Genomic DNA, 72,089 nt, shown 5'->3' with positions numbered 1-72,089 from the left:
ATAGCTCGTGTGCTCAAGAATTACTCTATTTACGAGAACTATCAGGATTATATAGAGAATGAAGTACTGAAACGAGCCACAAGATTTTATCCTCTCTGAACAAATATGACAATGTCTAGCCAAAGACGTTAAAAAAATGCGCTTTTTGGGAGGCAACCCAAATATTGGTTTTATCATTTTTCGTTGTTCTATTCTTTCATTTTGTCGTTTCTCATTTGGGTGGTAGTCGGTTTTAATATTTTCCTCCACTGTGGTCAGGACAGGAATTTTGGCGTGCCCACGCGGTGTCAGTGACTCCAAAGGTCATAGACGTTTACCAATCTTGACGTGTCCGCGCCATGCTGGTCAAATCTCAACATCTCGCGACATTGGCAGGCAATGCAATCTTGGTGTGCCCACGCCATGTTAGTGACTCCTGAGGTCAGTGGATGTTTTATAATTTTGGCGTGCCCACGCTGTGTTTGACGACCCAAAAACAAAGGAAATAATTTTTCATTTTAAAAAATAAAAAATAAAAATTTTAAAATAAAAGTAATTTCTGTTTTCATTTTCAGTTTTGGTGTTCAAAATTCGAATTTTCCAATTTCAATTCAATTCTAAAAAAAAAAAATTCCCAAAAAAAAAACCCCCAAAAGTATTTTTTTCTTCTTTTCCTGTTTTTCTTTTTCCTTTTCTCTTTTCTTCTCTTTCTTTCTTTCTTTCCTTTTTTTCTTCTTTCCCTTTTTTTCCTGTTCTTCCCCGCTTCCTTCTTCTTCTTTTCTTTTCTTCTTCGGCCGAGACCCCAAGCCGCGCGCCGCTCCACCGCCCATCTCCTCCTTCGTGCATCGCGACACCATAACGTCGTCGCCCCCACCCACTTCATTGCCGCCCCTCCCGCGCTCATCTCTCTCTTTCTCCTCGCCACCAGCTCTCCTTCGCACGCTACCGCCTTGGACCCTTTCGTCGTGAGCTATCAGCCGCTGTCCACCGCTGCTGCTTAGCTCACCTCGCACCACCGCACGCCACCAGCCACGGCGGCCTTTCCCTCACGTGCGACTTCAGCTTCAACTCCCCCAGCACCGCCAGCTCGCGCCACCACTCCAAGCTCCCTTTCACCCATCGCACTTGCCTACCCTGGTGACAGGTTTTTCATTTATTTGGTGGAACCCGTTATTTCGATTACTTGCTATTGATGAGGTTTGACTGATATTGGGGTGTTGTTCAGTGTTGTTTGGATTTCTTAGTAGGTTGGGTTAGCCCGTTTAAATTGGTATTTGAGGGGACCTCTGACCGTATTCTTCTCATTCAAATTGCTTGAATCCATTGCTTTGTTGAGGTCGTCTATGGTAGCACTTGAGCTCTATTTTATTGCTTTCTGTCTTGAGACCATTGTTGTGCCTTTGGTTGGGTTACTTCTGTTATTGCTCTTAGTTGCTTTTAATTGACTTGTTGGGGGCGTTTGCCACAATTTAGGGTGCGTGTTTTGCGGCCAACTGCACCTTTGGAGGCATTTACTGAGAATTTGGGTGGAAAGGTTTGGTATTTGTCTGCATTTGCGAACATCATTGCTTATTGAATTGCTTTTGCTGGTTCTTACAATAATGGGGCTTCCTGTGATTATTGATTGTTTTATTGCATTGTTGGGAGCCGTGTTCTGATAGTGTGGGCAGCTACTTTCTGCGGTTGTTTGTTGATTTGGGAAGCTACTGTGACACTTCCATTGCCTATTGCTCATTTGTTGCATCTAATTGACTTGCTTTGGGTAATCTGCCCATCAATTTTAATTACTCAAGTCTTTGGAGCAGTTGTTGCACATTCGGACTGCTTTGTTTCTACATCTGACTGAATTGGGACCATAAGTGCTTATCAATTGCATTTGCTATAAGTGTTGGGGTATTTGTATGTCCTCTGAATGATTAAATTGTGCATTTTGTTCATTGGATTGGCTTTAAAATTGTTATTGCTTTGAATTTCCGGCTTCCATTATTTGTTGGCAATTGTAGTCTCTTGTTGCTTAGAGTGATTTCTAGAGTCCATGGTGAAGCCACGAATGGCACCAGCCCCAGATACGAGTTGAGAGACTAGAGACTCGGATGACCCACATTGACGTCAACCTGCATAACATAACGCAGAATTTGGCGGCATTTATGCACCATGCAGGCCTTGATCCACAATTTCCACCTGAACCGCCCCTGTTTTGATGACTTCATGGAAGTACCGTTGCCCCTCTCATTCCTTCTACTTTTACATTATCACATTGAGAGCAATGTGTGAATTAGGTGTGGGAGGGATCGTTGTGGTGCTAGTATTTTTGTTTTTAGTTTCTAGAGTTCTAGAGACTTTTCCTTTATTTTTAGTTAGTTTTTGCCTATCTTTCATTTCATTTCATTTCTTTTTTTTTTCTAGTGATCAGTTCTTATATGAATACCAAGTTTTGATGCTAGATTGTTGTCTCTAATTCTGCTGTTGCCAAGTTTTATTAATAAAAGGGTATCAAGTTGATATGGTTGAATTCAGAAACATCTCTTCGGTGAAAATCAGTAGTTGCTTGACTTTTCTAATTTTTGGTTAACTTTTCTAGGTATAGGGAATGATTGTTGACATTTTTCATGTGAATTGGTCCAGTTAATAATTTTAGTTCTCCATGTTTGAAAATATGCGGCTGGCTACTGTTGCGTTTGTGTTATTTTCAGTTATTGTGCTATATGGCTGTAAATAAGAATTGACTGTACCCCGCCAAGGTCACTACTGAGTAACCGGAGATTTTCACCAAAAGTGTCGATTCTCGCGTCAAAAGGTAGTAATCACTATGAGTACGTGGTTTTATAGCAATCGGAGTTGAGTAATCGGGCTCCTTCATCTGACAAATGTTGGAGTTCGAGTCAAAAGGCTCTAATGGCTAGAGACTAAGTCTTTTGTTATTATTGAAAAGAGAAAAAAAAGAGCAAAATAGAAAAACGTGATAAAAAAGCGAAGGTTGTGTTAGTGTGTGATATAAGTTAGCTGGCCGAATTATGAATTTAATGTTGAAATTTTGGTTAATAGTTGGACCATTTGCTGATAAATGTTGAGCGTCATTCCCTTTTCTTAGATTAGTTTGCCTTAATTTGGAGGAGTTGGTGGTTTAGAAGCTAACTGGGGTGATTTTTCCTGGATCTTGACCTGTGATGCTTGATATATGTTTTTTTTGGTACCTTGGCAATGCGATAGTTGGAATAATAGCCATTGTCAAATTTTGGTGTTTGTTTTGATGTTCTCATAATTGAGAACAAGCATGATTCAGGTGTGGGGGGAATTGATAGGGTGTTAATTGTTAGTAATTTTATTGTTAATTTTTCCCTTTGTCCTTGCCAAATATTGTTTAAATTGTTAATATATACTTGTATTTGATATTTGGACCTATCTACAGGGAAGTTGAACTGAAATATGCTAAAAATGGAGACCTGTTGAAGAAAATTGCTCCATACGTGCGAGACTCCAAAGAACTTCACGAACCCTGGCCCACAGGGTGCCAAAATCGGATTACAATTCCTTTTGCTGATTAGGAGATTGGAATCCTACAAGTAATAGGAAACAAAAAACAAGGGAAGGCTCGGTTGGTGCAGGAAGCTTTTGTAGTGCTTGCTCAATTCGGTAGGGACCCACGAAGATTGATCATTAGTCATTTGGCTTTAAAAAGAAACAAACGTATGGAGGGTTCTTATCAATAGTTTTTAGGATAGCTTTTAGTTTTCTTTCTTTTTCCTTGTCAGGCGCACGCCTACTGTTCGACAATATTTTCCAACGGAAAAAATATCTTTTATTTTTCGCTTCCTAGTGAAAAACTTGATGCCTTTGCAATCAATTAATTTGCGTGGAGATTTAATTATGCGGCGTGGCTAAGCTTTTCATCTAGTCGAATGCCAACTTGAAGGCGCGGTTCCAAATATCTGTGAGATCGAATTAATTTTATTTATTACTTTTATTCATTGGTATTTGTACGTTTCCTGATTTAATTGCTTATGCTTGTTATGTTATTTGAATGTCAAGGGCCCGATATTCGAATTAATCTAATGATCTAATGTCAAATTAATTGATTGAATCCGTGATTGTTCAATCGATTAATACCAATGGCGACTAGCGTGATTGGTTTCATGTTAGGGAAACGTATGATCTAATTTAAATAAACCCTCGTAGCGTGTTTGTTGGTTAGGATTGGGGTTTTCTAATTATTAATGCAATCGAGTAATTAAATCCTACGGTCGTACCTAGGGTTATTTCTTGGTTAGAGAAATAGTTAACGGTCGTACCTTAACTATCGAGAAATTAAGGAAAGGCTGGTTGTTAATCGCGTGTATGACAATTATAACCAATCTAGTAATGAGTAATTGAATTATCTTTGCATCGATGATCAGTTGAATGGACCGTATCTGAAAAGTTGCACCGTTGGCTAGAGTCGTATTGGTTATTGATTAATTCTTATTTATTTCCATTAGTTATTTCATTAGTTAGTTAATTAGTTACTTTATATTTTCCAAAAATCCCCCATGCGCTGAACTCTAGAAGAAACGAATTATCCCCAGTTCCTGTGGATTCGACCCTACTCACCGCTATATACAAAATTTGTACTTTTCTTAAGTAGGTAATTATTATTGCACAGGCTCGACACCTTGTCAATTTTATCTTAAATGGATGTAATTATATACAAGTTCGAAGATGTAAAGTAGAGTTTGTCCTAAATGTTATGTTAAAGAAAACTATTAATGGGACTAAATCTGATCAATATTAAGATTCTTTTAAGATTCATTTGATTCATTGACTGACACAGGATTGAATTATTAATCCTATATTGTCACATGTTCGATTGTATTTTATAAATGAGATGGTATATCCCACCAAACCGAATTAATTTCTTACATGGAGGATAAAATAATCCCATGGGAGGAGGTGGTATGAGTTATCTCGAGAAGAGTAAGAAGTAAGATGATAACAATTGGCACTTATTTACCCTTACTTATATAATAATGCTTTATTCGAACAATTATGTAAACCTACTCTCTCTCAATAAATTATCTAAATTTTGGACTAATTTGCCCCTATTAATTTTATAACAAAAGTTTGGATAAATTTGCCTCAACTAATAAAAAATTAAATTTTGGACCAATTTGCCCATAATAATGATATACCATAATTTTGGATTGATTTGCCCATACCATTAATAAAACTAGGCTTTTTACTCATTTGTCCATATTAATGAAATAACTAAATTTTTGCACAAATTTGTCCCTCCTAATAAAAAATTTATGTTTTGAAGTAATTTGCCCATTTTATTGAAATAACTAAATTTTGGACTAATTTGCCCATTATTAATAAATTAAAATCTTGGCTAATTTGGCTTTACTAAAATTTTAGACTGATTTACCCCTCTAAAAGCGAAAGTAAATTTTATACTATTTTGACACTAGTTAATTATATAACCATTTTTTTGGTCAAATTTAATTCATAAAAGGTTAAATATATAAACTGAGACTTGTCAACAAATAATAAGGTCGAACTTGGCTCAGAACAAAAACTTATGTGTTAGTTCGGGTCGGAACACGCGCACGCGCGCACACACATATACACACATTTATATATATATATATTTATATAACTTTCTATAAGCCCAGTTTGGTCTTACCAAAACCCGAACAGCCCTAATTGTTGGTCTGCCAAAAAGGGTATTTTGGTCTGTAAATAAGTAGTCTCACCTCATCCTATCTCTTGCCAAACACAGAATGAAGTTATTTTCTAAGACATCCTATCCAACATAAAGCCAACCAAATATTGAATAATAAGATTACTCATCCAATGATGACTTAACTCATGATGAATAATCCGAGAATAAGTGATCTTCTCTTATCCAATCCATGAACCAAATGCACCCTTATAGTACACGAAGAAAAGAAATAGAATTCATAGCCGCATAAAAGCAACAAAGACAAGGTCTTTTATATTTAGAGAGAACATTAAACATGTATTTTTCTTTGTCCTTAATTTTTCAAGAGCATACCTTCCCTATTTGCCACTTTCATTGAGCCATTTTGTTGTTTCTTTAAACAAAGTAAAAACAATAAAATGGCTCAATAAAAATAGATAAAAAATTTTAGGATTAATCTTTCATACACCATTGGATGCATTACAACTCATCTGAATTTAAATTTGAATTCCAAATTTTGCTCACACATCATGCATCCAACCGTAATAATGTATATATTATCAATATATATAAGATTTACTCAAAATTTTATCCACTTATATTGATACATAATTGGATTACTATTCAACCTAGAGTATAAATTTTTATCTAAAGTGGCCTATTCTAAACTAATATAAACTAACGGCTAATGCAACCTAGATTTATTTGAATTTTTGTTTCAAGTAACTAAAATAGCCATTTTTGGAAAGGCCATGTACAAATTGAGTAAAATAATAGAAAACTAAGCACCGACCTATCATCTCTGGTCAAATATCTCTTTTCATATTATACTTTCGTGTCATGATCACCTATTTTAATTTCTTGGAATTGTTGGCTGAACAATCCATTATTACTATCATTTAAGGGTCCAGATGCTAATTCGAACTGCTTAAGTTTTTCCCAATTAGTTCATGCAATGTCATTGGCTGCAATTGCTAGCAAGAATATGTGTTTGTAGTCTGTAGAGAATTGCTCTTACTGTTGAATCTTGATGGTATCTCATGGATTGGATGCAGAAACTCTAGAGTTTAGCAGTTAGGAATAGCAACTACTTCAAATTAGATTTGAGGAATCCAAAGCACTAGTGAAATTCAAGACCATAATTGACAACAAGGAGATAACTTGCTTTAAAGGAAAAGTATTTCAATGAAGAACATCATCTTGGAAGAGAACTATGCTTCAAAGAAATGGTCATTTTAGAGAGATAAGGAGATGGAAATGATAGTGGGAAAAAAAACTGATTCAACATGAATAATAAAAACCACTTCAGTAGGTTGCCAGTTTTCTATATTATTAAACATCATACAACCTGTTCTGTATTATTAAAGATCATACAACCTGATAGTAGCATGTGTGTATCCATTACATCATAATTTTGTAGATTTCAACTAAAGTCAGCTAGCAAACTGAGTTAACTTAACTATATATATATACTATCAAAATGGATAACAACACTCTAACTCTCTCTAATATAATTTTGGTGTTTGTTTGAATTTTTTTTGGGTATGATGTAGTATCTTCTATATGTTATGTTTACAGTTGTCAATCTTAAAAAAAAGAACTCATTTTTTTTTATTTGAAGTTTGTTTTCAAGAGAACACAAAAATCACAAACATATAGTTCAAGAAATGGATAAAGAAATGCATACATAAGTACAGGACGATCATACGTCATTCATGCACGCTACATTTATTAGTTTAATATAAAGGAGCACTGTTGAAAGGATTCCAAGGCGCACCATACAAAATAATTCTACTCCCAACATTCTTAAGCCTACAACTAGTGTTGTAATCGAGTCGAGTCGAGCTCGAGTATCGCCATACTCGAGCTCGACTCAACATATAGATAGGGTGCTCGAGCTCGAGCTCAAGCGAGTAGTATTATTGGAGCTCGAGCTCGAGTTCGAAGCTTGCTCGCAGTACTCGTGCTCGACTCGCATGGGCTCGAGTCATGCAAGCCTTATCGAGCTCAGTCGAGCTCGATTTATTAAATTTTATTTTCTTGATAATTTTTTAGTGAAAAGACATTATTGCCCTTTTAAAATTTTTATATGACTTGAAATATTTCGTAAATTCGACAATTCTTTTGGGTATAAGGGTAATTTTATAATAATAATATATTAAATAATTAAAATTAAAATGCTCGATAAGGCTCGTCGAGCCTTCGAGCATCGCTTCTGGATGCTCGAACTCGACTCGAATTCGGTTTGACCGAGTTCGAGTCAAGCTTTTGACCGAGCTCCTCGCGAGCAGCTCGGTTCGATTACAGCCCTACCTACAAGGAGTAATATTCAAAAAGGTTCTTTAATCAGTAGATTTTCAAGCAAAACTTTTGCTATGACAATAGTATACAATAGTAAGTACAAATATGACAAAATTTTTAGATGGAGTAGAATTGATATGGTTCGTGTAAATTAGCTTTCAGCACATCACTAATTTGATTGAGATGGAATATGACAATGGATTATCAAGGGATTTGAGTATCAGAATGACCTTTATTATCCTCATCAACAAGATATCAGTTTTTTTCTTTGAATATTGTTGTGGCTGATATGGTTTCACAGAGTTTCTTTAGCACGAATTCATGCTTCTTTATCCTGTGCATTTTGCTTAAACTTCTGGCGTGTAATCAGATGTGACTCTTCCACGTATTTGTTTTGAGCACGCCCATAGAACTCGACTTGTGATAGCTCTTGTGGTTCCTAATGTCAAGGACGAAGCTAAAACTTCTAATTAGGCAGAGGCGAAAAATAGAGATCTTAGAAATTCAAAATAATGAAGTACAGAAAGTATCACAAATTCTAATTCCAAATCCAAAATATGATAGCTAGCATTTTGATGCTAGGACAAGTCAAAAATTAAAAAAAAAAAAAATCAAACTCTCCTCCATTCTCCTCTCTACTAATGCAAGTGTTACGCAACAACAAATGTTATTTAAGAGATTAGAGGTTAGTATGTTAGGTTAAGGTTATGTTAAAAAAGGGCGTAAAAGATTACTTTTAATTACGTTGGAGGGTAAAATAAGGAGGGATATTATTAAGTCATTCTAAATAAAACATATATGAAAGTAGGATTTTCGAAAAAATTTTAGGAGGTGTCCCCGTCCTTGCTTAAAGCTACCAAGTACCCTGCTTCAATTGGAATTGGTTTAACTTACAAATCCATCTTCGTTTAGACGATGTTTTATTAACTCTCATTTGGAACTCTTATTTGAGCTATGTTCTTAAATTTCAAGCCCAAATTCACATTAGCCTAAGTATGAACAAAGTATGGTCCATTTTTGCAGGCCAATGGGGTGGGATAGCGTACTAAATTCCAGTATTTGTAACCAGCCTAAAAGGGTCCGTGCAATTTTATTCTGTTGAGAAGGTTGGTGATGTCCTTTTCACTTCTTTTAATATTTGTCCCTTTTAAGAAAATAAAACACCTTTAATTTCTCCTCATTTTCCCCCTAAAATCCAGCCTTGCCAGGTTGCAGACAGCAGTCTCTTTCTTTTCCCACTCAAATTACTCAATTTGAAAGAGTCAAGAGAAAAGTAGTACATAGTATATATTATTCTTCTCCATTAAAAATGGAAATAGTCAGAAAAAAGAAAATTCCCATTTCCCACCCAACCCATAATAGTAATACAGTCAAAAAAGAAACACAAACAAAAAAGAAAAAGGATATACAAAAATCAAAATCCAAGAAAAAGGCTTTGGAGAGAGAAACCTGAACATCATACGAAATCATTCATTATACTCCTTCCTCCAAACCCCACTACTTGAGCAGAAAAGATTTGCTTTATTAATTCAAAAATATCAAGAAATCTCATTCTTAAAGTTCTATTTGATTATTTCACCAATAGAGTAGTCAGTGTAGTTCTGTACTAGTAGACCTGGGGTAGATTGAGGAGTAATGGCAGGGTACAGAGCTGAAGATGACTATGACTACCTGTTTAAGGTGGTTTTGATTGGAGATTCAGGTGTTGGCAAGTCCAACTTGCTTTCAAGATTCACCAGAAATGAGTTCAGCCTTGAGTCCAAGTCTACAATTGGTGTTGAGTTTGCTACCAGAAGCTTGAATGTTGATAATAAAGTCATCAAGGCTCAGATTTGGGATACTGCTGGCCAAGAAAGGTGACATTTTCCTTTCAGATTTTGACTTTTCTGATCTGGGTTTTTCTTAGATTGCTCAAATTTGTCTGCTTTTCTGGTCTTTTATGATGCTTTTCTCGAGGGAGGATATTTGTTTCTAGGACAAATGCTAGTCAAGATAGGTGGATATTTGTCCAAAAGTTGCTAATTTTGGATCGTTGGTGAATTTGCATATTCAATAGGCACAGTTTTGCCAACTTAGAGATCTGAAGAATCTCGACAATGTTGTTCTAATGTTTGATTGTGATCTGAAAATGGTGGTGATCAAGGGTAATATGCTGATATATTGCCTTTGAGATCCACTCTGCAAGTGGATTACAAGGTGTCCTTGAAAATTTTCAGTAGCATTCAATGATGGTAGATCCTGCTTTGATTTGTTTACGAGTTCATAGATCTTACTGTCCTGCTGGGTATTGGTATTGCTTGTTTTGTTACTTTGCCAATTTCATGGGGGCGAGGATTGGAAACTTAATAAGATGTGCAGAAGATTTTTTTTCTTCTCTTGGTTGCTAAGGCTACTTACAGTTAGGGGAGTGGTAAAATTGCTGAAGTTGTGCTGTGACGGGACATGCTCAGTTTGCTAATGGAGGTTTGGTTTTGTTGCGTGTTATTTAAATATATTTGATTAATTAATGCAAAATTTAAATCAGAAACTATTGTAGTCTGTGGTATTACTGGAATGACTTTATAGAAGTGGAGCAGAGGACTATGCGTTAGATTCGCAAAATGACTGGAATGACTTTATAGGGAAAGCAGTAGAGCGGGGCAACTATAGTATAGATTCACAAAATGAAGAGTTACTTGCAATAATGCACCGATGCTTCTAAGCTATCTGTAGTTGGAGTAGGGAATTATGCTTTTTGTTGAAGTATAACTCTCTGCATGTCCCTTTAACAGTTAAATTATGTAAACTTTTTGGCATGTTATCCTGAACTTGGGTCCATGTTAGAAATAAGAAAATATGTCATGATATATATGTGCACATCACGAAATAATTACCTTTTGAATATAAGTTGATGTCATGTTTGTATCTCTAATGCAAATTATGGGTCTTTGTGCATCCTTTTGACTATAGGTTGATTTTACTGCTATGTGATTGTTGCAAGTGTATGGTTAGCTAAACCAATACAACGTATTGAAGAAAGATGGATGTGAGGAGTGTTGGTTTTGCGATATTTCAGATGAAATGATCTGAAATAAGTGTTAACTAAAGAGGCATCTGGAATTTATATAATCATTTTTTTACTTGTGTAATAGCACCACAATTAGATTCTCGTCTTGTAGTTTTGTTTTTGGTGGATTTTGGTGGAAGCATCTTTGGTAAAATCTGGTGTGCTTGGAGGCAAATTTTGATGAGGTACAGAAAGTAGGTTTTCTTTAAAATGTTTTTGTCCTTCACAAGGAGTTTAATTTGGAAATTTTAAGACAAATTGGATGGATGCAGAGAACAAGAATTTTTGATTATTCTCAAATATTGATGGTGTTGGCTAGATAAATTGAGCTGCCTAGTAATTATGCATGTAAAATCGTGAATCTCATTACTGAAATCATTTTGTACATTAAGATTTTTACATTAATTGGTGTCTTGTGTCACTTTTGAGCAACATTAGCCTTATTTCAATTACTTTAGTAAATCTCTATCCTACTGCATGAACTTTACCAGTTCCAGTTTGATTTGAATCTACTACTGGTTCTTGTATCAGATAATATGACAAATATAATGTAAAAGCTGGTAAGCTCCATTGTATTAGAAATTTTCAAGTGACAGACTGGTGATATCCTTTTCATTTACCCAGAACAGGGAATATCTTCTCACGGTCATCGCCTTGTGTAGATTATGCATTGACAGGCTTAGTGTTCATTGTAACAGTAATCTCATTGTGTCTCATTTTGCTTAATAATGTGATGGAAAGCACCCTTCTTTTTGTTCTTGTTCTTGTTCTTCTTCTCTCTCTCTCTCTCCCTCCCTCCTGACAAGCCTCCTATGTTGACAGATGCTAGCTTTTACTCATTCACACCTGTCACTCATCCACTAGTCTTAGCCCTATGATATTGTAGAGTGATACCCACCTCTCTGTCCAACTCGTGGCAGCACTCTGAACCCAATTATATGGCAGAACCTATATAATTTTCTCTTTCAACCTTTAAGATAAAATACGGCCCTTACCACTAGCTCAATCCACCTGATCTAGACTTCACTTAAATTTCATGAGGTGGCCCTTTAAACTTGTGATAGATTTCAAATAATCTCCAAAACTCCCATTTCATTCTCCATTTATGATGATTAATACTTGACTAGTCCCTATTAGTCAATTGCATTTATGGATCTGTGTCAGGATCAATGGGAAATGAATGTCTTAGGTTGGCCAGAGAGCACTGCTTATAGCATTGATGCTGCATAGCATGAGAGAATGAATTATTAAAAAAACTGACTCCATAATTACAAATAGCATGAGAGGAAGCTTTAGTTGAGTCGAGTTTGGTGCATTTTAACCTGCAGTTTAGGTTTTACTTTGGGATTTTGGCCAGCAGCATGGCATTCATATAGGAGAGGGAATGATGCCTGAAGGTGGCAAAGGCTACGTCATGAGAATATTTTTGGGAGAGGTAGCTGAAATGAATAGCCATTTAGGAGTTGGGCTTTTGGGGGATATTAGTGTCATAGGAATAGAGAAGGTAGGTGTTGTGATGAGGGGAAGAGAGCACCACCAAAAGTTATAGATGCAAAAAAGCACAGGCAATCAGATTGTGGATGGTTGTTGGGGGAAAAAGAAAGAAGAGGAAATTAGTCTTTGAAATAGAATCAAACAGACCAAAACATCAGGTGAAAGCTAATGAAAAAGAAAAATAAGGAGTAGCATGAATTAATTTTACCACCAATAAGAATGAAACTAGAGCAGTGAGAACAAATGCAATGATAAAATGACAGGACACGGAGATAAAATGAACAGCAGAGGTGACCTTGTCATAAAAAAGCTTTTCAAAATTTGAAAAGAGGCATGAAAAAGCTTGTCAGAATTTGAAAAGAACCTTGTGCATGAATATCTGCATATAGAAAGCAGTTATGGGGGAAGTCATGCTTCAAAAACTAAAGTGGAAGTATACTTTTCTTTGTTGGGTTGAGGCATGAAAGTACTAATCAATAAAATGAAGTTGCCCTGGCTGTTTCTTCCTTGCACAGAGATGCATGTTGCATTAGGCTTTTTCTTAGAATCTCAATGTACAAGGTGCTATCAGAATCTATCACATAAAAAAAGGAGATGCTGTTGGAAAGTAAAACTGCAGTCAAGATGAATACCTTAGTAAAAGAGCTCTTAATTAGGTAACAGGTTACGTGGCTTGCGCTCCACATTTTGCATCAAGTGCCGGGTATTTTGCTGAGAGTTGATAGTTCGAGTTTGGCTTCTCACTCTCTAGTAGTACTATGTGCTAGATGGACTGGCTTCAAGTGTGCAATTGATCCGCTCTCTCTTGGCTGACTCAAGGATTGGGTTTTTAGAACAAAAGATAAAATTGTTGTTTCCTTTGGTTGGAAGTTCAGAAGGACTGGAAAAGGAACAAGAGGAAAAAAGGAATGTAATGAGATTTCAAAGATTATTTATCTGTTCTGTACTTAGATGGTTTTCTAATAAGGGTATAATTTGATACCATAAATAGCCTGAGCAGGGGCTAGTTGTGCATCATATTTGGAAAAGATGGAATTGATACTTTGTTGTAGGTTCTGCTTTATAGTCTTGAACTGATTCATTCTTCTTGTCCCTGTAAGATGGATTGGAACATGCATTTAAAGTAGTCTAGATGCTGCCAACCCACTACACCAAGCGACTCTAGCTTTAATTTTCTCTCTTACTGTAAATGTAGCCAAACTTGGTTTTCTTTTAATTTTTTTTCTTTCAAAGCTCCTAAGAAAGGAATGGAAAAAAAATGCAAAATTATCTTCCCAGATATATGGATGCCATATTTTGGTGGAGAATTTTCTGTTTTTCGAGAATATTCATTTTACACATATTTTAATTATTTGTTTATCTCACATACACCACATATCCCTGATGTGCTATTGTAATTTTTCCCTAAAAACTCTTCCCAAATTTGCAATCCAAACAACCTTCTCTTTTTGTCCATTGCTCTCCTTCATAGGAGCCTTAGAAAATAATTGGCTTTTGGTTGGTTTATCAATTAGGATTTCATTGTTACCTCATATAAATATTTTTTTTCTTACATTTTTTTTGTGGCTAACAGATTTGTGGAAGATGAATGTTGAAGGAGTAGAAAATTTTCCTATTTTAGAGAAAGCCCTAGAGAATCCTGATGCATACATTTGAAATTGATTTAGACTGCAAAGTTTTGTGCTTTATGAATTAAGATTCACCGTAAACCTCCAATTAGTACCTTTACGATGTCATGGAGGATTTTTTTTTTTTTTTTGCATGCTAGAAGTTTTGGTGGATGAGTTAAAAAAATAAAAAAAACACAAAATTGTAAAAAAAAAAAAAAAAAAAGCTTTGGTGTACAACAGTGAAAAAGGACTATTTACTGGAGCGAGCAATGAGAACAAACATAGCGAGCGGGCAAAAGAAAAAGATATGGTGGTTCTTTGTTTATTTTGGAAGGACAAATCTAATAGGAATTATCATGGTTTGGTATCTTTAGAAACTTAAAATTAAATTGACAACGATGGATGGAGAACTTGAGAATGATATTCCTTGCTAAATTAAATTGACTGTATCCTCAGAGGTACTCCTGCATGGTAATGCGAAAAGTACAGAGACACAAGTATTGGAATACTGCACTTAAAGAAATAAAATGCTGGTCTGCAAGATGGATACATAGACAATAGAGTTGGACTCAACACAGTAAGATATATTTGTGATCGTACCAGAAGAGTTAACTGATGAATTTTATTCATTAAGTTGATGTACTGGTAATTTAAGAGAATCCATCAAGGCATTTTTGCCTTTATTGCATATCTGATAGTGATCACCTTAAGAAAAGGTGAGAGACTACATGTGCAGGAAATTCAACTGAAGTAAATGATTGATGTAGGTGTAGACTGCTGTTAATAGAGTAAGGGGCAATTCATGGATGAGAGCAGAGGTACTGCTGAATAAATAGAACAATGCAAGGTCAGTCTTGTAGTCAAGCCTAACTAATTACAAGAGAACCCGGAAGAGTTCTATTAATTTGTGTAAAAATATGTATGGCTCCTTTGCCTATGGCGCTGAAATGTTCATATTCTCTGCTGCTTCGTGTAACCTTGCATGTAATCTGCCTTGAATGTCAAAATGTTAATGATGCTTTGCTTAATCTTAGCCTACCACAAAATTGTGCTAATACAAAGTAATGATGCTTTACCACAGTTCTAGCATTGTCTTGTGCTTGTTTATACCACAATATCGGGTTAAAGGGCTAAAATATTTGAATTCTGTGGGAACAAAACTAATCATAACATGGATAATTCATCCATTCATTATTTTTGTGTTGTAGCAATTTCTTCAGTGAAGTGACTATTGTACATAACCTGAAATTTGAAAAGCATTGATTGTCATTTTGGTGTAAGTTGTTTTGTTGCGTTGGGAAACCATTAAATATTCTTGTATTTGAAATGCTTGCCCTTTTTAATTGTGACAGTTGGAATGTATCTGCTTCATGGTGACTTTACTGCAAATTTTTTGGCCTCTTCAGCTTATAGATGCTATTGGGGTCTGCCAAATGTTCTTCCACCAACAAAATTCTTTATAACTGTGGCTATAATTTTGATTTCTTGTGATCTCTTTGGATCTCTAGGTATCGGGCCATCACCAGCGCCTATTACCGCGGTGCTGTTGGTGCCTTGCTTGTGTATGATGTGACACGGCATTCTACTTTTGAGAATGTAGAAAGGTGGTTGAGGGAACTGAGAGATCACACAGATCCCAATATTGTTGTCATGCTTGTTGGCAACAAGTCCGATCTCCGACACCTTGTGGCAGTCTCAACTGAGGATGGAAAGTCTTTTGCAGAAAGGGAATCACTTTATTTCATGGAAACTTCTGCACTTGAAGCTACCAATGTGGATAGTGCATTTGCAGAGGTCCTTACGCAGATTTACCATATAGTGAGCAAGAAGGCCATGGAGGCTGGTGAAAATGGAGCTAATGGAACAGTTCCATCAAAGGGAGAGAAAATCGATGTCGGTAAGGATGTATCCGCTATGAAGAAAGGTGGCTGCTGTTCAACATAGTTTTTAACCAAGTTGATATGCAGCATTCTGAGGTGTTTATTTAAATTGCTGGATGTATGTCTACACTAAGATTGTAGCTAAAGTTTCTAAATTAAGCGCCTACATAGACGTGGAAATTGTCTATCTGTTATTATTTTTGTTCTAAATATTTGAGCAGGACTGCTGTTACATCTGGACAAGCAGAATTTGGTTAGAAATGAAATGTTGGTCCTGTTGTTTTCATTTATTCATTGATCGTGTACTCTTTTAGGACCATACTACTTCACTTGTCTATTGTACTAATCTCCAAATTATCTTGAGCAAGTAAACTTCAATCATGACTTATCTCATACCGGCATTTTGGGTTGGACTGAAATTTGTGGGCGTCCAATTGAAGATTATTTCAGAAAGCTTTTTTTGGGTATTATTCACCATGGTACTTCTTTTGTTGAATGTACCTGAGCTAAAATAAGATGGCAAGAAATCGTGTTTAGCGAATATTATGAATAATTACTGTATCCAAACGCAACAGTCTCACAGACTACTGACCAGAAAAACAAAAGAAAACTCTCACAGTGCAGATCAGGCCTTGTTTGGAATGCTTTTTCTTTAAAATTTTTTTTATATTTTTCAGTTACATTTTATTTCACATACATTAAAGTGCTATAGTATATTTTTATACAAAAACTTTAAAAAAAATAGCAATCCAAATGGGTTAGTCTCGGAGAGACGAGCAAGGTGATTATGTTAAAAGGTTATCTGACAAGTTTTTTTTTTTTTGTTTGGGTATAAATCACAGGTAACGCATTTGTTTTACGGTCCAACAAGATTACGACTAAACTATTAACTCATCATATCAGTACATTGATCAAACTCACATTTACATGTCACTGTAAATAAAGCTCTACATCGGCAAAATATGCTTCCTTTTCTCTATTTTCCCTTGAGAACTGGTATAGAATCTTTGAAACTATTTGAAATAAGGATATGAGCATCCTTGTTTAGAGTTTGATATTGACACAAGGATACCAAATTTCGTGGGTTAAATAGTAGCAACATGTTAAAGGGACAAAATGGTTGCCTTATTAACTTGCACCTATATAAATAATTCATCTACTTGAACGTAATAATTCACCAAACTCTTTAGTTTTTCTTCTTCATTCTTGGGTGAAGACACTAATAGGTTCATTCATGGAATTAGATGATTATGAAACGGGGAAAGCAAATACTTCTTTCATCATTCTGAATCTAATTTACCCAACAGCAGCCAGATCTAGTTGAACATAACAAAAGATTCGTTTAGTACAAGCTCTGAATTTTCTATCTATTTATAAACTAGTGCTATTCAAGTTTTGAAGGCATTGAAAATGAATTTGAAAGCACACCAGTGATAACCTGTCATTCTAAGCTAGCTAAATTCAGTGGGTTGTATCCAACTCTTGAAATTCTATTCATCAGGACAAGGAATTCCCTTTTCTCAAAAGAAAAAAAAAAAAGGACAAGGAATTCGCTTGTGTATTCAGGCGTAAATCAAAGAGTGCATTCAACAAATTTTCATTCTTACCATCAACCATAAGAAAAAGAGTAGGAAACAAAAGAAGAAAGAAAAGATATATTTCACATGCATTAAAAGATTGAAGACAAAAACCGAGATAGAAATGAAGAGATCTAAAATATTTTGCTCAATATTCTAAGCCATATCGTCTTTCATTTTATAATTGGCGACGCTTTTAGCAAATTTACACACCCTCTTCTTTGTGAGGTATTTAAGAAGTAGCAAAGTATGCTTCGAACGAGAGTTAAACTAGAGACCTTACAATTACATGGTTAATGTCTATACCAGTTGAGAAATATCCTACGATTCAGTAATACTAATTCAAGCAATAGTTATCAATTTCTCATTTCAAAACCCTCTTACCAAATGGCACCTCACATCACCCTTACGATGTATTACCATCACACTAAGAAAGCTTAGAAAATTCTTGTGATTTGTTTGATTCCCATGTTGTGTTTTGAACTACCAAATTTCTTATTGAAATATTGATTTGCAGAATTGACAAGGCCGAATGAGAAGTTTGACGAGAAAATCTCGACTTGATTGAAGGATAAGACAGTATCTCAAAACGTACTGCTATAACTTTAAAGGATAATTAAACTGCAACTTTTTACACTTTAAACAAATAATCAGATGATATGAGCATCAGATCTGCTTAATTATTATACTAATCCATCCTTAACTCACAAAGAACCCATTTACCATTAGTTTAATTCATTCGATGCTCTAATGGATAAGGGTTAACAAGAGTTGTTAGTGATTAGTAGCAGCCAATGACGTTGGTATAGATTCGAATGTGACGCTATGAAATGCACGTATGACATGTGGGGACAACAACACATCAAGCAAAAGTTTCACAAATTAATATGATTAGTACTAAAATAATATGAAGGTTGTCTTCCAAAATTACTATCTTCTTCTCCTATTGCAATAATAAAATGGGGAAAATTTATTTCTTATTTGTGACAGGGTTTAATTTTACTTTGCAACCCTAACTTTCCCCAAATTGCACTTTTTTACCCTAAAACTTGTTTTTCGCACTTTACTACCTTAAACATCTATTTTTTCGCAATCCATTACTCCTAAGTTTCAAAAATATATAGAAGATATCATCGGTCCATGATTGGTAAAGGGATCAACTAAACTCCTATGCCGCCAATTTTGTCCTTAAGATGCCCTTTTTATTAAAAAATTTGTGATACTGTGCATTTTTTTTCCTCCCACACAAAGCTAAAAAATGCTCTATTTTTGGATAGAAGAGAGAGGGAGAGAGGACTTCAAAAAATTTATAATAACAAAAAGAATCAAGCCTTTTGTTAGCTTTGGATAGGAAGAATCACGCCTTTCCAAATATTGTTTGGAGAACAACTAAGAACAAATGTTGAAAGGGCCTTTTTACAAATAATTGGTTGGAAAATATCTACTTCAATTTGCCAAATTTTTGTTAGTCATAGGGTATTCCGGATAATTAGAAGTTGAAGGTAGAAAATTATGAATTGATAGTTCAGGGTACAAAGTGCAATTTGATATTATTCGAGAGGTGCAAAGTGAGGTAACCTTGATAATTAACCCTTAATCAATGTGGGGTTAGCTAGATAAGCTTGGCGATTTGAAAGAAATCATGTGCAACCACCTTATTTTAAGGACTGCTTATGTAATAATTACCAAAATGATTGGTCCTCACCTTCGCCAATTGAATCCAGCCATCATTGCTTTAAAGTCAATTTTCCTGTTCATTTGACTTTAGTGATCGGTCAGCCAATCAGTTGCTGGTCACATCTCTAGATTAAGTGATGAGAAAGTTGTTTGCCCAACTTGCTAGCTTTTTAAAGAGGTTGTATTAGGGCTGAGGATTGCTTTGATGGGGACTGAGGATGTGCATTACTGAATCGAAAGGAAAAAAGGGAACAATTACTTTTGGTCTTGGATCTGGTTTGTCTCTTTGTTATTTTCCAATAGAGTTGGTTGAGGTCCTCAACCTGCGGATCAAAATTCTCCTTTGCCATAACTTTTCTTGTCCTTTCCAAGAAAGAGAAAAGTGGTGGATCTAAGAGGTTAAAGATAATAAATCAATGATATATCAGGAGAACAAAAAAGGTTTGTTTGGATCCAAAGTTATTTGGAAATATTTTTTAGTATCATTTATTGTAACACTTTTGAGATAAAAAAATGATTAAAAAGCGTAATTTGTCTGTCAGATATCACAATTTTCCTCATGAACTTAAGCATGACTTAGATCTTTTTGTACAGTAAATTGCATCGGTATTTCAAGAAAAAGGCTATAATATATAGTTGTACTTAGAATTGAACAGAACATGCCGCCTGTAAAAATTGATTTTAATTCCTTGATCTGGCTCTTGTGCTTACCCCAAAACGAGATTAAATAAATATTTAAACAACCGCCAACTTTTTGTTGGCTATTGTATTTTCTTCATTGATATATCCGTACCTTTATTGAATTTTTTTCATTCACCAACCAAATTGGTTATTTGTGTTCCTCCCAAAAAAACCAAAATAAACAATTAAACACCTGATGTAATTACATGCTTAGCTAGTATTCTTTAGGTATCTAAGCATGCAGTAATTCCAAATGTTGGCAAAATTGGCTGCTGATGGATTCCATGAATTGGAACCTCAGCTCTGATCTCACAAAAAAAGGAAGAAGGAAAAAAGGCACTCGGTATTATTAGCTGAAAGAATTTTATGTTCTGTGTTACTTTCTTGTGGTCAGTCAATCAGGCTCTGTAGTTTCCACGCAAGAAATATCTAAGAGAAAGTCAGGCACGAGGGCTGACCAGTCGGTATCTAGAAGTAATGTGTTGCTCTAAGGAATTGAACTAGTCATCATCCAGGGATGATATTCAAGAGTCAAGCAAGCCAAAATTACAGAATTAATTATCAGTAATAACCTTTCAAATCTAAAAGCAAAAGAAAAAAAATGTTTTCAAATCTTCCATGAATCTTCATTCAAGTTTCACCAATATATTATCGAAGTATTTTTTTTTTATAAAAAAAAAAAAAAAAAAAGCATGCGTGATAAAAAAAAAAGTAATAAAATTTTATACAAATTTTAAAAAAATATTTCTACAGAAGTACCAGCAATGAGCAGCCTATAGTTTTGTATACCCGTGTAGAAATTTATGTCTGCCCATTGGAGGTTTCAATTTTTCATGGGAAAATAAAATAATTACTTCAAAATCATGGATCAAAACTAAGTGTGAGAAAAGGGGAAAAAAATCTCATAACATCTAATCTGTACTAACTAATTGAAGAGAAGACTTATGAAGTTCATCAAATTACAATGCCAAGAAGATCTCTTTCAATTTGTGCTTAAAGTACAAGAGAAAAAGGCCAAGAAAGTTAGCCGTTGGATAAGGATAGGATCATCCATGCATGAAGCTAATTACAATGAGAAGTTAAAGCACAGTTTCCTAGTGGGCATTTTTTTATTCTCACTATCCTACACTAAAACCTAGGAAAAATAGACAAAATACTAAATGCAACAAAAAAAATTTTAAAAGTCTATCTCTTTTTTATTTTTTTTCAATTTTCTTTTTTCCTCGAGGTCTAGGGCATCTTATGGAGCACGATACCCAAATTTCTATTCAATTATATAGTAATTCGAATAATGTTGCTGATTGGAACTAAAAACAAGTATAGGGTGTCTCAATTAATTGTTGATCTCATCACCCTGTGGTCCCACACCAAGGTGTCAAGCCGTGCCGCCGGCGTTCCTCCTCCCTCTCCATCATTCCCCGGTGGAAAACCGTCGAACATTCCGGCAATTCACCAAGATCGGCAAAAAATGATTCATCATCATCTCTCATTGTGAAAGCCATTGCCAAGTCCGCATCAGTCACCCTGGCCTCAGTCAAAATTGGAGACTCTAGCATGGTGCAAGACGTAGTAGACTCAAATTCTGAGAACCAACCATAGTCACTTGCACTAGAAATTAAGGGCACAAATTTTTCATCCGAATTCAGCTCGGCTTGGCTAGCAAATTTTGCAGGCTTCTCCTCTTCTTCCCCCTCCTCTTCATCTGAATTCGCAGAATTTGTACTCTCACCCTTTGTAGATGTTGTTTTTGTTGCCTTGTTAATCGACGGAGAACTATTCTGATTTTGGTTGTGATGATTTTGATTTCTAGGAGTCGGCCATGGGTGGTTATGCTCACAAGAGTACGTGACAACGAGCATATTAGGATCAACACGACTCCTTTCGACCTGTTTTCTAGCCGGGCACCCCTTCGAACTGCTACATCTATAGTATCCCCTGCAAGAATCAGCAAATAAATCGGAACTTCAGTTAAGTTCATGAATTCATTTCAAAGCATGCTTAAGATAATTTAAGGAAATTAATTTGCCAGATTCAAGAATTAATTTATGTTGCAAACGGATACCTAGGATAAGGGGAGCCTTTGATGGGCTTCTGGCCGTACTTCCTCCAAGCCCAAGAATCGAACGGTGGAACACCCATTTCACCCTTGAGCCTTGACCCCTCAGGATCTTTGATCGGCACGGACACCACTCTTTTCTGTATGGATCGCCTGCTACTGTAACAAGTCCCAACAACGTATTAAAACTGTGCATGCACAGCATAATTTTTTTTTTTTTTTTGGAAAAAAATAAAGCAAAAAAGAGGGAAAATATGGAAAAGAGATTCATAATCAACCAAAACAAGAAACAAGAACAGAGGGAAAAATTGTTACAAAATACAAACCTTTTCTTAGGGGATGAAGTACAAGTCATCTTGCTGTCGTTAAGCATGCAAAAACGTGGAGAATCTCCACTATTTTCAGGTGAATTTTCTGAATCTTCTTGCTCATTGATTAAAGGGCTGTTCGCAAATCTAGTTTCCATCCCACCAGCGACTTGAAATCTTCTACAACCTGGGAAGTTGATAATTGTAAAATGATGGTTTTGTTAACAAAGAAATAAAGAGAGAAGTGGAGCAACTGGTTGTACACACAGTGAAAGAGAGGAGTAGGGGGTGGGAGCTAGAGGGAAGGAAGAGGGAGAGATTGATGAGAACAAGAAATAGGGAAAAGTGGGGAAAGATTAGTTGGGGTTTTAATATTGGGTCCTAATGTTGACAGATGGGGAATGATACAGTTGTTTATAGAGGACGTGCAAGCAAATGTGAAAATAATCCAAAGTCTAATTATTAATTTATGAGTGTGAAAGCAACTACTGATGGTGATTTGTGTATTGTGATATAGTATTATGTCTGTGATTAATGGGGGGCCTAGTTTTGGATCATATTGGGACCTCCTTTGGTTCCTAGTATAGTAGTAGTAATGTACTTAGAAACTATTTTTCCCAATCCTTCCATGTACTTTCTTCTTCTTCTTTTTTTTTTTTAAATAAAAAAACTTCTTAACCTTGTTGGGAAGGTTTGTGGTATTCATTGCTTCCATGTAGTTGAAAAATTTTATATAGCCGGCAGATAATTAAAGCCATAAATAATAGCGATGCATCTCTACGGGCGGTAAACTGGTATTTATTGTGAGTTGCAAATTAAGTAACTTGGATTAGGATAGGATTTCCAATAAAATTTTAACTGTTCTAATAATTTGGTTCATTGAATAAGATAAGGTTAAGCAAACATACACTATATGAATTCCTCATGAAGTAAAAAATCACTTAAAACATCTTGAAAAGAATTAATGTTCATCAATTAAGTGTCTAAACTTTTCATTCGGTTTATTCTGTCCTTTTAGGCCATCTATTTCGATCAAATTCATCTCGTTCTGTGTAAGCACGTTAAGACCATGTGAGTTGGTAATTAATTGATTTTTATTTTCTTTTGGAATAAGTAACTTAATTATTAAGTTGATGCAAAGGCATTTGATAAAAATGTTAAGGAATTTTTTTTAAAGGAATAAACAGGATTATTTGAATATATATATAAGTTCAAAATGTGTATAATAATTACCCATTCTTTTGCAATCCGTTGGCTATACTTGTTCACGAAGGTGGGATTAATTTTCCAAATTGGTAAAATATCTGGGACTACATTGATGGGTTTCAAAGTTTCAGGACTAGATCGCATTCCAATCCAAATTGGTAGGACATTCAATTTCCGAGAAATTAATTGCGGGTCCTAAAGAATATAATTCTTCTAAAATTGGTAAGGACAAAGAACAGATTGTAAGGCCGGTTATAGCAGGTCGATTGGTTTAAATGCAGTGGACCTGTAATTGAACTTTTCACGGGCATTGATGATGAGAATTTCAGTAAGATTCCAGATAATTTCTATACCATCTATTTCCTATTATTTAGTTCCAAATCTAGCTTATACTTATCAACGCAAAGGTCATTGAGTTGATATAAGAAAGATGTCCAATTGAAAAAAGCTGTAATTTATGGAACAAGCATTTAGGCAAGGTATGTTTTGAGGGAATACGAGAAAGGAAAGTAAATAGAGGAATGATCTTTTAATGCTTGGATTGGTTTTTGAGGAGAGACACAAAAAGATAGGGAGGGATAACATTTAATTATTTTTTGTCAATTTCTGTTCGATCCAACGGAAATAGAAGGAAAGAAAATCAAGATTTATAGAAATTTTAAAATTTACCAAAAAAAACCTACGTTTTCACATACATTCTATCTAACTAGTGTCCATTGGATACTCATTAAAAAGTACTTCAGTTGTTAAATTTTTGGAAAGAGAAAATTAATTAGAGAAAATATATATATGCAAAAATAGGTAATAATTGTTAGTGTATACATATATGTGGTAGGTTGAGTGGATTTTAGATGATTTAACAAGTGTCCATTGAGCACTCATTAGAAAAATCATTATACAAATTGGACTTAAAAAAATTATGGATAAAAACATAAATACTGCATTCAAAAATTCCTTTCCTTTCCTTTCCTTATCTAAATAATATTTTTAAGGGGAAAAAAATCTGGATGGCCTTCAGACTACTCCCTCCATCCCACTTTGATAGTTCTATTTCTTTTTTAAGAAAAAGTAGTTAACTTTGTTGGAAAAGAAAATTTAGATTGTTATTTTCCAAAAATACCCTCACATTAAATAGAGTACAACTTTATGGGAACTTGAATTGATGGTAAAAAAAGAATCAACTCTCATTAAATGGGGTAGGTTTAAAGTAACAACAACTTACATTGAATAAGGGCATTCTAGGAAAATTAAAATACAACTACATTCTTCAATTGGAAAGTGAACTACAATTTGGACAGACGAAAAAGGAAAACAGGACTATCAAAGTGGGATTAAGTTGATCGACATTTAGTGCGCCAACTTTTAAGTGCATATTTTTACCCATCAAGAACTTGTAAAAAGATATATTTCTCACCCTTTTGGCTAGAGATAATTTTAGAAACCTCATCAAGATTTATGTTAATATTATTTGGCACCCCTTAAGTTTTGAAAATTTCATTGATTTCACCTAAATCATACCTTTTATAATAATCTCACCATTGTATCATTAAAATATTCTTATAATAATCATTTAACAAGAGAGATATATTTTTCTCCCAATTTTACCCTTTTGTGTTGTCTTATATTGAATTTTCTATCAAATTGATTATAACAAAAGATTTACACATTTTACCCTAAAATTTTCTTTTTCATAATATTTTGCCTAAAAATTGTTAAAGTAGTGAAGATAATTTTGTCAATTCGTGTGCTATAACAAGTGATTAATGGTCCCAACTCACCATTATAGAAGTTGAGTGATATTTTAAAGACTTCAAAGGTGTCAAATGATATAACATAAACCTCAGGGAGGTTTTTGAGATTATCTCTAGCAAAAAAGATAAAGAGCATACCATTTTACAAGTTTGAGAGTCAAAAGTATGTATTTAATAGTTGAATAGCTTAAAGTTGGCCAACTATATAGTTTGAGAACCATTTAGATTTTGCTCTATTTTTAATGTTTCCTATCTTTTTTCTTCATATTTAATTAAACAATTGGATGGAATTTGCATTCCTCGTCTACTTTTCTTTCTTTTCTACCAGAGTTCTCTTCTTTTCTTTCCTTCCCCTTATTTCAATTCAAAGAGTGCCTTAGACAAAGCATCAAATGAAGATTTTTATTTCCTTGTCTTCTTTAGCCTCCAACTAATTTTCATTCTTATGAAGTAGAAAATTTTGAGATGTTGAATCCAATTAGTTGCATTTATGATGGGTATATAATGTATAGTACTTATATACAAGGGACCATCCTAAATATTACATAACAAACCCTATCTTTTGAGTGAATGGAAAAAATGGGGAGACAAAATACATTATTGACTTATTATCTTCGTAGCAGTCAATTATATATTTTTTCTTTTACTTGTATTAAAATAATCTCATCTGTTCCACTCTTTTGAATCTTTCCATGAAATGTAGCATCCTTCCAACCTCTCTCTGTCTCTCTTTCTTCAGAATTAAGTTTTTAAATGAGAAATGTCAAATAAAGATTATCTTGTTTTAAGGTCAAATAAAGATTATCTTCATTGCTACTTTATTAATAGTAGTTTACAGAGGATTTGTAGTTATGCGGTCCATATTTAGGATGATATCATTATCGTTAAATAATTAAGTATATCCATTAACAATTTAGCATTTTTCTTTCAAGAAAACCGCATGATTCAAGCCTTACTATTTTTCCCTTCTACTTTTTCTGCTCGAGTACATGGGGTTGAAACGCATTTTCTAGTGACCAAATAAGTTCATCTGTGCCTAAAGAGCAAGCAATTGGGGTAAAGGTTCTTTCACTCAAATGCAGGATAAGAGGTAGATCCAATGTTATTTTATCTACAGACGTTCAAATTTGTTAGTTAAAGCGTATGAACTTCCCGGTGTTTGGCTAAGTAGATGGGGTGAGAAATTATATCAATATCACAGTTTTATATGCCACATTCTCTTTTGTTGGTGTACTTATTCTGTGTTATTTGTGTCCTTGACTTTCAAAATACATAAAAACTTCGAGAAGGGTTGGCAAAAAAGTATTTGTGGAGTTAGTTTTTTAATTTGGATTTGGAATTGTGGACGAACATGATTTTGGTCTGAGATCTTAGAACTCTGATTATGTTGATAAACATAAATAGAAACTTTTAGCTACCAACATAATAATGGATTTTAAAGTTTATTGTTTGCACATCCAGTTATTTTTGTTAAGCATTGAACGTCTAAAACCATATGGCCAAGGATGTATCTTTGAGAATTAGAAAAATCCTTTCCAAATTTGAATTTATTCATTTAGAATCCAACTTTTTCTCAACAATTAAAATGTAGGGCACATAGGAAGTGATAAAGGATAAAAGTATGAGCCCGAACCTGATTTTCAGAACAGAGAAAAGATTACACATTAGTGAGGCTAAAATTAGAGGACTTATCAAGGAGCTAATTAATACTTCTGCCCACTGTAGAAAAGTGTCATTGGAGCACCGACAAGAACTTGATTAAATAAATCTCCTATCTATAATCATTTTCTAGTTTGTATTTTCTTTGCTTCTTTCTTCCGACTAAAAGGATGTGTCTTATTATTTCATATGTTGGACAACAAAAATAATTTTGTTTTAAGTAGTATTACTTGATCTAGACCTCAATAGTGCTTTTTTATTTTTTTTAAGAGGATCAACAATGATTCTCCACATACCTCCTTGATGACTCCAACCTGTGACCTGTCGGTTTCAAGTAAAGCATCTTATCAATTAGGTTGCGCTTCGTTGTCAGATCTCAATAGGGTTGATTTAGCTTAGGCTCTTCACATAATTATTTATAATCAGTAACTTAATATTAAAAACTAATCATAAAATATTCAATGGAAATGTATTCTTCTTAAAAAAATCATTCAAATTCAAATTAATTAGTTTCTTGATAGCATTTTTCATTACAAATACTGATCTCAAACAGTTTGTTTTTTTTTTATTAGTAGTACAAGCTAGTTTCTTTAGGGATTCTATCCGATCCCTTTCCATACAAAAAATTAAATACAATTCATGAGGTTAATTTGAAGGCTAGAAATTCAAACTCGTAACTCACATAATTAAATGCCTATAATGATTCAAGTTTGATATCAAATAAGATTGATTAAGTAAAAATCTTCTTACTCTGCAAACCATTTCATAGACACCCACTTGTAGCTAAAGCCATTCTCAACTGGAATTAATGCAGTTTTTGAGACAAAGAAATAGGATTCCACAATGAAGCCTCTAATAGTTAGAGACTTAAAGGCAAGTGGTTACTGTTGCAGAAGGCATCAAAATTAAATGCATGATTGCACAATTAAAACCAGAATCATTCTTGGTTTATTAACATTTGAATATTATATTTTGATACTGGGTGTTATGACTTCAAACTACTTACTCGTCACTTGCTTAATTCTAGGATTTTGAACTAGTGTTAAACTTAGGAGTAATGCTTAACTTTCTCGACTGATACATTAAAACGAAAGAAAATGAGAACTCTAAATTGATGATTCAATTGCATCTGTCATTGCTTTGTTGACATATAAACTCGTATCTTGAACAAATTTATTACTAACTTGCCCCAGATTAGTTGTAATTAGTCAACTAAAACATTTTAGTAATTAGGAGTATTATTCTCTACATGGTTAGGTGAGTGTTATTCCACAGAAACTTTTAAAACCAAAATAATCTTTAGATGAATAGGCTCATAGATTCCTGCTCAATTAATTTTTAGAGATTCTAATTCACTACGAGGAAGGCATCCGTTGTTTCAAGGTGAAATTTGTTTGCATAAAAAATAGCCACTACTTTTATCTTAAAAAAAAAGAAAAGAAAAGCCACAACTCGTGCTTACACGTCCATCAGCCTTGTCAACTAACAAGTTCTCGATTAATACAAAAAATATCTCTACATACAAAGGTTAATTAGTGTTATATTATATATGTGTATGCATATATGTGTATTTTTTGTAAATGAGAGTAGTCAAACTCAAAATCTTTCACTTACACTCATTCCTCCGAACCACAAATTTTGTTCTATGAATGTGACAATTTTTTTCTGTGACAAATTTCCATTTACTGTGACAAATTTTGTCTTCTATAAATGTGTTTGTCATGTAAAAAGGTAATTACAGCACAAATTTTGTTTTTCTTAAACATCCAAACAGACTTGAGAGCTTTGTAGAGTACTTATAATTAGATGTACTTGTAGAATCGTCAAATTACAAGTTTTTTTAAATAAAAAAAGGATGAAATTTAAGAAACACGAATAGGGATGGCAACGGGGCGGGGTTGGGGCGGGGGACCCCTCCCCCATCCCCCGCCCCGCTACCTACAAACTCCCCCCGCCCCCCGCCCCGTCCCCAGCCTCCCACTCCCCCCGCCCCGCTTCCCCCGCGGGGTTAATAAAATTTTTCCCGCTGGGTTAATAAAATTTTATTATAGTTAAATTTTAATAAATAATCAAGTACTAAAATATCAACACATCATCAAGTTATTATTCATTTTAATTTTACAATTGAAACTCATAAAAACAATCAAACAAAAATTATTTGAATACAATCCAACATGATGAAATAAATACAACTAAAATAGTTAAGTTTTCACTTTTGGTACAAATACAATCACTAATTCATTATTGTGTTTGTGCTTTTTTTTTTTGAGAAAAAAGTGTTATTCTATTAAGTGTAATTAGAAATTTAGTATAAATGTATTAGTAAATTTAGTATAACTAATTAATAAATTCTATTAGTAGACATGTCTAATTATTCGTATAATTGATAATATTAATTATATTACATACACTAATATACATTATATAATACATCTAACTAATAATATCATTATCATAAGTTTATAACTAATTAAATTACATATTATATATAATTATATATATAATTTTTTTTTTGCGGGTGGCGGGGCGGGGGGGTATTTTTTCCCCCCGTTTAGAAACGGGGCGGGGGCGGGGGAGTATACCCCCGCCCCAACCCCCGCCCCAAGAGCCCCCGCGGGACGGTTGCCCCATTGCCATCCCTAAACACGAAGGACCAAGGGAATGAATTCACTCAAAATTGAAAATTATAAAAAAAATTTGCTACATTAATTGGTATTCTTTTTCTTTTTGAAAAAAATTTCTAACAACTTGATATTTTCCATTTGTCAAATCATATATAGAATTGTACAGTCATAAATGTACATTAGTCTTGTCGTGTTAAATAATGCCTCATCATAGAAGAAAGGGATGGGAATTAAATGCCCCCACTGCCACTGGACAGTTGATAACGTTGTAAATCACCAAAACATCAACTTGGCTGGCACAAGCATGCTTTTACTATTCTTTCTTTGGGTAACCAAATGCTGCCTAACTACGGCGATTGGACGACTTTAATTAGTTTCCCGGGATTTGTTAAACTGAGCCTACTTATTGCGCAAGCGCGTCGCCCGCGACGACTTTCTCCTTTTTACCCCTTTTTGGCGTGTGCGCGTTTGCAGGAAGTCAGGGACCAGGTTATAAAATTCTGATTGTTTTCCATTTGACAAGAAAACTAGCTTATCTTTGTGTTCTAGATCGAGCTACTATTCCTGCGAAAAGAAACTTCCTCCTGCCGTCTCTTTTGGCAATCTCAACAATCGGAATAAATCATTTCAAAGAGATGCCAAGAAAATTTTCCATTGTCATGGCTGCTTTTGATTTGTGTAAACACACCGACGTAGAGTTAATGTTGGATCCATCAATCAGATGTCTAGTCTAGCTACAACTCAAGAATCAGGGGGTAAATAATCAACATGCGATGTAGTAAGACTATAGTTCAAAGTAAATGATAAAACAATTAGAAGTTAAAGAGTAAAGGGTATCTATATCAAATATATCTTTTTTTTGCCATGTTAGACATATTTTAGATCCTATTTGAGATTTGGCGTGTTTAAGTACTGAAGGTACTTTTAGGGTGTTTGTTCGAATAACTTTTTACATTTTTAAGAAAACTAGTCTCAGAGAAGTCTGAATTTGTGAAGACTCAAAATCAATTTGAGCCATATTTTTTAGAGAATCCGCCTCTCTGCACTCTTTTGGTTAGCTCAAATGTGTCTGTTAATTAGTGCTTTAATGTGTTAAAAAAATCATTGATACAAACAGTATATATTTATGCCAATTAATGCTTCCTCGATTAATAACTACATTCAGGTCAAGGGTTTTGTGCAATACTTAGAATTATAGTTCAAAAACTAATTTTTTGTTCATTTGCATCGTTCAATTTATAAATTAAAACTCTCTTTAGTTATTGCAAATATCACATCATGAATATGAAGTGGACATCCCTGCCTACTAACTAGGGCTAGCCATCGAATAATCATGTTTTCTTGACAATAATATAACTTCATAGAACATGTTATAAAATATAATCAGATCAATTACAAAATCTTTTTTGGCTTAACTTTTGGATGATGATCAAGAATGTGATTTGTGATTGTAATCTAATTGAGAAACAATTGGCAGTAAAAGTAAGATAAGTATACAAGTTTTCCTATTCATGTAAACCATAGCTTCTAGTCCGACAACTAAACCTTTCTAAAAAAGAAAAAAAAAGAAAAAAATGTTCGACAACTAAATTCCTATTCATTCACCTTGTAAAAAAATTATGATTCATAATAAGGCATAATTTCAGAAACCTCCCTTGAGGTTTCTTACGGTCTCACTCCCCTCTCATGAGGTTTCCAAAATATCAGAGACCTCTCCTAAAAGTAAGTAACTAGTATTAAATCCAACCCAATTCAAAAAGACAAACAATAAAAAATTGAGAGTTCGAGAGAGAAAATAACATGATATGACATATGCCCCCAAGCCTTGCATTAGTGAGATAATTTCATATGAACAGTACCTAGGCAATTTAACAAGAATGAAATTTTAGGGGAAGGTTTTTGATACACAAAATCAGTTAAGTATAATCTATCATACACAAACAACAACTATATCAACATAAGCTACCAAAGAATACAAATTTTTCAGTACAAAATTCTCAGAGACTAACCTGAAAATGTGTTAAAGATCACTTGAATCCTTTATAATAAAGGTGAAAATCTTCACATATGGCTTAAAAAACCTCTGCTTCTCTTGCTCTAATTAAAGTGACTTCTTGCTCTTGTAGCTTTCTATGCAATACATCAACCAAAGTAGGGTGCCTAAATTTGGTGCCCTTTTTCTCATGACATTTTAGATATTATTTGCACTTCTAAACTATCGTTAATTCAGTCAATCATATTTATAACTAATTTAGGTAAAATTGTCCAAATAATTGTGAAATACCTGATAAGTTGTATGGGTATTTAAGTCATTTTGCCTATGATGATGTAAGAAATGGAACCAAATATTCTACCAGGGAGGTCCCTGATTATTTTGAAAACCTCAAGGGAGAGAAGTGAGATTGTTAGAGACCTCAGGGGAGGTTTCTGAAATTATCCCTCATAATAAGCACCCTGCACTTATATGTAAAAATAATTTACATCGTAGTGACATAAAATTATAGCTGATGCAAAAGAAAGCTCTTTTTTTTTTTTTTTTAAACTGCAATAGCAAGATAACATTATCTACTAATTCAATATTTCACCTTTCTCTTGAACATCTTGATATCTGGTTCTCAGTTTCAAGTGGTACAAAGCAGTCGGTAAGGAATATTCAATTAAAACATGAAAAAATCTATAAGCTCCAAAAAAGGAATTATATATATATGATACAAGTCAAATAATTACTTTCCCAAATAGTCTACTTCTTCAATATTCTTTTTAACGAATAGATCTACCTCTATAGTCTATACTATTAGTCACCTACTTTTGTCTTTTTAGCTCAGGAACCATTCACCGTTTCAGACTTTAACAAAAGATTAGTATCTTAAACAATTGGTTTTCCGACTTGACAATTATAATACTGCTAGAGCACAACTCTGATCAATTTGCAAGATATATGTCATGCTTGACAACCTTTTCTTTATACATCATAATCAATCAGATTCATCCCCTTGTTCACAAACCAGTCATTGTACTTCACCGTCAAGAAGATTACGACTTTCCCTGTGGATTTCTATATGATGTTGCAGATGAAATCTCAAGCCTATTACGGCCCTATTTTCTTTTTTTTTTTTTTTCACATTATCCCTTTTGAAAATGCCAACAAAAGCATCTTCGATATTTACTATGCCTAACTTATTAATGGGTGAAATTTCCATGCATTTTAACTTTGGCATATAGTGACTTGTACATTTCGAACATATCAAGAGAGTCTAACCAAAAAGATTGAGTCTATATAGTGACATTTGTCCGTCTTCAAAGTGGTAAAAATTTGTGAGGGAAAGTTTTGGGCAACAGACCTCCAAAACTTGTACCTAAATATTGCAAGAAAGTGATATTTTCTAGTTTTTTTTTTATCTGTACTTAGCTCGTTATAGAAAAGATTCGGCAATGGAAAATTCTTTAGGAGCATAGGACAATAGCAAAAGGTTATTTTATCTCCGTAGCAGCGTATGGTTCAGTTTATATCACTTCTATTGCTAGCAACGATTTCATTAACTATAAGGAAACTTAAAAACAGACATAGACACGTACGTACGTTTGTACATAAGTTACTCATTAACATATATTTTAAGTGTTATATTTTTGAAAATGTACGGTCAATTAGAAAAAGTAAATAAATATAAGGGAGGATAGGTAAAATTAAATAAAAAAATATATAAATGCAAAGAAGGGTAATAATTATTAGTATGTGTATATATATGATAAGTTAAATGAACATTAAATGTGTTAACGAGTACTCAATAGATATCCGTTAGAAAAATCCATACATACATGCATGCATTATATATATATATATATATATAATGCATGCATGTATGTATGGGCACTCGTTCGAAGCGTCTCATATCATACATAGTAAATTGCATATGAATTAAAAAAAATCTAAAAGTAGAGACTAATAAATGTGTCTATGTATGTTTACATGACAAGTCAAGGATAATTTTATTTTGATATATTAACGAGTGTCTTTATTATAAATAAAAAAACGAGTGTCTTTTGGATATTTATTATGGAAAACTTATGTACCTATGTATGCATAGCAAATTGGAGTTTAAGAAAAGACATAACATAAACTTGTAAATTACAGAGAAAGACGATGTTTAGTGATCACCTAAGTTGAGACTCCTCTCACTGTATCTTCGGGGACATGCTCATACACCAAATCTTCGGATCTGCCTCAGGGAAAAAAAAAATAGAAAGGAAGAAACAAAAAATTATATATATGTTTACTAATTGCTTATTTGATAATCTGCTATCCTTTCCGGCTCGGGATCATGGATTTCTTCTAGTACATAAAAAAAATTGTAAAAATGCGATGACAACTGTTTAGATAAAAATTTGATTACTCAGGGAAGTTGAAATTGGTTACTTGGACTAATTATATCTCTAAATTTTTTTTGATAATCCAGTAATTGTGTCTTGCTAGCATAAAGAAGGATTTAAATAGCATTTTTTCTTTTTTAAAAGTGTAAGTAAGTAGTACTTTTTTTTAAAAAAAATGTAAGTGGAAAGGTTCAAATTCGAAACCTATCATTCACAATTCTTTTTCACAAACTATCCAATCCATCCCTCCTCCAAAGGATTTAAATAGTAACAATGTGAAACCTCCACTGACAAATTGCGACTATTTGGACCTTTTTAAAAAAAAAAAGAAAAAAAGAACTTATGAAAACTATCACATTCTTCCAGTCCTCCCAAAACCTTTTATAGGTAAAAACTGGGAAGAAATATTTGTTGTTCTTAAAAAAAAAAAGAAAGAAATGTGGTAGGAAAATTAGCCGCCCCCCGCGGCGGCGGCGCCCCCGGTAATGGCGGCAGATAACCATGATTACAAGAAACTCAATGTGGGTCATGTTCAAGTCACGTAAGGCAACTCTCTTCATATAGAATTAGAAAAAGATAAAAGAATGAGGTGGAAAAATTAGATTAGAAATCCTAAACTTTTACTAAAGATCAGTTCAGTCCCTGAGTTTTATTTATTTATTTTTAAATCCATTTCTAGTGCAAGATGGATCCAGGTTAGCACACATATTGCTTTATTAAATCAATTAGTCTATTGCAAAAATCACCCATGAGTTTCATGCAAATACTAAACTTATCATATAAGCTTTTACGAATAATGCATAATATCTATAATCTGCAATAAAACATATTATTACTCGGCCTTCAAGTAGCGATACAATATTTGCCAGAGGATTAAAAAGAACTACAAAATTCAATAATGACGTACGTGTAAATCTAGCTAGAAATCGTGTCAAAATTCTATCACGCCAAAGTAATTGGAATACATAATTATTTTTATTGGGACATATAAACATTTTTATTGCTTACATTTGATACTTATGAATTAAAACACAATTTTCGGTTGAAACCTGAACACCAACTTTCTTAAAAAATAAAAATAAAAAATTGGAAGAAACTTTTTTGGTAAACTAAAAGAGACCAAATCAATTTGTTTGACAAATTTTGAGGTCTTAGTAAGACTTTTGGATAATTTTAGAATCCTTTTACAAATCGAGAGTCACTTGAATGAAATTTTCTTGTGCAACCTGACGACTATCAAGTGAAAACATCTAATAGTGTTTTAGTATTTTCAACACAACATATTCATTTATTTTTTTAACTCTTCCACCCCATTTGACAGTGGTGAAGATCCCAAGAGCATTTTCCTGACCACTGGACCAATTGCAGTGATTCAACACAACTGATTCAAGTTTCAAGCTTTCCACCCCAAAAAAAAAAAAAAAAAAAATTCAAGTTAGGTAACATGCGCACCGACAGTTGGGCCAGCAAGCCCGCTAAGACGTTACTGGGCCCTTCACTTATGATTAAGGAAAAGTTTAGAGGGGCCTCATACATAGAAGGATAGGGGCCCAATTGACGACAACCTCTGTTGTGCGTTTTCACGTTTCTTCTCCAGGCAGTGATAGCCAATTTTCACGATGTTCCAGTCCTTGTCCGCCAATGCCTTATTTGGCTATTTCATTTATTAGACGGAGTGTGTTTGGATTGAAGATTATATGAGAACTTTCTTTTAACCGTAGTAGTTTATTTGACGTAATGTAATGTATACGAGACAAAATAGCAATTAGAAAAAAATGAAAGCGTGATTTAAAAAAAAAAATGTTTACAGAATTTTGAAAAAGCCTTTTGTTTCCCCGAATAATGATTATCCAAACTATTATATTTTCGTATTGTTGGGTAGTAGCTGACGACCATGAGATACACTTGACGACGTATAAAATCAGAATCCAAAGCAGCTTATACAGACGAAAAGGTGTCCAAGTCCATACCACGCTTTTTATTTTTTTGGGTTGAAGGGCTTAAATCAAAATGTGGTTATTATTATTATTATTATTAAGGCAGATATTGAAAGCACCACCGACGTGCTCAAGTTTTAGCTTTTTTTTTTTTTAAAAAAAAATTTTTCAATTTATTCTTGGAGCTCTTATTAATTATTTGTCTTTCATCAAACTTGTTCTTTACAAGGGTCAAGTGATGAATGATCATATAGTTAATCTTAGAAGAAATACAAAAGAAGAAGAAGAACAAAAATTAAAAGCAAGACAAGATAACTTAGAGGCTCGAGCATCGCGCGCACCGCGCTTTAACGGCTGCATTACATGGCCATATCATTGCTACTTCTGAATGGCTGTCATCACAGCTTCAGTTACATCTTTCACATCCAAAACTTGATCTTCATCTTCAACAACTGCTTCCATGAAAAAGAAGTGTTTGCACGCAGCCTTGGCTTGAAAAATATTGAGATTTAGGTTTTCAAACGCTTCGATAATTGAAACCAGCAAGTCTTTTCCCTTCTTGCATGTCACTCTCACCAAAAACTGTGTCCCAAACTTCTCTACTTTCACTTCCTGTTCCAAAAACCAAAAAAAAAAAAAAAAAAAAACTCATTGATTTTAAAATAAGGGACACATCAAAATTAAAAAAGAGCCATGCAAACTAATTAAATCAAATGTATGCCTATATGTGTGTTTTTTTTCTTTTTTTTTTCCCCGGGGGGCACCAGGGGTTGGTGGGGGATTCTATACTTGGATATGATTGATGAGGTTTTGGTATTCTCTTCTGATAGCTTCTAGTTGGAGTTTGAGCTTGTAGATGTAGAGAAAAGCATCCATGATGATTGAGCTCTTTTTCACCTACACAAACAACAAGAAATTTACTCCAAAACTGCTCAAAAAGAAATGTTCAACCTACTGGAGAAATGCTGAAAGGGTAAAAACAAAATGAAAAGTATAATTTGATATTACTGATTTAGAGTTGGTAAGTTTTCGCAGAATATGAAGCTTTCTCCTCAAGGCTATTCTCCTTTGTTCCCTGGAAACCCTTGATGGTACCATCTCTCTCTCTCTCTCTCTCTGCTGAATATGGATGGATCAAGTTAATATTTGCTTGGTATTTATAGATGAAAGGGGAGGAATGATGATGTGTATGGGGATCAGGGAATGTCTAAGCAGAGATTGACATAGTATTGTCTTATATATCATATTCTGTGATTATGAGGATCAACAAAATGATCATCCTAAAAGTAACCATCATCATCCTAAGTATAGCTAAACTATCTTGTCACAGAAGATTTGTCCTAAATTAATACTATTGTGATGACGAAAAACAGCCACTCACCAACCCAAGGGAAATAAAGTAAGCAAGAAAGAGATGCTGACAAATTAATCAACCTAGCAAACGAATTTTAGAAATCCAGCTCTATGCCTAAATATAACAAGTTAGTATTTGCTTTTGAAACTTTTCGGGCAACGGTGTCGCAACTCATAAATTGGAGGTGAACAACATGTTTTCCAGTCTAGCTTCCAAACTCACAAAAAAAAAAGGCAAACAAAATTGAGATGGATATTTCTAAAAAAAAAAAAATTGAGAAGGTTAAAGTATCTTGATTTTTTCTTAACTTCTATATTAGTCAAACTGGTCTATCACGTCCGGTTTTAATTTAACAACAGTACTCTATCTTTAAGATAGTGATTGAAAAGTATAATGCCTGAGAGCATGTGAAATTTAACAAGTCCTAAACAAACTTGCTCTTTTTCAAATTCTACCAACCATAATTTCAAGACTTGCATTTAGTTATCTTTTGAAACAAGAAATCTTTCCACAGCATATAAAAACTTGGGAGATGAGATAGAATCCAGTCCTTCTAGCTAAATTTGATAGTGAATTATTTATCAAAATTTATTTATTTGCGTTATCAACATATTTTTTAACTATCATTTTATCTTATATATATCATTTCAAAAAAGTGATACAATATTTTTTTCAAAAAAAATTCCAAATAATCTACCATCCAAACAGACTCTTTGATTCTATGCTTTCGGATGAGAAAATGTCAAATTATTTCTTCTACCAGAATGAAAAATAAAAGAAAAATAGAAGTCCTTATTGGTGAATGGTGAAGTAAGCTAAGTAGAGTCCAACCTCAACAGTGGCCATAGCTATTATAGGATCAGCAGAAAAGGACCACTAAGGGTGACATATATGCAGTCATTGAGACACCAATCTGAATTTCTGATGCAGGGTTAGCAAGTGCAGGGACTTTCCTAGGGGCCTAAGCAATGCAAGTTTGGAGTTTTTTGTGCATGGGATGCCAAATCGGAGTGGCAAATAGAATAGAGTTGCCAGCGGTGGATGTCTGGGCTGGCCTAGCCTGACTTATAATACTGATTGAGTCAGATAGACAGCATTGATCAGCAAGAAAGGCCGTCAATTCCCAGCTATCACGAGAATCTGGTTCAGAGTTACACTTTGTCTCGCAAACTTTGTAGATTTACCAATGGGATTGGGTCACATGCTCTGACAACGTTCGCTACGGTTGTTTTATTCTGTGTTCTCCCTACTCTTATAGTCTTAGGCTCTGTTTTCAAACTCGGACCGGACCGGCCGGTCGAACCGGTTGAACCGGGAACCGGCCAGGTAGCCGGTCCGAGTCACATTAGAAAATCGGAAATTTAAAACCCGGTCAAAGCCGGTCAAAAACCGGGTTTGACCGGGTTTGACCGGGAAAAAACCGGTTTTTCCGGTTCAACAGTATTTTTTTAAAAAAAAAATTCAAACTTTTTAATATTATGTTTTGACCCCCTAAATTGTTAAAACTTATTGATATACCTCAAATATTTGATACTTTATAAATATTGTCCTAAAATTTGATGTTATTTTTCAATTAAATTCATAATTTTAATTCTAAACTTGTTAATATTTATTAAATAATATAAATTGCTACTTGATTGTTCTAATTTCTTTGTATTTTCTTGTTAAATATATTTGAAACATCAAATATATATGAATATGCCTTTATTAATATCAATATATTATTAGATATTATATATATAACATTTTAATTTTAAAATAATTTTTATTTATGACGTCATCCGGTTCGACCCCTATCGACCCCCGGTCGAACCCATTGACCCCTGACCCCTGACCTCGGCCGAGTCGCTATCCGGTCCGGTTCTGAAAACATAGGTCTTAGGTGCTGAACAGCAAGTCCCATCAAAGCTACACTTTCCAGAATGGTTTGCCCTTGGATTAAAGGGGTAGCTTAAATTATGCTTAGGAGATTATTTGAAATAATTTTTTTTTAAAAAATATAATAATACTTTTTATGATTAGATGTATATGAAATAAAAATAATGATTGAAAAGATAAAAAAATATCGTTAAAAATGTATTTATAATATAGTTAAATAAAATTTTGCAAATAACAACATGTGCAAACACGCTTGACTTACTCTTTCTTAATTTCTTTTTTCACATTTCTAATTTATGATGCCAAATCAATTAGGTTTAGTAATTGAGACCCCAATATATATTGTCATGCATCCAAATATGCTACTTTATATACATTTCTAGTGTATGATATATTAATCTTTTTTGGGGAACAACTTACAATATAAAAAGTTAATTTATTTTTCTAAAGTCACCAACGGCAATGAACAAACTGTTTGTAACATTTCAACATAAGCAGTTGCCAATTAGTATTCATTCGCTAACCATTTTATGTACATGAGAAAAGTTTATCGCTTGACATTTTAGATACATTAGATGATCATCCAACAGTGCAAATTTAAGCATTAACAAAGGTTAGATCCTGAAAGAGGAGTTAAGCTTTTGTAAGTGATGTAGGCAATACGACTTTCAATTCAAGGGGAGCATTTGAAAATTTCTTCTTCATCTTCTTCATGTTTTTTTTTTTCCATGTTTTTTCCTTTTCTTTTTTTTTTTGGCAGGACAGTTTAAAATGTCTATGGAATGCTACAAGAATTCAAAAGCTAACTAGAGAATTTTCAAGATTCGAGGCCAAACTTGATGGCTATTGCACGCCGGGAATTCTGTCATAAGAATGGACAAAAGCAATAGTACGATCAAATATAAACCAAGTGAATATAAATGTAACAATTAAGTAAAGTTAGATAATTCCCCGAAAAGATGCCTCAAATAGAAAGATTGATTCTCCAGAAATTTTCTTCTGCAAACCCTTGCTGGCATACAACTTCCAAAAGTACAACCAGAAAAAAAAGGAAAAAAAGAAAAAACTTCTATAAGTACAATTCTAGTTAAATACTTAAGGTTCAATTTAAATTCTTGCTTATTTTCGATGGAGTTGATGATAATTTTCCTAATGTTGCATACAAATACTAATAGCTTCAAGTTAATGCTACACTAGTGTGAATCTTGTGCTACCGATTTAGTTAACTCAATTACTCAATAGGTACGTATACAGCTAGTGGAATGAGATGGGATGTGTCACAAAAAGTTTTTTGAGCCCCAAACCATCCCCAAAATAGGACTCTCATAACGTAAAATCTAAACTGGAAGCCAATAATATATCCATGGATTTATGATGAATAATGAAAACCGTTGGGCATATAAGGTAGTCAGATACATATCTCCAATATCTCATTCACCTCTATGGGAAAATGCCAAACATATAGAGCACCGTACTTGAAAGAAGGATATCAATGACAAGACCTGTCTGCTCTTTTCATTCTTCACAGGCATGCATAGAATGAAATGAGATCAGAACTCCTGATTTAAAAAATAAAATAAAATAAGAAAACAACAGTAAAGAAAACAAAGGAAGAAAGAAAGGGCTCAACATATCCCGCAAAAGGCAGAGAGGCACATTGGATTTTAGCAACTAGGTACATCTTCAAGTCACTCATTCTAGCCTTGTTCTCACTATATGCTACATTCACTTTCGAGGGCTTTGGGGGGTCCCTTTTATGTCTAACCATTTTTTGATGTTTCAATGTTCTAAGCTCACATTCCTATCTGCTTCTTTTGTCTGTTTCCTCCTGACGTTTTTCTCTCCACCTCTCTCCTCATGTATGTTTATTTTGGCATAGACAAAGTACCTTTTGTCTCAGTTAAAGCATTCAAGTTTTTGGTTTGTCCATGGAATCTAGATCATATGAACAATCTTCTTGCTGTTTAAAATAATACTCGAAAAAATCATGATTCGTCGGTGTTTCAATTGATTACATCCCAGATGGAAGTGGCACTGGAAGGGTATCGAAAATTAGACAATTTAGTATTGTTTCCATGGAATTTTATATGTGTTTATCCATGTTTCCAATTCCTTAGTCTCAAACATTGTATCACAGGTGCAAGAAGAAAAGGACACTTCATTGGCTGTGAGATCCTGTGGTAGTCTTAAAATTTCAACTTTTTCCTCGGCCCTTTTTGGTATCTTAGATCGATGATTCTTCTTGTATAACAATACTTAACCCATCTTTGTAGAATCCAAAAATTCTAACAAAAATATATAGGAGATATATTTCATAAAATCAATGCATATGGGGAGACAATTTACACATAAAAATAGGTGTGGGCGAAGAGAAATAATATCAACAATAATCTATTAATCACATCGTAAGAATAAATCTCTCCATCCTTCACTTTTCTCAACTAAACACAATAATATAACTTCCTATTTATAGACTAGATGACCTGATAAACAAGTCTTACAACTATAAGAAATTTCCTAATAAGATACTAATTCTTAAACAATAAAACTACCATAACTTGATTCCAATATAATTACTAAAACCCTAACTTGACTAAAACACTACTAAATAATAATATAGAAATTTTTAATTTTGAGTCTTGATTTAATATGCCAACAATCTTGAGGTGTTGCACGTGAACATTTTCTTGTATACAAATTTATTCTTCGAAAAAATGAACTTTTGTTGACAATAAAGAAACATTTGGACTAATTCTACTGTGAACATTAAAACTTTTATTACACTCTAATTTGCATCTGAAACTTCAATTTTAGATATTTTGCACATTAATTTTTCAGATTTATAACACTTAAATCCAATGAATAATAGCATTAGTAAAACTATTGGAATAGAGGATTGTGCAAATCAATGACAAAATATGTTGAAAGTGGTCAAAAAAGAGTAAAGGGATCGAAGTTGGATATAAATGATACATTTTCATTGCCTTGCATGATCCTATATTGCATTAATTTCGCTAATAATATCGTTGATTGGACTTAACGAGACAAATATGAAAGATAAGGTACAAAGTGTTCAATTTTTTTTTGAGGAAAAAGTGTCCAATTTTGAAGTTAAAGTGCAAAGTGAGAATGATGTTCAAGTTTAGGGGATGCAAAGTGGAATAGTCCAGAAACATTGCGTATATTGTCTAAAAAAATAAAAAATTTAAAAGGAACACTGCATACTCTTCAAGGGAGAATTGCAGCTTAAATATCCCTAAAGTTTGGCCTGCAGTAAAATGGTCTCGGGAATATATTGCAACTATATCGTTAATGTCTCTAATTTTACCCAAAAAAAAAATTGATAGAATTGTAGCAATTCTTAAAGGTGAAAGTCATGTGGATGTTAATTAAAATATCATATAGAACAGCTATGATTGTCCACACTAATTACTCTCCTTGTGATCATAAATTGGCAAATATATAGCTTGTGAGTCATCTTAGATTTTGTAGTCATCCTTAATGTTGTCTTATATCATGCTGAAATTCTAATAAGAATCTAAACTTAATTTCCTAAAATAATTTGAACAAGCTTGAATTATTTATACAACTAGTTTTGTACCCATTCGTTGAATAGGAATTGTCTAAAAATAATAAATTATTTAGTGCAGTTCATAAAATTATTTGCATAAAATACAAACTTATTGTATAATCTATTATAACATTTCTTAAATACATTACTATGTGCACATTGTTATTCAAAAATAGTCTTATAATGTAAATTTAAACATCTAATTTAGTGATTAATAATTCAAAAATGCAAAAAAAAAAATCGATGATATGGTAACATTCAAAAACTTGAAAATAGGCAAGATCAAATCTTGGCTAATCTTCTGCAAACAAAAGAATGGTCAATCCGTTACCAAAACATCAATTTTGGTACTTAATATAAATGGCTTAAAGGTTAATGTGAAAAGAAAAGAAGCCGAATGAAGTATTAATAAAAGATCAAAATTCAGAATCAATCAAGTCATAGGAATACAGCAACCTTCTAAATCTGTTCACGGCTAATAGAAACCAAAATGAAAACATAAGATGCATTTTGCTCTTAAGTCAAAAACATAAAAAATCTAAATAGTCTGATGTATATTGCACGACGTGAACTACTGTATGACAATGAACTTGATGCCTTGCCATATATGTAATCAGTGACACCTTGTTGTTCTTTAGAAGTTTTCTACCAAAGTCTAAAAAGAAACATTGAAAACTGCACAAAATTTTTTTAATCTCAGAAACCTAGAAAATAAAAAAATTAACACATTGTTGAAGACAATTAATAAATTGTCAAAGGCAATTAAAAGATCGTGTGAAAACACATAGTTTAAAAGGTCACTTTTAAATCACTAACCAAAAAAGCAATATATGTTTTACTTAATTGAAGAGTGAATCTATAAATTGAAATAACAAATTAATTACAAAAACTTTGCCAGAAATAAAAACCAAACTGTAACTTTTGAAGACTTACTTAGAAAATTCAAATTCAATGACCTAACTATGAAGAAGGTATAGGAAATTACAGACCACATATAGCGAGCATAAACAAAGTCCAAATGCGGTCCTTGCATTGAAGGGAATAAAAACGAAGTTCCAAATCCGGTCCTTGCATTGAAGTAAAAAAAAATTCCAAAAAAATTGGTGAAAAAGTGTAAACATCTGCACTGCTTGATAAAGTGATGAGTAATAGATCAAGAACCATATATATATGAGTAAAAATGTAGAGCATCTTTGATAGTGATAACCTGATAAAGATAATCTAATATTTGAATTGATATTTCGAACTTTTGAGTTGAAGATGAGAGAGAGTTAAAAACATAATTCAAAATTATTTATACTAATCCCCAGGAAATTTAGGCTTGACGATTAGGGTTAAGGAAAAATACGGTGAGAGAATGGAAGAGATAATTATGGAAGGATTATCTAGAATTGTAAAGGCAAAAGAAAAAAGAGGGATGGAATACCGTAGGCTATTAGGGGGTTAACTCGTGGAGCACATTGCACTTACTTGCTATGTCGCTAAGTCATGCAGGAAAGAGACAAAATAAAAGAATAAGGATGAGAATATGACTTTATTATATATATATATACATATATATATATATATATATATATATATATGGATTAATCTTTTCTACACTTATAGTGTATACATTATTAGCGTTGGATGAATGATAATTATGCAAAATTTAAATTTGAAATTCAACTTTTGTACACATGTCATGAATCAAAAGGTGATAGTGTATACATTGTCAGTGTATATAAGATTTACTCTATAAAATGATTTTTTTTGGCAAAGTCCGGACACCAGGTGGGATATCAGTTCAAAATTTATTAATAATAATTAAAAATTACAAAGGAGGGAGCATGAACCTAACCTGCAGAATTACAAAGGAGTAATTTATGCATATTAAAAAGTAAATCTTCTAACTGGGCTAAGTCCTCCAAAACTTTGAAGAACCAAAAAAAGAAACAAAAAAGAAAATTTCCAAAAGCCTAACTCTATGTTCTTTCAAGTACAAATCTAAAAGGCCGAACTAGTATTATTATAAACGGTAGGCTACTCTTTCCAATAAGCCTTTCAACGTCTCAAGTTATAGGACGACATATTATATAATTGGTGTAAGCAATAAGCATATGTCACAAGTCACATTATTAGCAACAATGCAATAGGAAGAAATTCCTTAGGATTTTGCACACTAAATCTTTATCAATGTATTGGGCAGGACCGGAAATCAAAATTTTCCCTGCTTTTCCCTGCAATCCTTCTTGACAAGCTGATTATTGTGTTGCTGGATGGTAGAAAAATTATGGGAACTCTTTGTACCTTTGATCAACATGCTAATACCTTGCTTGAAAGAGCCTGTGAACGTGTTACTGTTGGGGATCTTTATTGTGATATCCCAGTAGGGTTATCCCTCATTCGATTCGAGGGGAAAATCTTGTTCTAATAGGTGAAATAGATGTGAATAAAGAATAACTTCCTCCCCACATGACTCGTGTTTCGTTCCAAGAGATCAAAAGGGCACGAAAATCGCGAAGGGAGGCTTCAGATCTTAATGGTACTACCAGGAAAAAGGAGTTCACGGATATGGATCCGTGGCCTATCCCAAGGTCTCGAGTAAAACTTTAGGTTAGCCTCCAAGGTGGTGGATTTTTCTTTTCCTCTTGTGATTTGGCTCTTAAAATTTTGTGTAATTCTTTTTTAACCCTCCCACTTTTTTTCACACCTTTCTCACTTCTAAACACTTGATTCGAATTTTGAATTTGTCATCGGGAAAAACTTTAACAACTCTTCCTTGATCACTTCACAGTGATCAATTTCGTGTGTGGCATTAGAAAATTATTGGGGTTCTTTTTTTCCCTGTTTTTCTAACTGAATTCGTAAAATTGCTAGGACTCGATGGGAAAACCTCACTAATATGAGGTAGCTTTTTGTATAAAGGACAAGAATTTCAGTAGATTACTTGTCATAGCTTTGATTCTAAGGAAAATAAAATTTGATTCCATCAAATCTTGCCCCGGAAACGAAAGCGAAGAACCACAGAATCTACATAATCGTCTCCGAGACTGCGCGCAGGCCTATGGAACTTTTCTGGTCCGAATTGCTTTGGCTTTTTGACTGTGGGAAAGAATTGTTTCTGATGGCATATGCTTTCCTTTGATTTTTTGAACTTGGAACATGCCATTTCATTAGAGCATATACCACCTTCAGGCTTGAGTCATTATTCATCAAGGTAAAATTATTTCAGGGCCCTAATTTAAGAGAGATCATTTTGGCTTAAACGAAAAATGCTTTTCTTCCAGTTAGTCTTTGAAGTTTTGACTTTTACTGTTTAAAAAGAATAAATATTTGTAAATTTCAGTATTTCAGATTTATGACTAGTCTTTGTTTGTAAATAGGGTTTGTTTATGGAACTAATTTTCATAATTAACTTTTATAATTGTCTCTTTTCTATAGGACTTACTCGCTCTTCATTCAAACCTTTTTCTGTTGGAAAAAAGATGCAAATCTTTCTCCATATTTTAGGGTATAAAGAATTCATACAAGAAATTATTAGTTTTTGTCAAAAAAATTTAAGCCTATATCGTTATCCTCCAGACATTCATCTTCACTATTTCTGTCAACAGATGTTATGCCTAAATATGCCCGCGAAATATATGCCCGATCTTTTAGGGTTAAAAATAAGAATTGGAAACAAAATTCTTTTCCAGGATTAAAAGTTTCAGTGCTGATTAAGTTTCAAGGAATTAACCTCACAGGATATAAAATAAAAACCTCAAAGAAAAATATGATAAAGAAACCAATCTTGCAGTGAAAAGGCACCAGTGGGAAAGGAATAAAGCAAGCTAGAGAATTCTTTAAATCAAAAGGATTCAAAAGATAATTCTCACGGGAAAAAGGGGCAGAGGATCAATTGCTGAGATTGACCAGAAACCTTAACCTTTTTTTTTTTATTTTTTGGTTAAATGTGCGGCTGTGATCTATTGCACGTAAATGACTTCCACTATTTTGATTTTCGTTGTACAATTTGTGGTTTGATATTTACAACCACGTACCATAGTTTGTACACAGATCAGAACAATTGTTACTGATAATTGCTTTTGTCCCAACCCTGTTTCTCTTGGGATATGCTCCCTGTTTGATGGCATATCCAGGCTGCTTGACTCTATAAATATCATGTCACTGAGCAATTGGAATGCAAGCCAGCTTCAGGCTTCAGCTGCATTGCAAGGCAAATACTCCTTTGGCAGGCAGCCCACTTGTGACATTTGCATCTTAGCTATGCTTCAGTATTTCTGCAAGTGTGCCCACTGCCAAAGGAGATTTGCCCCGCAATTCCTCTGAAGAAAGTTTTTCTTCCACAATTACTACATTGCATTAGTCTTAGAATACAGAATTTAGATTCTTTACTACGTGCATGTTCCGTACTTTGTTACGGTCATGCTCGAGCAATGTTCCACATTGGTTTTATTTCGTTTCCCCTTTTTTTTTTTTACTGCATTACTCAAAAAGAAATACTCTATCTGTCTCATTGAAAGTGTCATGTTTTCTATTTTGAAATGTTCCAAAATATTTGTAATAATCTTAAAATGCAACAAACAATTTAGGACGGAAAGAGTATTTGCCTAGCAAATTAGGCCAATATACTATTTGTCCGAGCCCACATTTTTAAAATTTATAGTGGTTCACCTGTTCAATTCAATTTCACTGCTTTATCTATAACATGAGCTAGCATACCCAAAAAAAAAAAGTCCCTTTTTCTGGTGAACTTGTGTCCCACCCCACATTTTTAAAATTTATAGTAGTTTACCTGTTCAATTTAATTTGATTGCTTAATCTATAACACGAGCATACGAAAAAAAAAGTCGCTTTTTCGGGTGAACTTGAATATCTTGGGAGGTAGATTAGTCCCAAATTAAAGTATATTTTAATTAGAATCACAGTTAGACCGTCACCTAAAAAAAACGATTGATTACTTAAATTTTATATATTGGAGTTGGAATATTTCAACATCTGTAGGTATTGACATATTCAGCCTCTAAACTCTAGTACATGCATTACCTTTGCATGGTCTTGATTGCAGTTTTATTCATAGGTCTGCGTGAAATTATTAGGATTAGAGAAACAAATGAAATTATAGCAAAAAATTATACGAAATTTAAACGGTTAATATTTTTTTAAAACACTATTAGATATGTGCATGTAAGTACAGTCAAAAACTTTTCGTGGTACGTAACCAAATATCGAAAACTTCAAGCACAATATTAGTGGCACTTAATCCAAGCCTTACCAGTCAGTGTAATAATCAAGTTAATTCAGCTACACTTCCAAATATTTCAGCTTTATACTTTTTTTGGCCTTTTGAATAGCAGCTTTACACATATACTTAATTTGGTATTGATGGTTTGAATACTTAAATTAAATATGCAAACTTGAATAGGTTCCAATCTCCCCTCCTCCCCACTTCTTGAATCCTACCCTTCCCCTGCTAGTTTTCAAAATAAAAAAACAGCAGGTTAAAATTAAAATTTTGCTTCACCTAGTGCTTTTTTTTTTTTTTTGGGATACAAAATTGGTGTTATCATTGATATTAAAGTAATAACATGTACAATTATGGGGCAAATCATTGGGTGATTGCCCTTAAATCATCCTGCGTCTTTCTTCCAATCAACAGGAGATGCCTCCAAAAAAAAAAAATCCACAGGGGAAAAGAACCGTGCCACGCTAAAAGAAAAAAATAGCTTTGAACAAGCCCATAATCCAGTCGGGCTGCTGCTGATGAAAAACGACAGCGGAGACACAGAAGCAGAAGTACCAAACGAGGCCGGAACAGGCGATTTGTAAAGTCCGCAGTTCCAGGCCACAATGGTGGATGAGCCTTGGCTAGGCCTGGCCTAATTAGGTATATTGAAAGCAAAGGAATCTCTTATATTTTGGAGCAAATGTTTGTATCTTAGGTTTTTATTTCCTTTCTCTCTTTAGTGGTAAAAAAATATTTGGGTTCAGTCAATCTTTTAAGCATCTGTTGTTATCAAAATTAATAAGTAAACAAACAAATAAATGAGGCTCAAAGTTACTGATAGGAAGATGGATCAGATGAATTAAGATTTTTTGCTTTGAAATGGCCCCTAACAAATAAAAAAGAGCACAAGTTTTCAATCAAATTTTAGTCAGAATAGACCATAGACCCGTCATGAAATAATCTTTAGGGGTAAATTTGGCAACTCACTTAATGTTGCCCTAAAAAAATGGTGAATTAAGAAATTAGGTCAACATTAAGTGAGTTGCCAAATTTGCTCTTACAAAGCTAATCAGTGATGGGTCCTTGAATTTTGGTCGGAAAGATGATGAAGAACCAAAAGTGAACATTTCTTTATTATTTTTTACGGACTAAAATCAGTCATTTTAATTTTGAAGGATTAAAATTTCATATCAATAATATGTGGGGGACGATTGGTGCAATTTTCTCTTCATATTTTATTTCCCCACTCTTTTTTCTTTTAAAACAAAACCTGGCTTTAACTCGAAGTGGCCTGGTGGTAATAGATCGAGGGACCAACTATGTCTATAAGACTGCTATTCCTACTTGTTGATTAACGAACAAGACAATGAATCCTGGTTTATGTGATTTATGATTATTTTTCATAATAATTCCAACCATAGGAAAGTCTTCCAAAATCGATCATCAGATATTATGGCTTTATCAAAACAAAAGTAAGATCACTGCATGAGGTCCAATCATCCCAAAACGATTCATATTTATTCATTTTAATAATTTCTTGAACATATTCAAGTACATGTTATGTTGCCGAGAAAGTTTTGATCTAACAATGAAAGCTGAAATTTCAGAAATTGTCTTGAGTTTAGTTCTTCCCTAGTACATGTTATGTTGCCGAGAAAGTTTTGATCTAATAATTAAAGCTGAAATTTCAGAAATTGTCTTGAGTTTAGTTCTTCCCTTTCCCTCTCCGCTTCTTAAATATTTCACCCCTATCCAAATAATAAAAATAAAATAAGACAACAGTATACGCTATATTAAGCTTAGAAAAGTTTTTAACACAAAAACCAAACAGCTTACCATCTCATCAAATTCATGCAACAAATTTTCAGAGTAATATCGAACTGAAGATTGTACAATTCAAAAAGCTAATTGTACTCCATTTCTATCCTCAAAGTTGGAAATTGGAAGTTCTTCTGGCCTATTTGCATGTGAGAATTGGCTACGAAACCCTACAATTTCATGATTGCAATGGATCTCTGCTGCCTTCACTGCTAAACTTTCTTACATGCATGTAAATGTTGTACATGGTCACTTCAAAGCTGACGCTATTAATAGCCCTTTGCTGCTATTACACCACTTGACTTGCTTAACCTGTGGTATCACAAGCTGTAACATTAAAATTTTTTGAGAAAATAAGAGTACAAATACACCGAACCGGAAAAAAAAGAATGTATATATATACAAGGAAAAAAACGGTGAGTAGTCGTGCCACTCAAAGGGCTTTTGGCTCTTGGAAAAAATGGTAGAGATCCAGAATGGCAGGGCAATTCTCCTTTGGCAGAAACACCATCTCCATTCATTTCTATAAGCTGAAGCATTTCTGCCAAAGGAGAACGGCCCTGACATTCGTCTCTACAGTTTGATGTTAATTTGAACCTTTTTTGCATCTTCCGTGCTGCCTGTAGATTGGAGTGCCGATTCGCCAATTTATTTTTCAAACTATTCGCACATTTAAATGGATATTCTTTGAAATAAATTGGTATATGCTATGAACAATGCCTCCATCCAGGAAATTCTTCAACTTTCTGCTGTTGCCCTCATGGTCCCCCTTTCATACATTCTTTTCTAGGTTTTTTTTGGTTTAAATCAGAGTTTGTACACACGTTATACGTATCTATTGATAAATATCTTCATGAAATGAGAGCTGGTATACACATTATACGTCTCTATTGATATACGAGAGCTGGTATGCATTAGGCAAAACACCTTCCATGTCCATCTTTCACAAGCATATACATACATATATAAGATAGATAGATAGATGTATACACACACATACAAAACTTTAGATAGATAACTGAAAAGAGCATAGTACGTAAGTGGACAGATTAACGAAAGTAAATTTATATTCATTTATTGTTAAAGGCTTCAATTTTGTAAATGTATTAAGTCATGTGCCAAGTACACTACTTTTGGTACATAATGGACATAGATAATGTATGATTAATGCCGTTAACAATAAATAGACAAAACCATTTATTAGTTTTCTCACTTACTGCATGGTTTTCAGTAATTTTGCGTATTAATTTTACAATGTTAATTATTTCCTTTCTCCTATGGCTTAAAAAAATATTTTGTTCCTATCTCTTATGATCTTATTTTCCATTTCTTTACTTTTTAGGCTTCAAGATGCCTACAAGTGGCGGAGGGAGGGGGTGATCAGCAGGAGATGTCGCCTCCCCTAACTTCTGAAGAATTGCGCTTTTACCTATAATATTTAATAGAATTTGATGTCAAGTCCTTATTTTGGCCCCCTCCATCCAAAATTTTGTTCAACTCTCCTGTCCCTCTCAACTTGACTTTTTCCTCAAAAATTTCGTGGTCCTTCTATTCTTTAAATTTATGTTTGATTGATTTTTATAGTTCTTCTTGTTATTATGTGTCAATAGAAGATTAGTTTATTGTTTTAACAGTATGTAGCATTAATACGGCATAGTTTTAATCTCTATCCTTCCGTATGTAGTATTGTATTCTATGTGTAATATTTGTACATTTTCACTTCACGTCTAAAAAAAGCACTCAATGTAATTCAATTTGGCTTATATTTGAAGCCATCATTTGTAGTAATAAAAACTTAAAACTAGAACTCTTACTTCTCAATTAAGATTCTTTGGAGTTAAAAAAAAAGCTACAAATTCTGCATTTTAAAACAACTTATATGTGTTCTTTTATCTTCAAATTTGCTCCCTTCTAATGCCAAATCCTGGCTCTGCCACTAATGCCTACAGCATATATGCATGCACATTTATTTTGTGGAGAAAGACAACTCAGTCCCGACTTATCCCATCGGAACCACAAAAACTTATATTTTTGAGAAATATGGGACAAATATTAGGAGAACATACTGTTGTATCTTCTTTCTTTTGAGCCATAGTTTTCTATCTTGAAAAATTTCCAAAATGCCTTCAAGAAAGGTCTTCATTCAAAGATAAGCCACCTATTCATCCTTTTAGAGAATTATATTTCATCTGTAGAAAGTAGAAACATCCCATTTAAGAAATTATCTTGAAATGCGACAGGTGACTAAATTTCTGGAAAAATGGGTCCTTTATTACACAGAATGAAGTGTTCTTCAGAGGAATTGGCAGATATGATTTACGAAAAAAAAGGGGCTTTGTAAAGCTTTGATGCTCTACACATGCAGATTAAAATATAGTGATCAAAGCCTGTAAGGGGTCCGGCTGGTTCAATTTGGACTTGCCTGGACAGTTTGTGCTGATATTATCCTAATAATGCAGCTGTCCGATAAAAAATGTTAAAGAGACAAAAAAAAATTCCCCATTGATTTTTCGAGGATTTTATGCCAAACAAATAAGATGTTGATGCATGATTCCACCTGTAAGGACTGATTTGAGATTGAACCTTGGGTTCTTTATCAAAAGTCAATTTTATCCTTCCATTTGTATTCTGTTTTGGCCCCATTGTGCAATGACCCATGAGCTACGCAAAGGACACGCCTTATGGCCCTTATCTAGTATGTACGAAGTCTCATTTGTAAGGGAATAAACCAGCTAAATTTCTTCGAGTGATTGTTCCATCTGACACCCGTCTCTTTCAATCAAGACCGCCTCTAAATTGTATAAATAGTTGGTGTGGAAGGGTTATCCAGGCCATAATGCTTTTCTAGAACTGCAGATGAATTATTGAGCAAATCTCCCTTGGCAGATGAGCTTATTCAGAATGTTGTAGGTTTGTCTGCCAAGGGAGATTTGCTCAGTAATTGTGTTGCAACACAGCACGAAAACAGCAATACTCCACAGCAGCTTATTAATTTCTTCAGTTCCCAAATTGCATATTTTGGCTTCTTTTATCATTTCTTCTTTTGATGGGTCTTTGCTTTGTTTGTTTATCTGATCTTTGGTTATGATTGTTAAATATTGCTATTATCTGATCTTTGGTTATGATCGTTAAATATTGCTATTTAATTGATCGCCATCACCCTTCTTTTGGAGCTTTGTTAGCTGGCCAGTTCACCTTCAGAGCAGCTGAATTTTGCAAGCTGAAACTCGCACAACAAGCATGGTGAAAGTCATCTCAAAAGACATGCTGCAGAAGTCCAGAGATCAATGTAGTATTATCGATTTTACCTCTATTACTATATTTTCATGTTGGGCCTTTTCCAGCTTGTTTGCCTCTATATAAACTTGACATAAAATGTACCAGATTTCTTCTGCTAAGAATATTTTGACACAAAACATACCTAACGGATTATCTTCAAAACTACTCATGCTAATAAGAACAGATTGTATTGTCCAAGAAATTGACTGATGTCCTCAAATATTTGACTACAAATAAGGGATAATTTTTTTCTCAGAAAATGGCTTTTGCAACTTTAGTTTTTGTTTATGAAAACTGGTAATTATATTAGTCATTATGCTAGATTGATACGTTAGGTGACTTTTTTTTTTTTTTTTTTTAATGTACATTCCTCTGATGATTTGTAAGTACAGAAAGCACGAATAGACTTTACCAAGAACGGTTTTCACAACAATGGATCTGAAAATTGTTGTTCAGATAATAAAAGATCCACCAAGGAGCACCTACAATGACTCGTGCTCAAACTATGTATCGAGTATAACTTGATTCCTATCATTCTAAGCTGTTAAAATTCATTGCAAATATATCTATGGTTTGATGATTGACAACATTTACTTGACAAGAAAATATAATGAATTTTCGTTGCTTCAGGAAAGTGACCATGTTAACAATCTTTCAATGCAAACTATCCCACATTCGAAGTACAAAATGAATTACCTTTGATATAAATGTGTAACATTTGGAACCTTCCCACATTCAAGTACATTAGACAATGATATTCTTCATTGCGATATCATATTTTCTCTGCTTATTTTTGTTATTTACTAACCGGTACCCAATGAACTTTTTAAGGAGAGACGCTAAGCATTAGTTAAGGACTTCTGTTAAGAGGAATGTTCTCTTCTTTTTTTTTTTTTTAAAGTATATTTGGTTTCAACTTGAACTCAAATTTGAGATTTCACAGCCATGGAGACTTTGTACCATTGAACTAAAGAACACTGGTTAAGAGGAACGCTAAACATAGGGATTTTTTTTTTTTTTTTTTTTTGGAAAAGTGAAGTAAAATTGTCAAGTTGATATTTACTTTTATTTACTGTTATTCCAACTAAAGTAGTTATTCTCTTACTTTTCATGGACCAAAAGAGGCTAATAAATATTGTTTCACTTGGTAAGGATGTACCATTTTTTCATAAAGGTCGTGTGTTTGAATTTTACTATTGATGTGAAAGCTAACTGCTGTATTGGTGGGTTATTTATAAAAACATTTACAAATAACTTATAGTCTTGGATGCATGCCTTGATCCATAGTTCTGATTAGAGCCAAAAACACTCAAACTTTTTCTTATTTAAAACAAGGACTAAAAGAGTAGAATATATATATATATATATATATTATGTACGCAGATCAAATATGAGTGAGGAACAATCTCTTCATCTCTCTATGAATATCTACAAAGAAAATTGTTATTGCCATAAAAATGCAAAATAATAAATGTTAATAACAATAATACCTGAATAAAAGTAGAAGGAAAATTGAAAATTAATACAGTAGTATTTTCTTTTCAAGTAAAAGTAATTTTTTAAACAACAGTAAGGCATTACAGATTAGACAACATTAATGAACTGTTCCATCTTGTCCTGTAATCTAAGCACTTTCTCCTTGAATTGTCTGCTATTACTCCTTGCAAAATGTAATCTGATCAAATCCTCATTCCAAATTAACTTCCCGATTCATTTTTGCAACTGCTACGCTCCTCCGGCAACAGGGCTCTAATACCATCTGCACACATTCCCCAGAAGTCAGAACTCTTCAGCTGGTATTCCACAAACACCCTCTGATTTCATTTTTAATCGCTCAAATGCGTGGAACTTTTTTTTTTTTTTTTTGGGGGCCGTCTGTTGAGGTAAGCAAAAATCTTTGGGTACCTATCGCTTAATCTTGTTATGCCTTTTGTAAACTGAAAATCACTCAAATTAGCAATCGTGCATAACTATAGAGTCTCGAGAGAAAACCAACAAGAGGACTACAAAAACACACCAGCTGAAACTTTTTACATAATTTTAGGGATACATTAATTATAACCCCCTTATGCTTTTGTATGACACAACATGACACTAGATCTTATGGTTTAAATATTCACGTAACACACTTGTGGTTTTATGTGAAGTGACAATTTGACCGAATACAATCTCCATAATGTATGTCCTTATTTAATTGAATTGGCTAAAATGTAACCACTTTATATAAAACTATACGGGGAATTAAGTGGATTCATGCAAAATCATAAGAAGATTAAGTAGATATTTATGCAAATTTATAAAGGATTTAGTGAATATTATAATTTCATTACATGCCCTTTTCAAGTACGTCTCGATGAATCGCCATAATGGGAGATGATTTTGATCTATTTTCCACTTTATATAAATTAAACTACAGGGAAGTTATATAGATATTTTAAAACCTTAGGAGAGTCATATAGTATTTTGGAAAAGTATGGGGAAATTATGCATAATTTACCCTAATTTTAGACATGGTTGTGGAATGGAAATCCTAGGTTTGTACGTTTGTGCTTACATAGGAGTTAAAGTATAACATAATATGGCCTAAAATAGGTTAATTGGTTGTGAAAAAAATAAAACAAAAACAAAAAACCAAAAAAAATTGCTATATTTATTTAGAATTAAGCTCAAGAACATGAAAGCAAACCTTGATTAGTTGCTTGGAACCTGATGACAGCTTTGTGGGATTGAATGGCAGAGCAATTCTCCTTTGGCAAGAAGGAAATTTGCATGTGCATGGCCTTCTTGACAAAGGAGAATCGCTATGTTATTCTTTAACCCACACAGTCATACAGTGGCTGCTCAAACACTCGCTATATCCTAATAAGCTCGATTTTTCGCAGAAGTACTGATGGAGGGTTTTATACTAAGTGGATCGCTCATTGATTTGGATATGCTGAAGAAGGAAGTAGCATATGCTGGGACAATTTCAGTGGAGGTTCTCCTCAAACTTTTCCACAATCGAAATCTGGTCCCCTAGCTTTGAGGGATCACACCATATCTTTTGAGATTTGTGATATAGATTCTTTTTGCGTTCCCAAATTGATTGAAACGCCTTGTGTAGTCAATAAAATGAATAATATATACGTGGTAGATACCCACACACACACAATATATATATATATATATATATATATATATATATTAGTATATCCTTACATGTATTTCTGATGATCATGATTCATGACACGAGTCAAATGAGTTTGTAAGTAGTTACATTACTAGGAATATCATAAGACTTTCTTTGACATTACAATGAAGAGGAGATATTTTACTAATATTCAATATCTCTAACGTTGAAGCATTTGGAAAAGGGTAAATTCCATTTTGCACCTTTAGATTTAAAGTAATTTTTGCTTTTGTGCCCCAAACTTTGATTTGGGACATAAATTTGACTTATATCCTTTAAACTAAAAGAGGAAATATATTACATAAGCAACTCAATCATGCTCTTCGTATGATCATCAGATAATTATTAAAAAAAATGAGAAGAAAACTATTTAAGAGGGAGTGAAAAACAAATTATCATATGAATCTTGAGCTAAAAAGTATAAGCCCCATGTGGAAACTAAAACGTCATCCCTTTTGGATAAAATTGAAAAAATCTCTTCCTTTCTTTGGTAATGGACCATAAGTAAAGGAATTAATGTTTCGAGAGAATTGTAATTTTGGTTCCTAATATTTGGTCTATGTACCAAATTCATCCTTAATATTTCAGCCAAAACAAATTTAGTCCCCAAAATTTATAATTTTAGGCAGATTTAGGACAATTAATAGAAATAGAACAATAACTAACGGTCAACATCAAATTTTGTTTGTCAATAATTTTAATTTTGCACTTTCAGGCTCCAGTGTTTTGATTTTAAATCATTATATTTTTCTAATTTTAAAATAATGGTATTAAGAGTTTTAGCATTAATTCAGATGCAAATTAGAATGAAATAGTGTTAAATGGGTAATAATAATTTTAATTATACTTCTTTTTCTTCGTATATATTTTTATATCATTTATTTATGCTAATAATATATCATATCTTTCATTTTTTTTATATGTAGTTATTCTCAAATTTGGTGTATATATATATATAGTCACTATTAATAATTAATTGATAATGAGTTCTATTATTTTTATTTCTAATGATAATTTAAAAACTAATTAAATATCACTTTAAAAGATAAGGAATATATACTTTTTTATAAATTAAGTTGATTTTTTTTATTGTTTTTGGCATTTTAATAAGTTATCAATTGAGTTAGAAATGAAATTGATATTTTATCTCCATTTTATGAACCACCAAATGATTATCAAGATGCATAGATATTAAAATAAATACTTTAACACTACAATATTGGAATGATAGTTTTTAATTGACAAGAAAAATAATAAAAAATAGAGAGTTTTTCTAAGAAATTCTAAAATTACTTCATATTGATACTTATGTTTACTAGGTTTTATAAGTACAATGGCTAACTATAAGAATTTGAAACCTACGTGCATAAAGCATCCAGCAATTTTTATAGTAGCAACTATAATAAATTTAGATTATAAAACTAGAATTCTCCTTTTCTTCCACTACTTTATGTTTTATTTATTATTGATATATTATCATCGAATTATAACTTATTTGATATGCTATTTAGGCTATGATCTGTTGTGCTAATTGATATAAATCATTTTAATTAATACTGAGAAAGAATGATGTGCATACATTATGTCGCATTTGAGATTAACTATATAAAAGAAAAGAAATATATGTTATATTATTAGCATGAATAAATTAAATAAAAAGAAAAAGAAGTACAATTAGGATTTTTATTAACCATTTAATGCTATTTTATTCTAAGTTGCAACTTTATTCATGATAAAATTCTTACTATCACTATTTAAAAATTAAAAAAAATCATGATTCAAAATAAAAAAATATTAGGGATAAAAAATCCAAAATCAAAATTATTAACCGACAGCAATTTGATATCGACCATTATTTATTGCTCCATTTCTGTTAGTTGTCCTAAATTTTCCAAAAATCACAAACTTTGGGGATTAAATTTGTTATGCTCGAAATATTGGGGGACCAATTCGACACACAAACCAAATATTGGAGACTGAAACTGCAATTATCTCTAATGTTTAACTAAGAAACGAAGTTCGTTTTTCCCATTTTCTCTTCAGTTTCTTCCTACTGTAAAGGCAGATTACTGGGCTGATGGGAAAGCAAAACTTGGAATTTCTTCATCTAAAATCTGTATACTCGAGGTCCAATGGTTGGATGGTTGTAGTATTCGTCCAGACTTCAGAACCAAGATTTTAGCAGAAATATTTGGCTGGGATTTTTTTTTCAATAGTAAAAAGGGGAACCATTTGGCTAGAAGGGACAAAGGGCAAATAACAGGAAGGATGCAATTTTGAAAAGAAGTTGGATTGGTCTCCAAAACTGCATTTACTGAAGATTGGGCTTGAATCAAAAGCCACTTTACTGTTTCTCGGTCAGCTTAAATACACGTTTGGAACAAAGAAATGGCAGGCGAATCCTTCAATCTCTACCATGAACTTTGGAATGGCGATTAAATGAAGCTTTCTTGGTGCTAATCAAATTCACAGGCGCCTAAATGGTTTCATAGGAGGGCTTGCTGCTTGAGTTGCCTGTAGGGATCATTTTTGTCGTACAGTTTGCATAACTCCAAATTTCTTGGGATTGTTTTACGAATATTGATTGGCATAGAAATGGTTTTTTTTTTTTAAAAAAAAAAATTTCTAATAGGGGAGGAGTGGAAATTAAGAAGTGGGGAAGAAGTAACCATGAACCCATGACATCTAATTACTGGAATATCAACTTTAGCTATTAGATCGAGACCTCCTTGACTGCATAAAAATGCTGTTAGAGATACGGTAATTCAGTAAACAATAACATGGTATCACTACTCCAGCTGACTTAAATTAGGATCACATGGAACTATTAATTTTTCTCTTCCATAAAAAATGGAATACCTAATTGTTTGAATTACGTGTGATGTTGAGTCAGGTATTAACTATTTTAGATTACGTGCATGGGACAAATTTAAGAATCAAGTGCTACCATGCTTAGCATGCAGTTATTTTGCTCCTACGGCATTGGAGTGGACCAGTGGAGGCTCTAATTTAAGAGAGAATTTCAAAAACCTCCCTTGAGGTTTCCCCTAATCACTCCCAGCACCACTTAAGTTTTTGAAATCACACTTAGCACCCTTAGAATGACAACTTTTGTAACATATAAGCTCTTTTATGTAAAAATATTATTAAAAATGTATTTAGGAGAGGGACTATAATATTCTTCCAATTTTGCAAGTCAATCTTTGAGTTTTAGAAGGTGAAAATAAATACAAATGGGACTAGAATATTTACTTAAAAGTTGATAACCGTTGAATTGTATAATTTTTCTTGATTCCAGTTAGCCAGATAAACTTTAAATCTGAAGGAGATTCAATCATCACTGACCCAAAATATTTAGATTACGGGTTAAGAATCAATCTTTGGCCTACACTCAACTCAAGTAGTAGAAACTAGAAAGGCAGAATGTTTAGGGGTAGTGTAACTGGTTAGGAAGAGTACAGTTATCTACCAACTGTGTTAGGCAAACACGTGGTCCCGCCGTTATTGTTTGGTTAAAAAAAAAAAGCCACATGGTCCCACCATCATCACATGAGCACCATCCGTTCGAATTTTGGGATGTACGATGTTCATCTGAAATCATTGCGCACCTCTTCACCTCGTACGCCAACTCATGTTTGTAGGCTCCGTTGGTAAAGTTAGGAGCATTTTCTCGTAAAATGTCATGTCATGCGTTTCACACTGCTGATACAATAATAACTGCATGTTGGAAAACTATTTATAAAAATGTTTGAAACCTGATATTATAAAGTAGGAGCATTTTCTCATAAAATGTTTGAAATCTATTTGTGATGTGAGAGTTACATTGACAATTGATGTATGATAATTTGAAAGAATCTTCGTAAACAATCAGAATTATAATATTGGTGAATAATCTGTAATAATTTATAAGAACTTTTGTAAATAATTTATAATTTGATAACATGCGTTGAATCTTGAAGGTAATCAAAATCAATAATATTACCCAAATATTTGAAAAAAGAATATAAATGTATATTTATATACCCTTCGGCTTCGCAGACAAAGTTGTTAAGTTGTCTGTTTTATTGCTACAATCCTACTATCCAAATTTATAAATTTGATAGGGATTGTAGTGGATCCTAAAGTTGTAAAATTATGTTATACTAATAGGAGGACAATTTTGTGGATTTAAGTACTTATATATATATATATATGTTAAGAAATGTCATAATAATTTGGAATTCAAAATTTGTCAAACATTTCAAATATTTGCGGTAATTTATGAGCCAAAAATAAAATAAATTCTAGAGAGACTTAAGCTTTGATGTATTAGCGTATGATATTTACAATTGTATGTTTTAGTTGAAGAACTTAATTTATTTTCTAATAGGAGAGAGGTGGGATTTATTTGAAAAACTTGCTAATATTTCATTTCTGCATCAATTTGCTTCTATTTTTCATAGGAATAAAATGTTAATTCTTAGCACTTTTTTTTTTTTTTTTGTAGGTTTTCGTTCGCGATGATTCTCTGATCCAGTGACTTTGAAAACCAGTCGAATTTGGATCTAGATTTTAAAAGTAACCTCCAGTCCAACACTATATATGTGCACACATTCCTCTACCATTTGGGCAGAAACGTGCAGTCTTACCTAAATTCACTCCCCCAATCTCAATCACTGCCGACACCCACTGTGTTTGCTTTCGCACAAGAAACCAAAACTTCAGAAAATACACGGGCAAGAGAGAAAGATGGGGAGACGTCCATGTTGTGCTAAGGAAGGCCTAAACAGAGGGGCTTGGACTCCATTGGAAGATAAAACACTGACAGAATATATCAAGTCCCACGGCGCAGGAAAATGGGCAAGTCTTCCCAAACGAGCAGGTCAGTTAGTTTGATCATATCAAGTGCATAATAGTTGAGCAGCATGTCAGTTTGTTAAGGGTATATTGTAGAACCAAGGTTTCATTTTCTTGGTGTAAATTACCTAGGTCTCAAACGATGTGGGAAGAGTTGCAGACTTCGATGGATGAACTATCTCAGATCTGATATCAAGAGAGGAAACATAACTGATGATGAAGAGGACCTCATAATCAGGCTACACAAACTCCTTGGAAACAGGCCAGCCACTCTCATCCTTTCCTACTTTCGCATGCATGTTTTACATTTGGGATAATTTCAGAAACCTCCCCTGAGGTTTCCTACAATTTCACTTGGCCCCCTAACATTTTAAAAATTACACTTACTTCCCATGTCCATTTAAAATGATAATATTAGCCTTGACATTCTAATGAAGCTCATTTTCTTGCTACGCTGCTATGCTCGTACAAAGTATGGGTTTTATGTTTTTTTTTTTTTGCCCTTTTGCCATCTTATTCATTACTCTTATATTTTGTCAACAGAATCATAGTACTATTAGTCCCTAACTTTCATCATGACAAATGTCAAACTAGTAATATTTTTTTGAATATCATTTCATTTTTCTATCTCTATCTCATTTTTTGCATCTCATTTTTTTTGTTTATTTTTTTGGTATCAAAATCAACAATAAACCAATAATAACTAAAAATAAATAAATGGCCGAAAATTACTACTAAATTATGGTAGTTCCACCACTTGACTAATCTAGAAACTTTAAAAAAATTATGGTGACACTTTCTTCTTCATTTTAAAAAGAATCTCTATCTCCAATAGAGCACTATTAAAAATAACTTGTAGTAACGAGATTTATCATTATAGTTGATTATTAAACAATAAATATAGGCATGAAAACCTTGACACACATTTCTTTGTAATTGTCCTAAATTACTTTACAATTGTTTAGAAAATAAATTAAAATTTATTAGATGAGGATTTTTAGGATATTCATTAAAATTTGACTCTATTTTAAGGTTTGGTTACTAAAAGTGTCAAACTAGGGGAGGAAAGTGTAATTTTTAAAATTGTAAGGAAGGTTAGTGAATTGCAAAAAACCTCAGGACAGGTTTCTGAAATTACTCCTCACATTTTGTTGTCTTTTGTGGCACCACGGTCATGGGTGACAGGTCTAATCCGCGCTATAAAAGTCCAAATTAGCTTGGTAGGCGAAATCTACCGGTATTTCTTCCTAGGATTCCAGTACATGTAAACTTTCAGATATTGTTTGGGATTTTAAAGAAAGCGTTCGGAGTGAAAATACTTAAAATATTGGGATTAGGTATGGAATAACAATAAATTCAAGAAACCGGGGTTTAAAACTAGTTTATAACTTTTCGTAACATTTCTGATATATTTAACTTTCTTCTTCACAATAATGCAAGTCTAGCCATGGGCCAATACTTTTAACTAGCGGTTAAAAGTAATGTATAACTTTCAAAACAACATTCCTATTTTCTTTCTTCATATCATCGCAAGTCTAGTGCCAATGGGTTTAACTACTTAATTTGTTGAGACAAATCTCAAGTATATAGTATTCCTTTTCTTTTTAATTTTTTAGTAGGAGAAAAATGGAATATAATAAGTGAAGAAAGAGAAGAGAGATTTAAACTCAGAATCTTTAAATCGTGTGATCTCAATCTTAATCCTTGATTAGAACCTCCTCGCCATATCGTATCATTTATAAAGGGTTATTACTGTGTCTTGCAGGTGGTCCTTGATAGCTGGAAGGCTTCCTGGTCGAACTGACAATGAGATCAAGAACTACTGGAACACCAAAATCGTCAAGAAAATTCAAGGCCGTCAACACTTACCAGCCTGCTCCTCTGCCCCACTAACGAAGCCGTCATCAAGTAGGTCCAGATCCCCACCATCGCTGCAAAATTTAACAAGAACTGATCAACCGCCAAATTCAGAAAAGCTTGAGCTTAAATCCTGTACTCACGTGATCCGCACAAAGGCGAGGAGGCTCACTAAAGTTTTCATCGACGAAGACTTGCAAACTTCTGCAGGTACACAACAACCCGATATTATTGCTCCGGAGGAAGCTCAAGCACCGCCGTCCAGCGCTGATGCCAAAGACAACTTCAACAAAACTCCTACTGATCATAACAATACCGTTGGTGCCGAGCAACCTTTAGGTGTGGTAATGGAATCACCTTCAACATTTTCCGGGGAGGAAGGCTACTCTTCGGGCTTCATGATGGATTTTGAAATGGACGATAAGTATTTTTTTGATTTTCTCAGCACGGATGTTGTGCAATTCGCACACGAATTTTTCGAGGGAGTAGTACAGGGAACCAACATTGAGACCAATTATGAGGTTGAGACCAACGATTTTCCTCCCAACTCTTGTCCAACAGCTCTTTCACATGATGATGATGATGATCATAATCGTGCAGATCTTGGTTCCATTACAACTTTTCTTCATCCTGCATTGGCCTGGTTTCACGAAGACTAGTAAATTAAGTATTGCTAGAACGATAGCGTCTCATTGTACTAGATAATTAGTGTGCTTGTATTTATTTTCTTTTTTAGAATAAAGGGATAATTTCATAAACCTCCCTTGAGGTTTCTGACAATTTCACTCAACTCCCCTTAGGTTTACATAATTACATTGACCTCTCTTGGTGCAACAAAATTACTAGAATGTCCTTCACTTATTTAGTTGATTCATAAAGAAAGATACCATATCACTAGAACCAGCAAAACATTCCCAATTGTCATATAATCTGCAGTCGCCTCCTTTCACCTCTCTCTCTAACTCCTCTCCTTCATCCCATATTATGTATCACTAGATTCATAACCACCACCTAAACCACCATACTCATCACTATTCCCTCTCATTTCCAATGTCTATTCCAAATTTTGTTATCTCTTTTCTTCTTATTTTATTACTTGATCCCTTTCTTTCTTCACATTCTATTGCAAATATTAGCAAGTGCTGATTCAATAGAGAGTAAAGAAGGGAAAAAAGAATTTCTTCATTATCAAATTATATAAGGAGAGGATGGCAAATATAAAGAATAAATTTGAAACCAATAGCTGAAAGTAAGAGGGACCGGATGATTGGTATATTGTTGTGTCTATTTATTCAAAAAAATTTATTAGATATTCATAAAAAAATTTAATAGATATCCGTGACTACATTTGTCGCCAAAAAATGAAAAACAAGAATGAAAAATGCATCTTTCTATTTTTGATTTGCTACTGTGAACAGTGGGTTTTTTTATGGAGATAGGATTAGTCTCTAATAGAGATTACGGAGTAATAATGGGTGATTCTTTGGGTCACTGTGGCATTGCTTCTAGTATCCACATAGGTGGTGATGGGCTAGATTAGCTATTGCTAGTGGGTTGAGAAAGTTATAGGCAAGCTTTTAGGTTTTTTAAATGGGGTTATATTTGATCTCGTGTTTTTAGGGAAAGCCTTTGGGCAACAAAATGATTCTAAAGTCGCAAATATTGTTACAATCACTTGAAATGGAGACTGAGTTATAAATAATAGCTTGCTCGATTGGCTTGGTGTGGTGGTAGGTTTGTAGTGGTTTTAGAAAAAGAAAATGTACGTGATTAAACTAACTTTTTCTCTTTGTTGTTATGTCGATAAGGGTATATTAGGATTTTTGAAGAGAAATGTAGTATATTGGGATTATATAGTTACCTAAATAGTAAAAGTAGGGAGGTAGGTGTAATTTTTAAAACTTAAGGGGAGGTGACTGCAATTGTTATAGACCTCAGGGGAGGTTTGTGAAATTATCCCTAGAGTAAATGATCTCTGTGATTATCGATAAAATTGCAAGTTTGATGAGTAAACTTTTGCGCAAAAAAGATGTGCTAATCTCCTGTTGGGCTTTCACGTCTTAGCAGCCTCACGGTCAAGGCTGCTGTGTGAAAACTGTACGGAAAGAACCAAAGAATCAGGGCCCTCTCCAGTTCATTTTTGCACGATTCGGTTTAATTGATGTAATTTGTATAACTTTTAGTACAAATTTGCACCGTTTTAGTATAATAATGATTTTATTTCAAATTAGTTGTATGAATTGATGAATTTACATTTACACCAAATATAGCACTAATTTATACCAAATATTGTATGAATTACATAACTAGGCAATCATTCAATTTGAGAGGCTCTAATCCAAATCAAAGGCCCCCACTCCCCCGCGCCTCCTCCAAAAATAATTTCCAAAAGTCTATTGGGGTTAGCACTTTTTAAGTAAAAGATCTTATATGACTATTACCCCCCCCCCCAAAAAAAACAAAAAAAAACCAAAAAAACAAAATGCTTTATCTTTAGTTATTATTTCTTGTCCCATTTAATTTTCTATTATACAAGTCACTCTTTGTATTAGTATGAAATAGTTATTACTTAAATCAGATAGCAGTATAGAATTTCAGTATATCAAACCAAACAAAATCAACCACTAAAATGACTTGGATTTTTTTTTTTTTTTAAAAGTAGGAGTACTGTTAAACAACACCAAAAGTCAACATTTATTCTACCCTCACCAACAAGTCAACATTTATTCTATTCGAAATTGCATTATTGTGTTGTAAAGCATATGCTCTTCCCGTGCTCCATTGTTCCAAGGTATTTTCTTTTTCCTTTTTTTTCTTTAAAATTTCTTCATTTATATTTTAAGCAAAAATATTTACTAATAAAAATTTAAAATGGTTGAGAATCTAATTTTTGAATTTTATTTTATATGTTATGTTTCTTACTAAAAAAATTTCAATTGCTAATCATCTTCTCCTAAATAGTTAGTTTTGTATCTTTGATTGTTGGCTGTTGATTGTTCGCCCCCGACAGTAAAAGTCTACATCCATCATTACATGATTGCTATAAGACTTTGATGTCTTACTCTTAATTTCCTCTTGGGCTTTCACGTCTTAGTAGCCTGACAAGTCAAGCGGCTGGCCGCATGCAATTATTGCAGGGACGAATCAAAGCCCCGTTCCCCACCAACCCCCCCAAGCACCCATCCACTGCCCAAAAAATATATATAAAAACCTCATTGGAATTAGAACATTTTAAGTGAAAAATCTTTTATGACTGTTTAATTGCTTGCAATAGGAAAGGATGTGATTTAAGAAGCGGAAAAGGAAATGGAGATTTAATTGCTTGCATGAGGAGTTGCCCTGGAATCAATTTTTACATCCTGCTCATTGAGCTTGTAGTTGCAAACCTTCTGCTTCTGTTTGATTGGACACTTCCTGAAGGAATCATTTGTGAAAGCTTGGATATGGAAGAAGCATTAGGGCTCTCGATGCATAAGAAAACACTCCTTCACTTGATTGCTTCTTCATGTAAAGTGGCAGATGTGTTTAGTCTGAATAATTGGATTGGTCTCCTCTCCCCTATGTTCCTTTGCATTTACCTATTAATTTAAATAATGTAAACTTTGAGTTAAACAATTTCTCTAAGTGGGAAAAATTGTTAGAACCATTATAGGACTTTGAGTTAAAACTATTATAGAAGGACTTGGCATATGCTTGTACAATTCCTACACTAATGTACGGTCCCGATTCTCTTCATCACTGGCAATCCCGTGACCAAGACTTTATATGTGTACACTTTTTTCTTTTGTGTGATTTAGATTCCCTTTGATGAACATGAAAAGAATTGAACATCGTGTCCCGATTTTTACGTGGACTTGTTGTGTGCAGTTCTTTGGAGATGGACAGAAATACTTCTCCTAATCAATGTTTTGAAAACCGGACCGGACCGGCTGATTCGACCGGTTGAACCGCGAACCGGCCATGGCACCGGTCCGATTCAATGATATTGTTGACTTTGTTAGAAAACCGGTCAAAGACCGGTCGAACCGTGAAAACCGCCGAACCGGATTGAACCGGCGGTTTTCCGGTTTTCAGCTTTCCCTCTTTTTTTTTTTTTTTTTTAAGTTTTGCAAAATGTAGCAATCAAGATTCGAACCCTAGACCTTTGTAATAAAAGACCAATGTATTAACCGTTGCACCATCACATCTTATTAGTTTTTTTTGATAACTTATTTATATAAAGCAAACACTCATATTTCTTTTTTCCATTTTTCTTACAAAATCTCATCCCCTCATGGCTCTTTCTTTTTAATTTTCAACTCTCTCTCTCTCTCTCTCTATCCTCTTTTCTTTTGTCACTACCTTTTTAATCAAATCTCTTTATTTTTAATTTATTGATGTTTTCTTCCATCTTTTAATTTTGTTTTTGTCCATTAAATTGAAAAAAATTAAAAAAGAATTTTTTTTAACCCAAATTATTTAATGCCACAACCACTCACTTTTATCTTATTTTTTTATTTTTTATCAAGTTTACATTTCTATTTTCGATTTTCTTGACTTCCTTCGAACTCCAAATTTTTTTTTTTAAATTGCAATCTCTAAATCCCAAAACGTAAATTAAAATTTAAATTCATAATATCTAAATTCTCAGAGACATGAATTTTGTATAATTTCAAAATATTGTGATATTTTGGGGTTGGATTTAGATATAATTGAAATTGAGATAAAATTTATTTATTTTAACTTATAATTTAAAAAATTTATTTTTAAAAATCCAAGTTATTAAAAAATAGTAAACTTTTCATCATATAAAATATTAAATTAGTCCATTACATGTCTTATTTTGTACATATATATATTTATATAAATTATTTTTTAAAAAATTCATTGAACCGAGGTTGAACCGGTCCGACCGGTTGAACCTCGACCCTTTCACTTCACCGGTTCAATTAACGGTCCGATTTTTAAAACATTGCTCCTAATTCGAAAAACATGTTAATTGCCTACGTGGCTATGTATAGTCAAATTTTATGTTGTTATACCCAGCTGTCCTTCTTTTGATGATACTCCAAATTTAAGCTTTAGTTCTACCCGGTACATTTTCTAGATACCTGTCTCACTTTCCAGCGTAACTAGTTTACTTGCCCCTTTTGGAGAGTTGAATGGTAGGTTTATAAGTAAAAGACAATGTCCTATATTGATTTGAGAGAAGAAAAAAGAGCAGTTAATATGTAAGTAAAGATCCGAAATCCAAAAGTTTAATTTATTAGATCTTAAGCCTTTATTTACATATCAATCGCTTTTTCTTCGCCTCTTGAACCAATGTAAAACATGTATATTTTTTTACTCATGAACCTAACAAATTTCCATCTTCATAAGTTACCCTACACATTAAACCCAAGTTTACAATATCTTCTTTGAGTCAAGAGCCCACTTTAATACTCAATACAAACCCATCTTACTATTTAAGATCATCTCATTTTTCAATCATGGACTTATTCTTCTTCAATATCCAAAGTGTATTATGGATCACTGCCAAACCTTGGCTCCTTGATCTAACTCCAACCGGACCACCTGCCAAACTTATGGTGCATCTAGTCCAACACTAACCAACTCCTTAGCACTTTGATACTTCGATCCTCCATCAAGAAGAGAATTTTCACTGATCCAACTCCGAGAAAAATCCACTTGCCCATGAGTAATCTCGTCTCGTAACTTGAAACTCTAAAACCATGAGTAGCCTCAATCTCATAACTTGAAACTCTGATACCACTTATTAGGATTCGAACGTAGAATAAATAACTATTGAAATATTAAATACACAACAATTTAATGACAAACAAGTCACAAACATGAAAGATAAACGACACACAACATTTAACGTGGTTCGACTACATCATTAAGTTTACATCTGACAGGTGCCGAACCTGTGCAATAATAATAAATAAATCCTAACTACCACCTGAAACAGTCAGTAATCAATTCGAGTACTGGAGCAGGGACTCTAGGTGTGCAATGGGTTACTTGATTCACCCTGTTCCCGAAGAGTTTGCTTAATCCGATATACCTGAATTAATTATTTAACTGAATTCCCTAACTAGTAGACAGTGGTAAGCAGGGTCGTCTCCTCAGGGACTGGAGAGAAATCTATTTCTTTTCAAGTCAAGATTAATAGGGGGTTTTAGGATTAAATACTAACTAAACAATTTAACTGCAGAAAAGTAATTAATTAAAAGAAATAATTAGGAGAGTTCTAGCCAAGGGTATACTTCAGAAATGGTTCATGCAACTGATCATTGATTCAAAGGTAATTCCAACATTTAGCAATAGATTAGTTATAGTTGTCATGCACGCGATAAACAACCAACCCTTCCTTAATTTCTCGATAGCTAAGGTACGACCGTTAGCTATTTCTCTAATCCAAAAATAACCCTAGGTACGACCGTAGGATTTAATTTCTGGTTTGCATTAATAATTAGAAAGGCCCAATCCTAATTAACAAACACGCTACGAGGGTTTGTTTAAATTAGATCGTATGTTTCCCTGACATAAACCCAATTACGCCAGTTGCTACTGGGATAGAGATAACGAACAATTACGGATTCAATTACCTCTATTTAGCAAAATAGCCTGTATGAATAATTAATTATTGCGCACTAATCAATCATACACAAGAGCTATAACAGTTAAAAGCAGGAAACATATGAATACCAATAAATGGAGGAAACAATTAAAATAAATTAGATCTCACAGTAATTGTTGAACCAAGTCTTCAGTTGTCCCCCTTGACTAGCATTAGGAGGTTAGTTCTCCATTGAGAGTAACTCACGCAATTCCATTGAAGGAAATTGCGTCAATATTTTACAACAGAGGAACTACTCTGCGGACCAGAGCCAAGCGGCTGCCTTCTTTCTTCTTATTCCCTGGCCAAGTCCTAATCACGTGAGATCCCTAGCTCCCTAGTAATCCCGCGGGATCCGGCCTCCTCCCCTCTTCAAAGTCGGCTGGCCTTTTGTAGCCTTTTCTCCCTTCAATTTCGGTCAAAGCAATATTGGAAGACAATTGCAATGGTCCCCACTTTCCAAGGCCAACAACCGTGGCTTTTTCCTTAGTTTCCTAATGGAAATCTACCACCAAATAGAACTAGTTTCCTAAATAGCAAAATAAACCACAAAAGAAAGTATTTCAAGTTTCCTAATTCAACCATAAGACTAATAATTAGAATTCAAGTCTTCCAAATCTTCCTCTACAGCTGCCCAGAGTTTGAATCGAACTTGGAAATCGATCCCGAACGTGCCACTATCAAATTAATTGGAAGATTGCCCCTTTTTGTCACGTTTTTCTCTTTTTCCTACAATTTAGCACCATTAACCAAATATAAGTATAATCCATCAATTAACGCAATATTTGGCTGAAATCAAGGGAAGAATAATTATAGATTTAGCGACAAATAATGACTTATCAATTTCCCCCACACCTAAACCATGCTTGTCCTCAAGCATGAGAACATAAACCAAGTAATCAAATTCAAAAAAAATGGCTATTGCTCAAATCTTCTATTGCCACGATATAATTAAAACTTAAGTCAAGTATTAGTGGCAATTTTCAAGAAATATCTCTCCAGTTAGTTTTGAAGATTAAGGACTCTTTCAATTTATGACTAATTATTCTAAGAATATAAAATATTCAACCAGCATCCATAAGCAAATGGTTCGACTATTAAGCAAAATCTCAACAATAAAATTCATGGGTCAGCGGGCTAGCAATTCATTCATATTTTTCACTATTAGCACATATCTTTTTTTCTAGAATATCCCCACACATGAATGATGATTTTTTTTAGGGGGACCGCTTAGTTTTTAGCCATTCAAGCGTTTTGACGCGAACTCCGACATTGGCCATATGAAGGAGCCCGGTTACTCAGCCATCATCGCTTAAAAACCACATACTCATAGCTATCGTTGCTTTTTGACGCGAAAGTCGACATTTGTGGTGAAGACTCCCGGTTACTAGACAACGATACTAGCGGAGTATAGCTGAATACTATCCATAAATAAGCACCAAAAATGAAATTAAATACCACACAAACCCACTTCATTTCTTAAACATGGAGAACTAAGATTAATAGCTGAACCAATTTGCACAAAAAAATGCTAGACAAATATTTACAATACTTAGAAAAGTCAACCAAAAATTGCAAAAGTCACAAAATCTCAAATATTCACCCAAAAGATATCCTTAAAATCAACCATGTCATACTCAACACCTTAAAGTGTAAAATCTTAGCAATAGAAAAATTTGAGACATCTAACCATCGTTTATCAGGAATAATCACAAATAAGCACAAAGATAGGCAAAAATTGGACAAAATTCGATAAAGTCAAACAAAAAAAATTCCAACAAAAATGCCTACACTTGCACTTTTTCAATAAAATGCCAGTATACTACTCCCCCACACCTAAACGACACATTGCCCTCAATGTGATAATGTAAAAACAGAAGGAAGGGGAGGGGCGACGGTACTTCCCTGAAATCAAAATAGGGACGGTTCAGGTGGAAATTGTGGATCAACTCGCATCTGAAACTGGTGCCATTCGTGGCTTCACCATGGACCCTAGGTATCACTCTAAGCAACAAGAGACTACAATTGCCAACAAATAATGGAAGCCGGAAATTCAAAGCAATAACAATGTTAAAGCCAACCCAACGAATAAAAAACACAATTCAACCACCCAGAGGACATACAAATACCCCAACACTTATAGCAATGGCAATCAATGAGCACCTATGGTCCAAACGTAGTCAAATTCAGAATCAAGACAGTCCAAAATGCAACAAGTGGTCCAAAGAGCTCAGTAAAGGAAACCAAAAGGATAAAATGCTCCTGAGCAAGGCCAGTAGAGGTAACCACTTCAATAAGCAAATTTAAGCGTAACAGGCACCTCTTAATTTAACCAACAGCCGCAGCAAATTACCCACAACTCGACACAAATTATACAATTTAGACACAAATGGACCCAAAACCGTAACAACTGTCTCCAATTGGACAGTTAAATATCCAATTCAACCTGCTAAAATTAGCAATTGACCACAGAAATTGGCAATTCCAGCAACCACCGTTCAGGATTCGAAAAACAATTTAAGCACTAAGGATCAAGAAACTGTAAGCAACGATGCAACCAGTACCACTGGTGTATACACAGGGAGGATTTAAATCAAACAGCAGTAACTCAATAAATATCAGAAAATATCCCCACGTATGGCAGCAATTAAACCCAATTCCACTCAAAATCTCAACAAATATCTCC

The 72,089-nt window shown here is 33.6% G+C and overlaps 4 protein-coding genes and 1 long non-coding RNA gene across 5 annotated transcripts; 2 read left to right on the top strand and 3 right to left on the bottom strand.

Annotated features, from left to right (window-relative positions):
• Positions 1-9,342: 9,342 nt before the first annotated feature.
• LOC113726201 (ras-related protein RABA1c) lies at positions 9,343-16,277 on the top strand. Its single transcript, XM_027249781.2, has 2 exons — positions 9,343-9,813; positions 15,616-16,277. The coding sequence occupies exons 1-2, from the start codon at positions 9,593-9,595 to the stop codon at positions 16,049-16,051; spliced, it is 657 nt and encodes a 218-aa protein (XP_027105582.1). The 5' UTR covers positions 9,343-9,592; the 3' UTR covers positions 16,052-16,277.
• Positions 16,278-20,872: 4,595 nt separating this feature from the next.
• Positions 20,873-22,630, bottom strand: LOC113726200 (probable WRKY transcription factor 65). The gene is made up of 3 exons (XM_027249780.2): positions 22,305-22,630; positions 21,985-22,137; positions 20,873-21,857 (listed from the first exon to the last, which is right to left on the bottom strand). The coding sequence occupies exons 1-3, from the start codon at positions 22,442-22,444 to the stop codon at positions 21,272-21,274; spliced, it is 879 nt and encodes a 292-aa protein (XP_027105581.1). The 5' UTR covers positions 22,445-22,630; the 3' UTR covers positions 20,873-21,271.
• Positions 22,631-36,017: 13,387 nt separating this feature from the next.
• On the bottom strand, positions 36,018-37,066 carry LOC113723081 (uncharacterized). Its single transcript, XM_027246349.2, has 3 exons — positions 36,840-37,066; positions 36,621-36,728; positions 36,018-36,443 (listed from the first exon to the last, which is right to left on the bottom strand). The coding sequence occupies exons 1-3, from the start codon at positions 36,927-36,929 to the stop codon at positions 36,210-36,212; spliced, it is 432 nt and encodes a 143-aa protein (XP_027102150.1). The 5' UTR covers positions 36,930-37,066; the 3' UTR covers positions 36,018-36,209.
• A 17,299-nt stretch (positions 37,067-54,365) lies between these two features.
• LOC140036687 (uncharacterized) lies at positions 54,366-55,795 on the bottom strand. The gene is made up of 2 exons (XR_011840239.1): positions 55,627-55,795; positions 54,366-54,699 (listed from the first exon to the last, which is right to left on the bottom strand). It is a non-coding gene; the product is annotated as an uncharacterized lncRNA (long non-coding RNA).
• Positions 55,796-60,731: 4,936 nt separating this feature from the next.
• LOC140036686 (uncharacterized) lies at positions 60,732-63,582 on the top strand. The gene is made up of 3 exons (XM_072079106.1): positions 60,732-60,970; positions 61,078-61,207; positions 62,711-63,582. Exons 1-3 carry the CDS (start codon positions 60,838-60,840, stop codon positions 63,459-63,461), a joined length of 1,014 nt encoding a protein of 337 aa, XP_071935207.1. The 5' UTR covers positions 60,732-60,837; the 3' UTR covers positions 63,462-63,582.
• Positions 63,583-72,089: the final 8,507 nt, after the last annotated feature.

This window comes from Coffea arabica, chromosome 2e (genome assembly GCF_036785885.1).
Source record: "Coffea arabica cultivar ET-39 chromosome 2e, Coffea Arabica ET-39 HiFi, whole genome shotgun sequence".
Lineage (NCBI taxonomy): Eukaryota > Viridiplantae > Streptophyta > Magnoliopsida > Gentianales > Rubiaceae > Coffea > Coffea arabica.
Note: the sequence above shows the minus strand (reverse complement) of the source record. Positions and strands in the feature narration are given on the sequence as shown.

Bases quoted from the DNA above. Each gene is read 5' to 3' on its own strand.
- LOC113726201 (XM_027249781.2), top strand. From the start codon at position 9,593: ATGGCAGGGTACAGAGCTGAAGATGACTATGACTACCTGTTTAAGGTG. The intron at 9,814-15,615 runs GTGACATTTTCC...TTGGATCTCTAG, and splicing joins GATACTGCTGGCCAAGAAAG to GTATCGGGCCATCACCAGCG.
- LOC113726200 (XM_027249780.2), bottom strand. From the start codon at position 22,444: ATGGAAACTAGATTTGCGAACAGCCCTTTAATCAATGAGCAAGAAGAT. The intron at 22,138-22,304 runs GTTTGTATTTTG...GACTTGTTACAG, and splicing joins ACTTCATCCCCTAAGAAAAG to TAGCAGGCGATCCATACAGA. The intron at 21,858-21,984 runs GTATCCGTTTGC...TGATTCTTGCAG, and splicing joins AAAGGCTCCCCTTATCCTAG to GGGATACTATAGATGTAGCA.
- LOC113723081 (XM_027246349.2), bottom strand. From the start codon at position 36,929: ATGGTACCATCAAGGGTTTCCAGGGAACAAAGGAGAATAGCCTTGAGG. The intron at 36,729-36,839 runs GTAATATCAAAT...TTGTTTGTGTAG, and splicing joins AACTTACCAACTCTAAATCA to GTGAAAAAGAGCTCAATCAT. The intron at 36,444-36,620 runs GTATAGAATCCC...TTTTTGGAACAG, and splicing joins ACCTCATCAATCATATCCAA to GAAGTGAAAGTAGAGAAGTT.
- LOC140036686 (XM_072079106.1), top strand. From the start codon at position 60,838: ATGGGGAGACGTCCATGTTGTGCTAAGGAAGGCCTAAACAGAGGGGCT. The intron at 60,971-61,077 runs GTCAGTTAGTTT...TAAATTACCTAG, and splicing joins AAGTCTTCCCAAACGAGCAG to GTCTCAAACGATGTGGGAAG. The intron at 61,208-62,710 runs GCCAGCCACTCT...TGTGTCTTGCAG, and splicing joins CACAAACTCCTTGGAAACAG to GTGGTCCTTGATAGCTGGAA.